We start from the raw sequence: 72089 nt of genomic DNA, 5'->3' as shown, positions 1-72089 counted from the left end.
GAATTTGTCTCGGGAAGGAAACAAGGTTTTGTAGTGGACAGCTGAAGTATTCAATGTAAAGACTTCACAGGGTTGCCTGTTCAAAAGCTGGAGGGTCAGGGAGAGGGAAGAGAGATAAAGAGGGAAGCCTGAGCAAAGAGTTTGAATGAAACGTGATGGTGAGTGCTCTTCACCTGGTGTTGCATAAGTCGGGGAGAGGAGCAAAGAGGAAAGCTTTGCATGGGGGAAACTTAATGGTTGTTTTGTTGCTGGTGGTTGGGTTTTTTTCCCACTTTGGTCTTTCTAAGAGCAATAACTACATTGAATTTGTATTGCAATAGCAATCAGGGTCCAGGGCCGTGAGTATGCTGGTTGCTCTAAAAACACACAGTAGCAGTCGTTGCCATCATCTCATTTAAGACAAGACGTAACAAGTGGGTGTAAAAGCCATCAGAAACAGGGGAGAAGGTGGTGCAATTTCATAGGCTATGCATGTACATAAATTGAGCGCTTGTGAGTCATTTAATTTTTCAAGACATTATAATAGATGTGTCGCAGTCTCTACTGGCCATCCACCTATCTGCTCTCAGTTGGCAACTTCACTATTGATATCTGGGCATCATTTTAAGTGAGCACTTAAGGTTGAGTATCAAGGGAAGGTATTTATAGTTTCAGCAGAGTGGGTTGATAGCTATTCCAGCCCCAGATGGGAATTGGGTTACGTGACAGATCAGGCTGCCTTCCAATTTTATCCAATACTAGCGATAAGGGGAGGGGGGAGGGAGGACAGCTGCAACCGTATAGTCCTTCTAGGGTTAAAGATCCTAATGCTTTAAAGAGAATGTCTAAAAGAAAATTTCTTTCTGAAATAATTTATGGAAATGCCGTGCTCCCTTTGAAGGTTCCATGTCACTGCATGGCACTACGCAATGTTCTCTTTCTTCACCTGTCAGGCAAGGACCACCTCGAAGAGTCTCACTGCTGATTACTAGTTAATTGTCATTAATAAGTGACAACTGACATTATGGGGGCTTAATGCAGAGAGAACAGAAAAGAGCCACAGATATTCTAATGAGCTGACTCCTACGTGCCCTCTATTGTTGTCGAAAATGAGGAGCTGTCGTCATTGTTCAGGAGATGGGCTTCAATTGCTCTGGAAAAATATTCTCTTTTAATTTCTTTATGCATAGATAATTCCTGGTGCACTCTCTCTCCCTCTCTCCGTCTGTCTCTCTTGCTCTTTCTTTCTCTCATACACACACACAGAGACACACACACCTTTCCATGAACACAGTGAACACTTCCACTGATGATATACAATATGTATTAAGACACAGTAAAGCTTTTTAAGTACTTTGATTTAGATACGCACACGTGCAAGCATATGCGTATGCACACCCCCCCCAACTATCTACACAAAAATGCAAATCACCAAGATGTTTACTTTATTTTAAGACTCGGGAAAGGAGTAGGCATGGACAACTTCACTAAGAAAAGGAACCAAAAGGGGATGCTCAAGACTATATGAGCTGATGTATGAATTTAGGACTGAGGAAGTCCTGTTCTGTGCCTAGTGCGAGGAATTTTGAAATGATGGCAATGAGTGCACACAGATTTCAGATACAGGTACCTAAAATTAGGTCCTTCGTCTTAATTTAAATAGTAGCTTAATGACTTGATGATTTTCAAAACTGTCAAACAGGCAGGAGCTCCCTGGGAGGCGGTGGTGGCTGCGGGTGCTCAACGCTGCCTGCTGAAAGTCAAATCCATTCTTTGCACACTCTTGGAAAATCTCAGCCAGCAGAGGGCCAGGAATCTGGGGGAGGTGGTTTAATTAGGCATCGAGCTCCTGGTTGCATTTCCTGAGAACTGTAGAAAACTAGGACTTCTGCTTACACCAGACGAGTATGATCAATCCAGGATAAACTGAATTCTGTGCAATGCCAGATGAAATGTATACATACATATAAAAGAGACTCTCTTCCTTTGCAGATTGGGGATAAGCCGGGTTGCTGACGGTGATGCTGACAACCACCACCGAGAACTTCTCCAAAAGTCAGGAAATCACCCGTGATTCTTGAGGTAAAAATTTAGATGAAACAAACTGAAGCCAGAGGTGGTGTTATGATGATGCCAGCTTCTCCTACCAATTTTGAAGCAACACAATCACCTGTATCAAGTCACTAAGTACAGCCGGTACTTGAGGTCTAAATTGTAGAAGAGGAATTTTCTATTTTTAGTAATAAATATCCAAGAGTTTCCATTCTGCAACAATAAATTGCATGTGTGTACTGCTCTCTAACATTTAAGGCTGAGCAGGTTTGCCTGAGAAGCGGTTTATCCAGTGTCTTTTGACTATCTGCACAAAGGGGAGAGCCCATCATTTTAAGGGGAATTTCATTTCCATTGCATAGCTCAAGTTTATAACTCAAAACTCACAGGAAAAAAAATGAAAATGAGATGCCTCTCTTATATTGTGCTCGGAGCGAAGACATTCATTAGCATTCTCTGTCTTAACTGCCTGCCAAGGCCCAAACAAAAGATACAGTCTGGAACAATGGCCTGAAATGAGGAACACAACCGAAGCAGCCATGCAGGAAGCCTGCCATTTCCCATGGTTCGAGGACCTGGAGCCAATCTATAGTGCTCTGAGCACATGTGTGGAAGTGGAAAACACCTCAAATGACAGTAGGTCATCTTTTTTTTCATGCCGGGCTTCTCACTGAACTCAACGGATACCATGTCTTACAATGCCATAGTGCAACTTGATGGGTCCTAATTCCCAGCTCTGTATGTGACTTTGAATATGACCTCTCTGTGGCTGAAGCTACCCGTCTTTTAAAGAGATGAGATAATGCCTGTATGGCAGAGAAGACACATGCTGTAATCTGTGGTGAAAGAGTTTGTAATACTGCGTAGAAAGCATTTCTTGACATTGCCAGTGTCTTTTCAGTTACTGCACTGTCTTTAAAATTTCCTTTTGAAGAAGGCAGTTGAAAAGATCACAGTCCAAGCCATTTCAGTTCCTGAGGCAAGAGGTCAGCTTGATGCTCTTTGTGGTGCTCCTCTACCTTCTTACCCTCTGGGTTAGGAAGCTCCCCACTGCCCACCACTAAGCTCAGTCTAGGGTCACAGCTGCCAGGGCAGTTTCATATCCAAATCTATCACAACAGTTGTTACTGTCCTCATAATTCTTCCCTTCTTGCTTCCTTTCTAGCTGCAGCTAAACAGTTTTGGCAGCTCCTGGAACTTCTCTGCCCCCTGGACCCCAGCAAATCTGATGCTAGATACCGGTGATGTCAGCTGAAGTTAGTGTGTTGAGTGGAGCGGGTAAAAGTTGGGGTCCCAGGTAGACTGGGTGTTTATTGCTTTTAATACCATTGATCTTATTAATGCTGGTGGAATGTAGTAAAAATTGCTAAGAGTAGTTCCTGAGTGGAGTTGTTCCCTTCTTTATTGAGAGTCCAGTGGAGTAAAATTGAACAATTGTTCTTCTGCCCTATGTACTTCTTCCCTCTCAAATGAGAGTCGTTAACCTTATTTTCATTGCCTATGTGTACTAGAGATTGTCACTCAAGACCTCTTACACATTTTAGCAAACAATTTCAAATGACTGGGACTCTGACTGTGGTATTCTTCTTTAAATAATTTACAATCATTAAAATGACATCAGACTATCTCCAGTTCTGGCATTCTTTCCAGTCGCTGTCTCTCAGATGTCTACGTGGGATGAAGGTAAAGCTGGGTCTGTAATGATGGATGTCCCTTGCAGAAAGTGGTTTAGAATAACCCAGGACACACAACAAAGCCAGAACTGGAGATAGTCTTATCTCACTTTTAGAGCTGTAAATTATTTAAGGGAGCGCTCCAGCTCCAGGAAACTGAGGTTACAGCAAATATTAAGCTTCCTGTATGGCTATTTTTCTTGTGTCAGGTGGTGTGGCAGAGTTTATTCATAGACATTCAGGGGCTGTGGAAATAATCAGCAAATGAGGAAAATATTTCATTTTCTTTTGCTATTTCTCATGTCAGATTTCTAGAGAACTAAGGCTTGAGGTTTAGGGCCCTTTGCATTGAATTCAGATCCATAAAAATCCTCTCGATGGCTAGAAAATATTGCGCCAAACTAATAGATGCATTGTCAATAGAGATTATTACAACTTCACAAAATGCTCCAAGTAACAACATATCATTTATCTATTCAAATGCAAGATGCTCCAATACAGTGACTGTTAATAAATAACTAACTCAAGAAACAAAGCGATGAAGTTGCAACGCATGAAGTGCTCAGTGATGGCTTGTGCAGTCTATCTTGCTTCAGTTGGCATCGAAAGCTTAAACATGCTCCCTTCTTTCCTCACACTCTTTGCTTGGTACGTAAAATATACATGAAAACAAGCTGGGATAACAAATACCTACATGCACTGCTGATACTTAAGAGGAAATTTCTGAATTATCTTGGAGGGGGCTGCTTCAAGTGATAGCAGCAGGGGAGGGGGTGCCTCCTGTGTGCCCCCCATGGCCAGCATCAGGGGAGAAGGGGCCCCTCCACAGGACAGGGCAGGGCAGCAGCTCCTGTAGCCCCTGAAGTCCGTACCTCACCGCTGCCTATCCTGGCAGCTCTACAGAGTAAGCTAGAGCTAGTCTTTCCCTCTCCTCCTTCCTCGAGGCAGCGGTGAAGCCTCCAAAGACACGTGCAACCGGTCAGCGAGGAATGGGCACCTGCCGTCTCTCATGGGGGGATGCCTGCCAGATCCTTCCGTCACCGCAGAGCACGTGGACATCCCCCATCCGTGAGGGAAGCGCGAAATCCTGCCTCCTTTACTAACCGACGCAGGGACAAGGGGGAAGAAGAAGAAAGAAGGAGATTTGATTGTTCATATCAAAGCGTTAATTTCTTGAATTTGGAGGTGGAAAAAGTGTGGCTTTTGTTCCGGTAAGAACTCTTGCCTTTGGTTTCTTTTTAACATTATGCTGACGGTAAGTAGGTAAAAATCATACTCATTTGTGAAAAAGCATTTTTTATGTACTGTATATAACAATATCAGGAGATGGGGGTAGAATTTCAAAGTGGTACTTTTCTTTGGTTCCTTCCCTTTCAATAGCTGTTGTTTTGATTACTCTGTGCCTTAGGCTATCATTAGAATCTTTTTGTGTGTGGAAGTATTAAGTCCATAAATATGAAAATAAGCCTGTAATTGACCCATGGACTGAATTTATTTCCATTAGATTCTTCTGCTAGTATAAAAAGCACAAACTGGAAGAGTGATATTTATGTGCGTGTGAAGCTCCCCAGCTCTGATGGTATATCATATATTTGATAACAAGGTTATGCTCTTAAAGGGACTACTCAGCAAGACAGGGTGGGGAAAACAGGTGTCTTATTTTAGTTCTGAAAGCAAAACTGGGTACAGCCATAAAATACACGCACAGCACATACCATCATTTTGATTAATCGGACTGCTAGAGAACAGCTTATAATGAAAGCTGATCAGCATGTCCCAATCAGTCTCATTGGGTTCCTCTGCAAACACCTGGAGAAAGGCAGCCAGCGGAGGGTACTTTGGAGGCAAGAGGAGCCGAGTGATCTACCACTGAAAACACCAGGGTTGCCACACCTGCTTGTGTGCTTTAATGGAGCTTTATGGTACGCGAGGAGGTTTCTCAGTTAAATGGGACATAAAGCTCAGCTGCTTTCTGGGGAGGCTGTGTGCTGTTGCCGTGCCCTATGCATCATGCGTAATATTCCAGTTGTTGCCTCTGTTTGTGGCCACAGCTGTAGTTCTGCTGAGCTGCTACATAAAGTTTTCCAGGGTTGCTGTTGGTTTTTTTTCCTTCTGGATTTTTCCACCTTCCCGCTGTGTGAAGGGACCATATGGCACAGCTATTACATCAGGACCTGCAGGCAATTCCCACTCAGGCAGTACACCGGAGCAGGGCTGCACATCGAAGAAGAAAATGAAGGGAGGGAGGAAGGGGAGAAGGTGGGCGAGATTACTTCCAAGAACAAAATCTCAGAATATTCAGGGCTTGTGTCGTGAGACAGGCAACTCTCCCCCACCCCCATGAGCCCCATTATCGTCCTCCGCAGCCTGCTATCTCTGCGTGGTACAAGATGGTGGTATGGTCGCCTAGCCCTCTGTTCCTCACCAAGGTCAGGAGGACCGCAGCTTGCAGGGTCCTCAGTGCCATGGCCTTGCTCAGGGAATGGCTCTGGGCAGCCTCCTCTGGCTGTAATTTGGAAGGTGTATGGCATGGCATGGCATGGAAGGTATATATATATGTTCCCAGATAATTTCCACCCACCCCACCCCAGTCTTTTCTTTTTTTTCCTCATGTGCTGGGGACTGACCATTAATATAGGTCAAAGGGTATCATACGATTAAACAACTTATAATTGAGACACTGAGGTTTTTGTTTGACAAATCTAAATTTGTATCAAGGGGGTTAAAAGTGAAGAGGTCTTTCAACAGCCTTCTCATTTGTTTCTCCTAGTAGCTGTAGCGACCATTATTAACACTGCTTTGAATTAATGGCCAATTGTCCTATCATAGTTCAAGAAATATGATGGGCTGTGAAACCAATCCCAAACAAGATTCTGAGTACCTAACACATCTAATTAAAAAGAAAGAAATTAAATGGTGGCAAATAAGATTGGTATCTGATCTCTAGCCAGTGCTGCAAAGAACAGAGAGGAGGCTTGGTTGTGAAGCTCTTCCTCCATCATGCAGGAGGTCTCTGTGGTACAGGTTACAAGGATGACCCTACAAAATTTATCTGGAACATCAGTTACCTCCGTGGCCATGCGTTTCCCTCTATGTGAGACCTTCTTGCTGTTATGTGGGATCTCATTAGTTCATAAAGAGGAAAGCCTGTGTATGAGGTGGTCTCATCTGCACGTAGTAAGTTATGCTTTCTCTCCATGGATGTGGTCCATTCACAAATGAAGTCCAACCAGTCCTGAGAGGGAGGAGCACCTTCTGCATTGCTGATTTTTTTCACTTCTTGGCAGATAACTAAAACCAAGATTATATCATTGGCTAGATGTTGCCAACATCTCTTTTTTGAAATGCTATGTGGTATTGTGACCAAGTTTAAAGAAATCACTGCCTCACCCTATAGACCTCAGAAACCAAAGCAGAACACATGACTTCATGGTTGAAAACACATTAACCATCAGGCTGGCACAACTGGGCTTCAACTGCACCCGTCAGCAACCCAAGCACTGGAGCTCTCTCAACCACGCTTCAGGTCAGGGTGTGATAGAAAGACGGGCTCTTGTTGCCTGGGTGGGTGCGCTTGCGGCCATAGAGGGCAGCTACACATCCAGCCTTATAAGCAAGCATGGGGATGTAGTAGTGTGGATGGTGTGTGACCAGCTACCACAAAGCTCTTGTGTATGTTCAAGCTGTCAGAGCAAAGTAGCTTACCAGTGCATGGAGACTTCTGGTGGTGTTGACACTCACGATTTCATTCCAAATTTTGCAATATCTGGCATTGTTATCCAGGTCCTAATGCCTGTAGCCAGGTGACTAGGGGAGAAACATAAGTAAGTGAAGTTTCTAGCCCACAGACTTGCTGATAAAAGTTTTAGGATGTCACCCTAAATCTTAATTAAAGAAAATCAGTCCTCTTTTGCAAAGTCTCATAGTTATTGGCAAGTTTTTGTTGGTTACCTATTTTCAAACTATCATTTCAACTCATACCCCCTCCTGTGCTGGTCTTAGTTCGTCATGCTGAAGTCATGACTGGATGGTTATTTGGATGCAGTGCAGCCAAGAAATTGCTAGAGAAATACCGCAGGGGTAAGAGCTGGAAACAGGCACCAAGAAAAAAAATCTGTTACCAGCAAAATCAGTGGAGGCAAGACGCTCCTGGTGTCGGTTACACCTGAGGGGAAAGAGGGGCACAAAGACATGCTACACGCATTGGAAGGTCTCCAGCACTTAAACCACAGTGGAGATGGTGGCACGTTTCAGGGCAGGGAGAGAGAGGGAGGCATGGGAAGGCTCACCTGCAGTCAGCAACGGGGAAAGGGCGAGAGCATCACGGATGTTGTGCTTTCCGTCCTGCAGTCCTTACTGGGGGGGAAGGGACATGTCCTCCCAAGGGCTGTGTCAGCGGCACGATGGGAGGAGAAGACGCAAGGCAAAGGTTTTCTGGGCCACTCTCCGTTGCTCCTCTGGGACTGCTGACGGAGAAGAAGAGCGGGAGCAGGAGTGGTCTGTAGAGAGTTAGCTTTCTACAGCAAGGGGCACATTTTTAGCACTGAGTGGAAGAAGTAGCCACACAACTCCCGTTAACAATAACGCGATTGCGTGTGTGAGTTCCTATTCACTGTACTGAAAATTTACCCCTAAGGGTCCACATAAATTTGAGCTCTTGACCGTGTGAAATGTTCTTTTATGGGCAATAAGGACACCGAGAGGCAGCTACATGTTTTCCTAAGCTCTGGCCACATACCAGTATTTGTCTGCATAATTCTTCAATTTTTCTTCCCAGATTCTTCATACAATGCACACATTGCTTATAGAGCGCAGGCAAAAAATGGTTTTAACAACGGTATACTTTGTTATTAAATTAGGCCTTGGAACTATAATTCCCCATCTCTGTATTTTGATGAGAAACCCTCTACAATGTTATCAAACTAATATATTGTAGCAAATTCTATATCTGCTGCCTGTGCCACGTATAATATGAACTGTATGAGAAAGAGCTAACTTCCTAGAGAAATTTTTTTTCTCTCTCTCTATTTCTCACTAAGAAACAAACAGCTTACTGGCAGGTTGAGTATTCATGCTGCTGAATCTTACCTTTTATTTGATTATGTAAATGGAGAGGGACTGTACTCTGGTACATCTTGGAAAAATTTAATTTCTAGTTTACTCGTAAAACTCTCCCCTCCCCCCCCCCCCCCGCCCAAAGATTAGCAATTGCCAATAATGCTGGGTATTCTCGCTCCCTCTCTTTCTCTCCCACTTTCTTTCTTACCTTTTCTCCCCCCCCCCCCCCCCGCTTTTTTTCCTTGCAGTGTTATCAGACTGTCTTTCAAATAACTAGAGCAAAGAGTTTTGCAAGGGAGGCGTATATCCTCTGAGCAGACACGTTCAGCATTTTGAACTCTACAATCGTAAACAATGGACATGCGTATATTTTAAAAAGAAACTTGGAGTAATTTATCTTAATTTAAAACTGACTATTCCTGCTCAGGCTTTTTCTTTTTTTCTCTTGGAATACTACACATATAAATCCTCAGACAATCTCCTGGTAATTCATATTAATACACTTGGGGAAATGGTTTGGATTCAAAACAAATGTTCTCGCAAATGTAGTTATCTCATCCTCCTCATTTTCTAGATCCCCAAATCCAGCTGGTTTAACTGTTTAACACCGGGAAGCAGTAACAGATTTTCCTTGCAATGCTCAGGAGCAGCTGTCTGGACCCAGAGGGGAGACTCGTCTTCCTGCGTGCACCTGAACTCCACCAAAGGGACCCGCAGAGGTACCTGCGGGCACCGGCGCTCCCCGAGAGGCAGGCACACGGGGGGAGCAGGAGTGGCAGGAGTTACAGCAGGGAGTCACAGGACTACTGGGGTTTGCTCATCTTGTGGGGGGGTTATCCGCTTCTCTGCCCTCAGGCTGGTGTCTAGTAGTAGCAGAAGATTTAGGTAGCGAGCAGTTTGGAAGCCTAAACCTACGCTATATCTAGACCTACTTGCTAGAAGAGCAACTCTCATTTTGCTTGACTAACACCTCTCTTGTTTTCTAGGTGGCTTTTCTTGCTGTTTGTCTTCACTCAGGAAGAAAATCATGCAGAACGGGTTTCTTCTTGTTAAGCCAACTCGTGGTGTGGCAGACAAGCCTGATCACACGCCTGCGAACACCGACCGGGATAGCTGTTTTGTCCTGGAACTGGAAGGGAGTTTGCTTTTATTTCTTTTGCTTTTCCCCTGCACCGTCCTGGAAATAATAAACCAAGAAATCTCATGTTCTGAAACAGCACAATAATGAGGTGTGTGGACAGTCTCGTTCTGTATAAAACCTTTTACTTGAAAATTAAACTTTAATTGAAAAATAGGTTTCTGAAGAAATCCCCAGCCAGCATCTGCCCAATTACAGCAACGTAACAGTTGCAGTGGAAAGCTGTTAATGTTAGCTGCAGTCCATATGATATGTGGAATATACTTCAGATTTAACATCAGCATTCAAGGCCATGACTATGTTTTGATGCTCCAAGCAGGAGATTTTATGCATTTAACATCAATTTTATGCATTATAGATCTTGCTGTACCTGGGCGCGGAAGTAACCATATGACTCTGTGTTACTCATTCTGAATTAACTGTGAACAAAATGTTTGCATCAACTATTCATACAGTGGCTGCTTTTGCTGTGTGTCTCTAGGTGGCAACTAAGCAACTCGGTGTCTTATTTGATTGGCTTTTAGGCAGAAGGCTTTACAGGTAGTATAAGCCACGAAAGGAAAGCGCTTGTTTTGGTAGCCGCATTGACAAAACCCTACATTACTGCTCACATCAGTATGGTGTAGGCAGTTTCATTTGTGATCTCTTGTTTGTCTCTTGAGCGAAATGAAGCTAACATGCTGAGAGCTGTCTTCGGCTAGTCACACTTTGGCATGTATGTGTGGGTTGTTTTTGTGGTCATAAAATTTTGAGTGGTGTAGAGCAGCGAGTGTGTTAGAATGATACCTGATAACAATGCTGCATCTTTACGATGTGTCAGGCTCTGTCTGATAAATTCTCTTGCTTTCCTTTCTCTTCCTCAGGATGCTTTAACTTCCAGAGGAAACACTGATTTTTACTGTAGAGGTGGGGGTGCAACTACGCAGCCTATGCCAGGAGCAATGTTGTACCCCGAATTAAAGCAATCCATAAGGTAAGCAGGGGTTGTAGCAACATGGGAGCTTCCCAAAATAACCGTAGGCACCTTTTTTCCATTTTGCTATTTCCAGGCCAGCTGGGACTTTTTACAAAAAAATTTGAAAACAATTTAATCGTCAGTACCTGGATGTGCACAGCACTTCCCATCCCCACCCCCCTGAAATTTCATAAGAGATTTTAACATGCGTATTTAGAAAGCTCCATCACAACAGCTCCAAAGTGGCTGTTACAATATTGATGTTGTTTTATACAGTCAGTTGTAAGTTATAGTCAAAACGAAAGGTTTAGGGCAAGATATAAAAACAGGATGTGACTGACTGAGTGATTTAGAAGGAAGAAGGGAGGAACTCCTAGGAAATGGCACAACACTGCTCTAGGAGCAAAAGGAGGCAAAGACTGAGACCGAAGGTGAAGTCTAGAGCAGCAGAAAAATGAGTGGGTAGGAAAGTAGGAGCATTTTTGATCAGAAGCATTGTGAAAACACTGTCCATAGTCAGTTTGGCGCTACAAAGACTGTTTTTCAAAGCTGCCCATTCTGTGAAGAAAACCAGTTGCCACAGTGCGCAGGCTACCTGCTAGACGGATGAGTGGAAAATAGCTCAATGATGGCGATGCAGGATCACAGAAAAAACCTTTACTTTCCGCCATGGGTAAAAGGACCGTATTTGGGTGCAATCATAGGTTAGGGAATGAGTAAATTGGGCTATCCCTCAGCTCTGCTGTTTCTTTCAGTGAAACTCAGCAGTTTCTCATTCTTCCCTACGCACAAAAAGCAAAAGCCCCACTTCCTCCCGCACCGGCTGAACCTTTTCAGATTTAATGGGTGCCCTAACCTTCTGCTGCAGGCTGCAGCAGGTCTGCTTGCGGTGGTCACGGCTTTCTTTGGGCTTTCTTTACATGAAAGAAAAACAGTGCCTGAACGTCTTCAGCAAGGTGAGTCTCATGGACAAAGAGCCCACATGGGCATCACCTTAGACACAATCCTCCTACCCCCTTTTGTGTGTGCTTGGAGATATTTTGGAGTAACGTGTTCCTTCTGCTGATTCATTCTTCTAGGAGATAAGCAGGAATGCTTCTTTCAGAGAGAAGTGACACAGAAAACTGTTTTGTTTTCTTTTCCAAAGTACTTGTAAAAGGGTACTTTCCTAATGTCAAGGTGGACGCTTTCAGAGCTGTGGGATTTTAGATGTACAACAGCAGAACAAGTCTTTTTTATTGGTAGGGTGGTCATGGTGGTTCAGGAAGCGCAAAGGCAGTTGCTTCTGCACCACATCCGAGGTGCTCTCGGCTCCTCAGAAGTGGAGCTGCGTGTATCTGGAGTTTTCCAGCCATCCCCACGCACACTCAGCCGCTGCTGACTCATCTCTCGTCTCCTTCTCCCTCCATATTCCTGCCAAGCAGAAATGTCTTGTGGTTGTCTCATCCACAGATCAGTCCGTGGTGTAGGTTTCCAGCACAAAGCGATCTGTGACAGGCTGTATGGTGTGATCACCGCAGGCAGGCTGACTTCACATTAAATGTAATTCTTTCCATAATTCTTGTTGCTTATTAACACGTTGGAGGCCTGATCCTGATTCCTTTGAAGGCGATGACAAAGCTCTCGCCGAACGTAGCAGGAGGTGAAGGGTGGCCTTTGCTGCTTGACAAAAACAAAACGTTATGGTGCCAGAGTTCCTCGACAAGCGTAAATCCAGCAGTCCTTAAACCGCGTCTTTTTCTTCCCCTACTTTTTTTTTTTTTTTTAAAGCTACACCTCCCCATGACCGTGTAATTTTATAAAAACCGTAGAGCTGTAACCCCGACCCTATTCCTGGCCGTGCCAGCGGCCATCTCCAGGCGGGCCGTGTGAGGTGCCGGCGATTTGGAGCTGTGGGCACTCGGGCGGCCTGGGGAGGCCTGCTCGGCGTCTCCTTCTGCCCATGGCGGGCAGAGGCGGCGTGCTGCCCCGGCTGCAGCCTCCAGTCCAGCCGGGGTGCCATCGGCCTTTCCCCCTCCCGCTTTGCCTCAAGCTTCAAGCTCTCCTGGGCCGGAGGTTTGCAAGCCTGGCCCGAGGCCCCGTCAAGCGCCCGGGGTTGGGCAGGTGATGCCTCCTTGGGAAATGGCCGCGTGGGGAGGCTGGTGGTGGCAGAGAACCGTGTCTCCCCCCATCTCTGGTGCCACTGCGAGAGAGCTGCACCTCTGCCCTCGTGCCTCGGCAGCCTCTTCGTCCCTCAGCACCCCCGGCCCTCCCTTGCACCCCTGGGGTTTGCTTTCCCAGCAGCCTGCCCGCCTGGTTTTTGCAATCGCCTCGTGCGAGCAGAAATGGGAACGTCGTCTGAGCGAGCCTGCAGCCTCGGAAGCTGTGTGCTTGCTTCGCTTGGGTTTCAGCGTGCTGCCACCTCACCTATTGAGCTAAATTTCCCATTACAACTTGAATTTAAATATTCTAATAAATTTGTTTTAGAAACTCTTACAGCTCCCTTGTGCCATTTGCAGGGAAACACTCTCTGGGTTTTTTTCTGGGAGATGGAGATTTCTTTGTGCTTGGGGTGACTGATTGAATTTTACCTGCGCTAAATTATATTTGCACATTCTAGTAATTGCAAAGGGCCACACAGAGAAACAAAGCATTGACTGCCGTTGTACTGGGATTTCCCAGATGTATAATTTCAAATTGATATGAAAAAAACCCTTGCAATGCATTAATAATAGCAGAAAATGTAACTCAGTTGGCCAAGGGTGAACAGAGGCTTTTTTTTTTCTGAGCTGCAAAACAAGCTGTAGACCTCAGGTGACTAGCATTTATTGTTAGAATGGGTTTTCTATCGCGTACCTTCTGAAACACAAAATAAAGATTTATACTGACCAACTTTGCTGTATATAACAGATCTGGATCATACCTGGGAAGCGGTGTGGGTTTTTTTGAAGTGAAAGCAGAAGGTTTTTGTCTAATTCAAAGGCACTTTTCGGTTATTCAGTCTTCTGGCAGGTCACCTGTCCTTTTTCTGCTGCACAATATTATCTTATGGTTGGAAATATTATGACATTGAAAAAGAAATCTTTGGCAAACAGCGCATACTTTTCAAGTAAAGTCAGAGTACACCAAGAATGAGAGGGAATGATGCTCAGTAAAGATGCCAGTGGTGTACCTACATGTTTATTAATGAAGCACAAAGATTAGCTTTTAAAAGGTGTAGGCCTGTAGTGTTGGATGACTGGTTTTCCCACTCTCCACAAAATCAGAGACAAAAAGACCTGATATATGTTTAATAATAATAATAATAATAATAATAATAATACTTCTAACACATGTTATAATAAAGTGCTTATGCATATAGCTCTGCCTGGCTTCCTGATTGACTTCAAGGTGGTTTCTCACGGGCCCCAAGCGTACATTATGTTGAGCATAAATACTTCACTGAAACGATGCCGGAGGAAGAAGGTACCGGCTCGGAGCGAGAGGGACACAGAAACTATTAGCACGTCGGTCAGAACAGGAACCTCAATATCCTGCCAAGCTGTGGTGGTAATTTCTAAAGGAAGAGAGGGTACTCACAAACCTGAATTTTAGCCTTGGGATATCGCTACTTTGCGGGGGTCTGACTCGAACCCCGGTGTGGCTGATCTCTCTCCTCCTTGGAGCAGACCGCGAGCAGCGGCTTAAGATCTCCTTTACAAGCATCCTCGCTGCATATCGCCAGCCTGCATCCCATAGCTGCATTGCTCCCCTTCGTTTGCAAAGCAAACACTGCAGCCTGGAAGTTTTGCAGGGCCCTGTCTGAAAGGCCCTCTCGAAGGGTGGGAGAAGCACCCTCTACTTGCGGGTGCTACCTCTCCTCCCTGCCGCTGATTTCCAAAGGCAGCCGCCGGTGTGCAGCAGGTCTCGGTGGCTGATTGCTGCTGCTGCTCTTACTGTGGCCAGGACAGAGCTGGATCTCTGTTTCTCAATAAGGGGAGGCAAACGCACCGTTTTCCTGTTTTGTTTTGCACAGTTGTTTTTTTTCCATCACAATACTACCAGCAGCAATAACAGACCTCTATTATCACCACTATTTTTAATGCTGTGAGCAGTTGTAACTGGAAGCCACCTCTTCTCTGTGCCTTACAAGCACTTCTTTCTTTCCACTCAAACTCTGGGAGTACACAGCTCAACTATCGCTGCCTTCATGCTCTTGCAAATTTTAATGCATTATTAATAATTTTGTAACATATTTCTTCAAGCTCTTTAGCAGAAAATGTTATTTCAGTGCTGCCTCTGATAAGAGTCTTAGTCACCGTGTGCACTATTTCCAAGCTACCACACAACCTGAGCTTTTAATTTGTTCCCCCTGTTCAAACACAGGAAGGACCTTCTGAGAATAATATTCTTCATTATCTGATTGCTTTTGTGAATCGTTTCCTGCATTTCTAGGTATGCTTATCATCATATCGTAGACAGTACAGATGGGAGACCTATTAACTAATCTAGCGCACGCTCCCCCTCTTACCCCCACAATGAGGCATCATTTAATTTGTGGAACATATTCACGTCCAGATAAATCCATATTTGTGCTTTGGAAAAAAAGAACAACAATGCTAGGAAAAAAAAAAATCCCCCCAAAGGAGATGTTTCCATAATTGCTGAAGAAAGCAATCTGTCCCTTGGCTCAGGTCACCTTTGCCTATCCATAAATGTCCTTGCAAAAGCAGGGTCCAGAAAAGCAACCGGTGGAGAGGTGCTGGATGGGGTAAGAGGGTTTCGCTCCCACCCTTGCCCTTGCTCTGGGGTGCAGGAGGAAAAAGAGACGATTAGCTGAAAAATGTTAGCAGGTAAATGGTCCTTACTGTGGGCCAGAAGCTGCCAGATGGCAGTGTAAGGAGATGGTGAGAGGGAGTCGCAAAAAGATCGGAGAAGAAAAGGTAGATTGACAATTTTTGACTGAAAACATATTTGTTGAAAAATAGTGAGCTGACAAAACTGAAATACTTCAGAATAACATTTCGACTTCTTCAGAATGTCTTGATTTTTCATAAAAAATGTGAAATAGAAAATGCCTATATAATTTTCTGCAAGTGTTAACATTTTTTCAATTGACAAATCAAATTTCTCTCTCATTTTTATAATTGGATTCTATTTTATTTCCACCAAAAATCTGAAGGGGTAAAAACAGAAAAAGTGTGTGGGAGGAAACGATGCTGGCACTTTTTTAAAAAAAAAATACATTCTTTCTGGGAAAAAGATGGGGAAAATAATTATTGCCTCATCCTCCCCCCCCAGGAAAAAAAACCCAACCAACTTTGTACCTTTGTATTTCAAAATGTTGTGTTCAGACACTGCATGCAAATGCTCAAGAAGGACTAAAATCTTTGCTTCTTTTTAATACTATGTATTCATGCTCACATTGGTATATATTATATGTAATATAATAAGTATATCTAATCCCTAATAAGCGTAATGACAAATTGCATTGCAATGGTTGTTCATACCCCATCTTCTGTTGAACAGGAAGAAAGAATTTACAGGAACAAACAGGATTTTGTCTGCCCTCCCCAGAAAGTGAGGGGAAGGCAAAAATGCCCCCGGTGCCCTGGGGCTGCCTGCGGGGTGTGTGGGGGTGCCTGTCCCTGTGAGCCCACGCTCTGGGGGTGGCCAGTCTCAGACTAGCAGAAAGGATCATTTTGCAGGGTTGGGGTGATATTTGTGCCATTCAGGCAGTTACCAGGGTGTTAGTCTGTCTGTCTGTCCGCAGTGTGCGTGAGCTGAGGCGGCATCAGGGGGCAGGCAGCGGGATGGTTTGGTCAGGATGGCAGCGCTTCTGCTGCACTGCTTGCTGTTTCTTGGTAAGGAAGCAAAAAAGGATTAAAAAATAAATAATATTGGTGATGTCCGGCCACTCAGTGTTTCATGAGAGAGCATCCCTTGTTATGCCTAATGCTGCAACATCTTCAAGTCATTACAGGGAGAAAAGACCTGTCATTTTTGAGATATATATGCATCTTTCTGGAAGTTTCAGAGTTCCTCATTTCAGACAAATGAACCATTTTCAACAACCTGGAGCATGAATCTGTGGGGTCCCTATGTGGTGGCCAGGGAGCTGATGAAAGGAAAGGGTACTGGACTATCACGCTGCTTCTCCAGCTAAGCGTTTTGTCACGTCTGGTCTGCTTCAACAGCTCAGTTTTTGCAGTCAGGAGATGAAGGGGAACTGTCAGTCTCAGATAACTGGCTTGGCTATATCCTAAGGGGTAGTGCCCATTTTATTCTGTCTTGTCCGTAGCTCAGAAGCCCACCTGCAGACCTTTGCCTGTTTCCTGCCAGCATAGCTGGGGAGGAGCAGCCCTTGTGCTATTTCCCTTGTGGATATTGCTTACTGCTCTTTAATTACCAGTTCAGGGCCCTAACGCTGTCAGCTTGCTGCGGTCAGCTTGGTCATAGATTAGCGGGGGTCAGGGTGAGCCCCATGGGGCTTGAGCATTGGCGGGGCAGTGGGGAGCGGGTGGCCCCGGCAGGAGCATCCCAGGATGGGGCAGCGGGCGGCTGCCAGCTCCGGCGGTCCGTGGCGTGGAAGGGACGCGGGGAGCAGCTCGGCAGAAAGCAGAAGGGCAGACAGAGGCAGGCGGTGCTCCCAGGGGCATGAGGAAAAGCTCCTGTTAACCACGATCTTTTTTTTTGTCCTGAAATGGCATTTGCTTGTCTCGGCCAGATGCATGTGATAGATAAAATGATATTCATAAAATGATATTCGTCTCCGGTGATGGCTTCTTGTAGGTCAGGGAAAAAAAAAGTGGTGATTGCAAGGATAAAGGGAGGACAAGGGGGAAAGAGGAGGGAAAACAGTGCCAGTGGTGAGGATTTAGCCTGCAAATCTGTGTGGCTGGCTGTGACTACTGCAGCAACAGCTACAGTGAGAATACATTGCACTTTTTTGTTGACTTTTCAGTTTTTTAATTACCGGCAAGTTGGTAATGGCATGCAGAATCAGATCCTGCTTCCTTTCACACTCCAGACACTCATGTCTTGACCACAGGGCCATAAAATTATCAAAGGGAAATATTATTGGCTGTAACCACCTCGGTAATATTTTTACAACTCCTGATTGACCACAAATCTATATTTAATAAGAAAAACAAAGCAAACACACACCCCATTCACTTCAGCTGGTGCTGTACATTTAACTGGGGAAACACATTCATTCTATAGGGAGGCAGGAATTGCAGACCATGCCTAGGAAAATATGCTTATTATATCCATGACTGGAAAAAAATTATAAATTTTCCTTTTTAGGTATTTTCATAAGTTGTCCCAGGCTTTATCAGCTCAGCTGGCCTCCTGCTAAATTATTGCAAATATTGTACTCTACATATTCATTGTAGTGGCATGTTAGAGAAAGACTTTTATGTTTTGAGTACATTACACAACATAATTCAGAAATTAAGTCTTTACTGGTTAAAAAAAAAAAATCACCCCTTCAGGGATTTGGATTCCTGAGGAAACATAACACAGCCTGAAACGGTCTTGTCTTCTCCACTCGGGTTTTGAGGCAGGGACGTCCTTCTCTTCACGCTTCTAGAGAGCTGTTATGGAACTCCGAGATAGCTTTGAGCTTTGAGGAAAACACTTGCAACCACTGGGAAGATACTCCGAGGCAGAGCAGAGGCTTACGGTTTCTGTCAGGACCTCCAAAAGAAAATATATTCCCTGCAGAGTTAGCCTGGGCCTGGACACTGAACTGCACTTGATTCACATTCAGGCTGCTGCAGGCACTTGGGTTTAGCAAGGGCATAGCCTGATGCTCTCAAGGTGACGAGAACAGGAGTGTGCCTGCGTGTATTTTACTGTGTGCTGTGGGAGCACCTGCCTGACCTCTCTGGGTCTGGGTGCAGGAAAGCTCCCCACTGCCAGCTCGCCCACCCGGTACCATACCCTGCCATGCGTGCTCCTTGCTCCTGCCCACCCAAGGCATGGGTCTGGCATGGGGCAAACTCCTGTCACTGCTGGCTGAGTGTACAGAGGTGGTGTCAGAGGGGGAAGGCATTTCCACCGTGGCTTGTGATCGCAGGAGGTGGATGCAGCTTGCTACAGTGAGGAGGTATGCGCTGGAGAGTTGCATGGAAAGAGCTAGCCCTGGCCACAGCTACGGCTGTGCACCCCAGCGGGTTTCCTGGCTGTGGACTGGTGTTTCTGAAGCAGGACTAATGACACAAAGTGGGGTGGAGCTACGTGGACTGGAGATGACTCTGGACATGGCATGAGAGTGGACACCATGGAGAACCTGTGGCAACTGCCTATGTCAACCCAGAAAGACAAGGGAGGCTGTGCCAGCCCAGGGCTAAGTTAATACAGGTCACATCGATGGCTAGGAAATTTGATGTTGACAAGTTAACAGATAGTGCATTGCAATTATTTCTGTTGCCAATACACCTGAAACTATAGTGGGTTTAGAGGCCATGCGTCGCGGCTGGCAGGAGGTGGCAATTGGCTCCTGCGAGGCCAGAATTTGCTTCTGATCAGGCAAGCATACGTGTTCACTGAAAAGGATGCCGCTCCATCACAGCATGGTGCTTGGTCAGCCAGAGAGGCAGGTTTCTGGTTAGCAGTGTGGGAAACACTGTCACAGACAGGTGGGTGTCTCCAAGGGCAGGCAAGAGCCTTATTCCTTACTTCCCATGTGTTCATTAGCAGCCTGCCTCCTCCGGCTGGCTTTCAGGAATCCAAACCACCTTCTAGCACGCTAGCTCCTAAAGCCCTAACCTACTATTAGCTACCCACAGCTGATATAACGACACAAGGAATGTTGCAGGATAGAAGAAGCCAGCAGTAGATGCAAGCTGTAAATCTGCTTAGATGGCAGGCAGGGCATTCATATCACTCTGGCACACCACGTCTTGCACAGAGGAGCACATTTTCTCTGGGAATGGGTTCAAGGTACTGCCAGTATCCACTTTTGTAACGCGAGCTCTCTCCTGTCGCTACTGATCCGTGTCCAGGCAAGTGGTGGTGATAAGGACGCCTGGTACATTCGCATCTTTGCAGGCCCAGAGCTCACGAGTTGCCTGATAGCTCGCCTTCCCACAGTGGCTGGAGGAGGCATCGGCAACGCGAGCGTGACTGTACACATTATGGCGCTGGAACCAGTAAAGTAGCTGATACTGGGATTTGTCATACTCTGGCCATCTCGAACGCTTGCCTTCGCTGCTGCTGGCCCTGCATCCCCTGCTGCCATTCTCCTTACGGGCACTCGGTCCGCTTGGTTTCCATTTGCCTGCTTCTGGCACTGCCTCCCCACGTCCTGTACCTCCTTTTCCTTCCAGTAAATGATCTGCTGGTCTGATGGGTCCTTCTCAAAGCAGGTCACTTCCATGTCTTGTGGGATGCTATTTCTGCCACAGCTCATGCAAGGGTATTTCTCAGCCTATCTTAGTCAGAAGACTCAGCTAAAGGAGTGGAAAATCATATTGCTATTTCCTGCCTGCATGCAGGAAAAATGAAGTCTCTCCCATTTTTCTTTCTGTAGCACAGCAAAGCCAAAAGTTGCTACTTTTATCTAAAACTATGCACATAACTGACTTTTGAGTTGGCTGGCTGCATTGAAATATTGGAGGGAAACAGTCTTTCTGCTTGATCTGAAGCAACTCTTTTTTTTTTGGTTTCCTAGGCAAATGGGAAAAAAATCTGAAAACTTTAATTTGAGGCCAAGTAAAACATTTCATTTGACTTAAAATAAACATTTTCTTCACTATAAAATGAGAAATTCCAGTGTTTTCTTTTTGTGAAAGAAACCAAAATTTTTCTTTTTTGGATGGAGCCAAAATTTTTCAGTGAAAAAAACTCCATGATTAACTTTATCTATGGGATATGCTTCCATCCTTACCCTCTACTTTGTGCAGGGATTTGGGGTCTTTGGCTTGAGAGAAGCTCGGTGAGGACTCTGACAGGAGGGATGTACCTACCTCTTGAAGCAGGAAACAAACAGGAGAAATCCACATCAACCTCTCCCACCCCATGAATATCTTGTTACGTGCCTTTTCACAATTTAACTCTGTGAATAAAATCACCTTGAAAAGTGTAAGGGGAGTGTATGACAGAAACAAAATTAAAGGCACATGTTTACGAACAGCTCCCCATCCTTCCTCAATTTAAGTGCTGAAAATATTTTTGTCTTCTGTTTCATGACTCGGACGGTGTTAAAAACACCGAAGCACTTTTATTCACACATCATCAGCTTGTAGGAAAAAAATAAAAAATAACAGTCCCAGCAGCTTTGATACCATATATGTGACAAATACTGTGATGCAATTAAAAAAGTACTGTAAAGTATGGCCTGCTGGACCTTACAATTAACCACTAAGTCATGCCCAGCACTTCCTATTGCTGGAAATCAGAATATCTGAGGAACTGAGGCCTCTGAGTGTCCTTTGAAGAGCAAGCGTTGGGCTTCTGATGATAATTTCACTCTGCCCTGCATTTAAGATCATCTGCACTCAGTTCCTGTTAAAAAAATATTTTCATGTTTGTCTTTTCGGAAAGGCCAAGGGAGCTCAACTGCTGCAACTTTTCCTAAGGTATGTTACTGTGATATACTGTGCCATAAATTTTAAATGCATATGTGTAGATATATTTGAATGTAAAGGTCTCTTACATGGTGAAAGCCACAGATGTTCTTATAAATATAGTTAAGTCTGGTTTTCCGCTGTAATCTTGTTTCTCTACTTTAGCTGGATGTGTAGCCCTCCAAGAGATTTGTCTTGGCCCAGCTTCCCGGGGACCAAACCGCACGGTGGGCCAAGGACGCGTCCATGCACGTGGACCCGGGCTGCGGTGCCCCCGTGCACTGCTGCCTTCGACACCGCCTGCGCTGCGTCTCTGCCGAGATCAATAAAATGGAAATGTCATCTCTTCATCACCGCGAAGGGGAGGTTGGTATGAAGTTTCAGCAGTCGATGTTCGCAGCGACAGAAACTGATACACGTTCCTTGTGTTATTTCGAGGCTCGAAGCTGTTTGCAGCTGTGTCTTTATCAGAAATTCTTGCCTCTCCGCCTCTGTCAAAGGCTTTTAAATTACTTTATATTTGTAGCTTTTGAGCAGCTGGATCTCTCTGCTCATATCCTTTAATTTGTTGAAATGCAGCAACAGCACTGTGGCCAAGGTAGCATGCTTGAAAACATCTCCAATCAGTCCTAGGGTGGGCTGAGTGTATGATGAAGTAGCTCATAAATATAGGCCCAGATTATTGTTTTACTTATAAAGTTGTAGCCTACCCTGACCAGTTCTGAAAGTAAGATGGGACTAAGCATTGGCTGAGCAGAAAGCGTGGTACAGGGCAGCTGCATCATCTCTCCCTAAATCTTAGTCCTACCGTCCAGCCCCCTTCCTCTCTGCACAAGCTCCCACATGTCTACTTGAAAAGCATTGGTCACCCAGTCTGGGGACAGCAGTAGCACCAGGACCCTCAGATAACCGGTTCCTCAGCTGTAACTGCGAGCAGCTACGAGGGGGAGAGTCTTTGTCAGTAGCTTGTGCACAAACCACCAGCTGAAACGTATTCACACAAAGCGTTTGTCAAACAAGTCGGAATAACAAATGCATATGTAAAAAAAGCAAAGAATTCATTAACAGAAAAGAAGGCTAAATTAGTTGAATAAATAATTCACCACAAATTTCTCAGCTCTGTTTCGTACCAAACATTTACGTTAACCTTCTAATTCTTCAACTTGCTGAAGGTCTGGGAGGATTAAAGCCAATTGAAATCTGTGGCTATTAAGGGAAGTAATAGTCCAAACCCTGTCTCTATGGGAAGACTCACAACTAAGTCTTATATAATTGTGGGTTTTCACCATTCATACCCCAATTCAGGAAACCACTTCAGCACATGCTTAAGTGAAGAGCACATTTATCTATTTTTTTTCTCTTCTGGTGGCTCTGTGAAGAGTTGTAGCTGTTGCTTAGGCAGATATTCTTAAGAAGGGACTGAACTTGTGTTTCAGGATAACTGGAAATGTCACAAAATTTTGGGAGAGTTTTTCAAATGACAAAAACCTCACAAATTGAGGGCACAGTATCACTTTACCAGACTCTTAAGTAACAAAATATTAAAGTCTCTGGTGCTTGGGGACACCATGCACAGCCTGCAGCCTCCTTAAAAGTTCCCTTGCAAAGAGGTTTGTTTAGCTGATGGCTGTGTGAAAACCACAGGTTAACAAAACGTTTCTGTGCCTGTGCTGCCCAGTGGAGCTCCTCAGCAAATGCGCAAATGTTAGCAAATCTGCCTCGGTTCTCATGCCCTGTGCCTTTTTCCTCTTCATAGGCCTCCGTGTTTCACTAAGACTAGTGCATTGGCTAAGCAATGGTATTTCTAATCATTCGGGTCAATACTGCTGTATTGCCATTGCAACATTGATTAAACAGTTAAAATCCAGCATTACGAAACCGATGAGAATACAGTGCTTTGAAGTTACAGCTCACTACTGCTTCCAGTCACTTCCACAGAAAGCACTAAAAAGTACAATCAATGAATTAGGATTTCATCAGCAAGATTTAACCTCAGTCATCGTCTGTAGCAGCGCTGAGGTTTTAAAGACCACGTTGTGACCCCTCATTACGGCTTGGATACAGAGGCCTTGGCTGAAACAGCGGTCTCTGGTCAGGGATTTGTTTATCATCAGAGATGACTTTGGTTTTGCCATTACTGAATTCCCAGTGTGTATGTATCTTCTCTTTGTCTCTGCCATTCAGAACAGTCTCCATTTCTTGTTAATTTATAAACAGTGCAATGAAATCAAATGAGACTCCCGTAGGGCTTTCTTTTTATTGTAAACATGGTAATGCTCAGTGAAAACACTGAGGTATTTCAGCTACTAAACCCAGCAGGAAGAATAATAGTTTTGGGGAGGTGGTAGCAAGTCAAATATCGCATTTGTTTAAAGTAGCATCTAAAATACTTAGTTATTTCGTAAGCATCTGACACATTGTTTTTCCCCCCATGGAGGATTTTCTGGCCATATCAAGACGGAAATCTCAGGTAAGCCTCTCTGTACACAATATAGACTAAATGTATGTGTTCCCCATTTTGGGGGAAAAAAACCGCACCCAAACAGATAGTAGTTGAGACCTTGTTTCGCCTTTTGGACATGTGAAAGATTATGCTAAGTGTCTCTTTCAGGTTCTTCAAATAAAACAATGGGATAAAAATGTGCTTAAACATCCTGCAAAGTTCTGCTCTGTCCCATCATCAGATGGACCACCAAATTCACTTTTTTAAAAAATAAAAAGAAAGCTTTTTTAAGTATCTTCTCCTGGTTGAACTGAGTGACTGCTTCTTGCTTAAAAAAGGCTAAAAAATAAGAATTAATTACACTGAATACATAAATTCCGATAGAAATCTTTTCTGTTTCTGGACATGGGACATTGCTCTTTATTTTATTTTTATGATGTTGCAGAACTACTGAGGTTATAACATACATTAAAAGTAGGCGCCAAGCTTTCTTAAATTAAAGGGTTGGCTATGCCCATGCCTCGCCTGTGATGAGCCAGTATCAATCGCTGTGTGTACCCAGCGCCTGTACACCTGAGAGGTTACAGTGGATGTCTCTCTCCTCACTCCATGAAGCAGAAGCACATTTTTTTGTAAAGTAGAGCAATGTGGCAGCAACACAATTGTTCTGCTGGGTGAATCCTTACACAAAGTGAGATGGAGAGAACTGATAGACTATATTTAAAGTCTATAAAAAGTTAACGGCCTCTTCTCAATAATTATGTATCTATAAAAAAATAAAGATGATACGGGGCCAAAACTTAATGGCATTTATGTTAATGTGATACTGAACACTCACAGGCTGTAGATATCTGGAAAAGTGGGTCACATATAGCTTAGAAGCTTTGTGTTGTATATTCTGTTCAGCATGTGTCTGTTCAAATAAGTTTTTTGTGTGTAAAGTGAGCAAGTCACCTCTAGTATCGCACTGCTTCTGTGCATGCTGTCTGTGATTCTGTGAAATCAAGGGACTGAAAACCTCCCATTTGTTGCTGGCTGGTACCCATTTTTTTAATATTCAAGTGAGGGCAAATCTCCTGCTTCCATGTCCTTGTATTTGCCTTTGTTCACATAAAGTTCCATTGCCTACCCAGGATGGGAACAAATGAAAGTGAGGACTTAATTCCAGCTGATACCAGTTCACCGTGGCTTTATACTGGTTTCACAGCAGGCTGGTTTCACTGGGATGCCCTGCCTTGCCATTGCTGTGAGTGAGAACCTCCATGTCTGTGTGATTAAAGGAGCCCCAAAAGTAATCTCTGCAGAGATTAGAGTGAAGGAGCATTGTGGGATGACGGGAAAATATGAAGACCTTTGGGAATCCAGAGAAATACGTTCCCTTCTATTTTTTTAACAGGAAACTCTGGTCCTCCTTTCCTTGTTGCTTTTATGAAAAATTCAAAGTTATATCAGGCATTAAAATGACAAATTGGCTGATTTTGTCTGTTGTTATAAATATGGAGCACTATTTGCTTGTCAGGCAGCTTCATAATTAGCAGCGGTCTATGTGGTATCAAGGCAAGAGATCATCAGATCAAGTTTCATGTTTATCCCACAGCCAGCATCTTCCCTATTGCTAATGAAAGTGTCTCCCAGGGACCGGCATATCTGAGCCTGGCAGCTATGTAACATCACTCTTTGAGCTTCACTTCCATCCCAACCCTCATTCTCATTTGGTTTTTGATCACATCCTGTATTTATAAATGTATGCTGTTATCAAATATGTTTTCAATAGTGCTTTTTAAGGCAAAACGAAACAATATGTTTTCTAGTAATTTTTGTTGCAGGTAAGCATAAGTGTGTGTACGTGGGGTGTGTGTTTATACTATCCTGGAGCATGGTCAGCTTTGTTATTTTTTATGGGTAGGGCATGTATTCACGAAGGCATAAAAGGCCATCGGGTTCCTAGTAGTTCACAGTTTGCTCCCTGCTTCTTCCCAAAGATGAAAGATTTTAGTTGGGGAAACTGAAATGTCTCTGAAAAGTCATGATTTAATGAGGAAAAGAATTGCAAATAATGCAAAGATGGAAATGAGAATCCTTAAGAGATTCCATGCTTTCATTTGCTAAAATACTCCCTGTAGAAAATCTCCTCATCTTACCTTTTCCCAGTCCAGCCTTCATTCTGTTGTTCTGACTATTTCTGTATAACGCAAAGAAGCTGAAGTTCTGGTATAAGCAATAAGATCACAGGACTTTTGATACTGAGTATTGGATCAGTTGTCATGTCATGACATACATATTCATAACCTAGCTGGCCTTGTAGTGGATTTATGCATAAGGGACTGATAAGAAAAAAATTGATTTATGATGATCTCAAAAACATGGTCTCCCAAGATGTATTCTGCAGCTTTGAGACCTACAGTTTAGGCTCTATTAATTTTACAGTGCTGTCTGGAATTATCCATCTGTTTAAAGGTTAACTGTCTTTACACTTTTGAAATGGGTAGTTCTGTTTTGGTTCTTGCTTTGTTCATGCCACTGATTTATAAATTATTAAATCTATCACCGCACAAAAAGACTGAAATTGGTTGCCAGATTACAACATCTACTTATTTAAAACTTTCTTTAGCAACTTTTTGATATTATCTTAAATACTCCCTGTTAAGTGCTGGGAGGAGGGGAAATGTTGAACCCAATGGCATGTGTTGTACAATTCAATGAACTTTCTGCAAGAAAACACCATTATTATTACACAAATGTCACCATGTGCCCAGAGGAGCACATGAGACGAAGCCTTCAACACAGCACTGTACCAGCCAAACACTAGCATTTGGTCGCACAGTGAGAGAGCTGGTGGGGTCTCCTGATTGAGAAAGAGCTACAGACAAGACCCATAGAGCTTCATCTTTTATTTTTTTGACTAAAGCAGTCAAGCTATAATGTTTTTTTCCTTTTAGTAGTGTTGCTTGAGTGGGTAGGGCCATGGCCCTGCTTTGCCCCTTTCCTGTCAGGGCAACTGAGTTGGTTGTGCTTGTTTGGAAACTCATAGTTGGAAGGGAACTGGAAAGAAGTGGGGATGGAGCTGTGATGCGCATGGGGTGGCTCTGAGTCCACGTGCCTCCCAGCAGGCACCCACCATCCCTTGCTTGAGAGTCCGACTGTTGTCTGGAGTGAAGAGCAGTGTGGAAAATGACTTGGAGGTCCATGGTTCTACTCACACAGCAATAGGCTTGTTGGCTTTATGGTGCTTGTTGACAATAATTAATCTATAGGTGATAAACACAAAGTTCTTCATCATCTCTTCCACAGAGCACCCTTCTGCCAGTGCTCTTCAGCAGCTGGGCAGTTGTTTTCACTTTTAGCATGTGATCATTTGAAAAGCCAATTTAAGTGCATACAGCTAGCAGGGAAGAGTGTCTGAATTTCCACAGAATTTTCCTTTGTGTTGCACTCACATGTGTGGGTTTCCGTACTGCAGCTTCTTGTTGTCAATGCTATCTGAGCTTGTTGATCCATTGCAATAGGTACCTATTACAGTCTTGGTAACTGTTGGGCAGTGACAGTTTTATTGAAGTTATAGTGTCTTGTCTTGTGTCTGTGTATGTTGGTTTGTCCAAAATCTTGCAGATAAATTAGAAATTTTTCTACAGAGCTAAGCTTTAAAAAAATCCCAATATTAATTTTCAAAGTTGATTTTGGACTCTTAATTAACTTTGGCTGCAGTGTACAAGCTTCAGCAGAAACTTTCTTTCTCACAGCGCAGGAGACCTATCCTTACATTCCCTGCTGCTTTTGGACAGATACTAACCCAGGAGAGCCATTTTGCTTGTCTTTCTTGCTGGATCAGCAAAAGCAGAAATATTGCCTGTGCAGTATCTCTTGTATATAGAATGAGTAGCTCAGCTCTAGCATAGTTCTGTGAGAAGACTATTTCACAGAAAGAATGTTCCTTGCAGTGTTATTCCATTCCACAGCTTGGGAAACTCTGCATGAACATTCATCATCTGATGATAGCCAGCCATGGGTGAAGAAGTTTGTTACATAGACTGATAAATGTTGAGCTACTACTGTTTCCAGAAAGTCATATTCAGAGGTTCATACACTTACTATTCGGATACTTGGCATTTGCATGTGTAAAACTGGAGAAATTCCCAAGAGCATACTGAATAAATACCTTATGATCTGGTCCATTAACTTCACTGGAGAGGTCAGCTCTAGAACTATTAGAAAATAGCATTTTGTCCATATGTAATCTGTTTTTCTTTCATTTAAAACTGAAAATGGACAGGCTTTTTCCAAAGATGTTCAATTGTTAAACTAAATGATTTTAGTTTGTGTTGGAAATTGAAGTTCTCAGGTTTGAAGTTCTTGCATTTACAATGTAAAGTTGAAAATTTCTACATAAAAAGACACTTTATGTGAAATAAATTATTTAAATGAACTCCTAATTTTCCAGTGAAAGCCCAATTATGTTGGAAAATTTTTAACCATTTTCTCAAGAGTAGAATCCTCAAGAGAAATGAAATATAGCTGGTATATTCTCACAGAATCATAAAACCCCTCCAAAGATAGAGGACGCCTCAAGAGTTCATCTAATTTACTTCTCATAGCATGCAATGCTACAGACAGAAAAAAAGATAATGATTTAAATGATCGTAATGAAGAGTTTGAATTATTATTATCAATGTATTTTAAACAAGGGCTGATTTCCAAACCGCTGGCAAATAATTGTTTCAGTGTAACTTCTAATGTATGACTTTTACCTGAACCAGCCGTGTGATTTATTTTGAATTGATATTTCTTTTATGTAGTGCTCAGAGAGTCCAGCTAGGAACAGGGTCCTGTTGTGCCAAAGGATGCATGGATACAGAATTTAGCAAGAAGCCCCATGCTGAAGGGCATGTCATCTGAAGAAACCCATCTCAAAAGTCTTCCTTGAGATCATATTTCTTCCTAGAAGATTTCCAATTCACTCTTACGTATGTTTTTGGCAGTAAATAACATGTTCTTTTTGAAAGGGGGCAACATTTGTAATTTCAGTTTTACCAAAGATTGCACAATATGGGTTGGGCTTGCCAATGGATAACATCCATAAATGTAAAATGTCAGTCTACAAATTACCAATCCCTCCCTGAAGTGCTATGGTCTGTGAGCAGGCAGGGTTTTGCTTTTTAAGCAAGAGGCGAGTAAGCGAGACGCTTTTGTAGGAGATAATTATGAAAAACAAACCTCATGGCTGTGCAGGAGCTGTTGTGATAAATACAGGTAAAAATTGTGAGTCTGAAAATAAAAATGCATTTATTCAACAGCTTTCTGTGGCCACGATGTAATTGAAAAGGATGCTGAGATCTCATTACTGCTGAAAAGGTCTCCTCACTATGCGGAAATGTGGACATAAAGCAATAGGGGAGAGCTGAACATTAAAAACATTGACCTGCTTCCTTTGGCTCTTGATTAGTCTGGGGATGAGGAAGATCTGCACACCCATCTGGCAATCTCTTGTAAATATTGACTTCTAGGGAGCAATGCCATCCCGCCAGCTCACAGCGGTGCCTTCCTTTGTTACTGCCAGATTGTGGCATTTCAGATAATGGCTGCCCTGCACACGCAAAGTTTCATCATTCCTTTAAAGAGCTCCAGATACTTTAGGCACAGCTCATTTGCCTAAACCAAGGTATCTGCAGCCAACTGAGACACCTTCGGCATCCCGCCAGTCCCTCAGCTGCCGGGTCTGGTATTGTCTGGGTCTCCCATAGGTCCCTTGTCATATCTCCCGGTTACCATGCGGATGCTTAGGGCATTTCTAACTGCAGGAGCCACTTATGTCTGGGCATCTAAAAGGTGCCCTTTGTGTCCTGTGTCTGAGAGCACAGCTGCCATGCAATGGTAGAGCCACAGGCAGTCAGCAACCAGCCTGACTTTGGCACGTGAGCACCCCAAGAAACTTAGAAGCATCGCGGTTAAGCTTGTTGCAGTATCGTCTTGGTGGAAGTACCCAAAAAAACTAAAGGAATTCAGGGCAAATGATGATGGACTCCATGCCACTGGTAAATACTTGGGGCTTTCCTTTAATGATGTTGGAAGCTACAGTGTTCTGCAGAACAAGATTTGTTCCTTCAGAAATGAACCTGTCCTTAACTAGTCCCACTGAAAGAGCAGAAATCTGATAACAGAAGCTAAAGGAAAATAAACCATCAGCTTCCCCAGCAGGGAAAGCAGCGCTGTGAGAACAGCTGGAAGATTGCAGGAGACAGGGAGGAAGAGATGGGTGCACGTACAGCGAAGTGCAAGGCCTTGCCTGCCATTCCCGTGGTCCTTGCAAAGGTCTATCGAGCTCTCAGACCAGTCCCCTACTGTGAAAAGTGCAGAGTTAAAGCACGTGGCCCCAAGTGCACCTTTTGAAGTTTGCAAGCGAGGTGGAAATTAGAAAACAATAACCACTGTCAGACCAGACCAGCTGCTTATGGGGGGGGGGGGGGGGGGCGGTGCAGAGAGAGAGGGACACTTTTGGCTCTAATGCCAAGAAACACACCAAAGCTATTTCTCCTGCGTCCGGGCTCCAGAAAGTGCTTATGAAGGAGCAAGGAGGACAGGCTGCGCTTGCGGTGTGGTTCTCACAGGACTGCTGTTGAACTGCCCCTGAGGATGGATGGCTGGAAAAGAAATCGCGACTGAGCACATGGCAATAGCCTTGAAATTGTTCCTTATGACTTGTATCCTTTCCTGCTTTCAGATAATGCCTGTAAAACATGGCACGCTAATAACAATTTCATTTGTCTGCGAAGTACTTGGAATTACGGCCGCGAGCGTCAGCAAACAGTGCCGGTGCCCGTGAGCCATATCCCCTCTGCCTCAGCTGCCTGGCTTAAGCTTTACTTACTATTACTTCATTTGCCTGCCTGCGGAGGGACCTGGGGAGTGGCAAGTCACCTAAAAGTGCTCGCTGCTGTCCCAAATTCGGACGCGCGGCAGCTGTGATGGCCCCAGTTATCCGGCACCACTAGGCAGCCTGAGCATGGCCCCCAGCACTTGGGACACAAACCAGCCTGCTGCTTCTGCTACCTCTGCTCTTGAGGTGCTTGCGCAGCATTTTGAGTCCAGGTACGCGTAGGCAGCACTTTGATATTAGTCGGGAATAAACAGGCACAGGCTCGACTGAAGCCTTATTCTATCACTCTTTCGGTTACTTTATACAAATCTCTTAATAGCTGATGTGATAAGGCTGATGGTGAAAATAAGTTTGACTTTGGGAAAAAAGGCATTAGGAGGAAATGGAGAAAACATAGAATTTTACCACTGAAGCAGCCGGCAGCTGACTTGTTATGCTACCATTTGCTAACGATAGCGCCAGGGATAGTGACCCGCCTGAGAATATTTTTCCAATCCTTCCACCTTTCGCCTGCTCCTGCTCCCTCTCTCTGTTCAAAAAGATGTTTTCTTGCTGGATGCTAGTGCAAAACCTCTCTAGCAATCCTCAGAACTTGCTGGGCATGTTTTTTGTTAAGTGCCAGGTGGTGAAATAAAAAAAGACAAGCGCACAGAGACTTTTTGTTACTGTGATTAATTTTCATGTTCTTACAACTCCTGATCCTGGCTGCATCCCGATGTGGAAGATTCAGCATTTAAATAGCGTTCACAGGTTACTATTGATCAGGGGGGTTGGGGGGAAGTGCATTTATTCCTCCTGGATTACTCCTTCTCCTGCTTTGTAATTATTTGTTTCCACTTGTAGTGGATTTTGTTATTTAGTGTTTAAAACTAGTTTAATTAATCTCTTCTGTTGTTGTTGTTTTGAAAATGTGACAGACACTCATGAGATAGATAATGGATTGATAAAGAACACTTGAGGGGACCCTGGAGTGCTCATCATTTGCTAGGTAGGGTATGTTAAACATAATACTGGTAAGATCAAGCCCTCCAGGACAAAAAATGAAAGAGGCATTTAATTGGAACACTTAGCAATCACAAAACCAAGACAGAGGTTAAATTGTTTTGAGCAAGAGAAATTAATACATTAAAGGTTACATTTCCAACTGTGAGGCTGCAGAGCCAGGCTCTTATGCAGTGTCAGAATTACATAAGGCAGAAGAAATGGCTCTGAAATGATTGTGGAATCATTAACAAAAGCCAAGGCAGAGTAAGACATTTCCCAGCAGGAGGGTGTGAAGAAGAATAAAGACATGGAGAGAGCTCATTAAGAATGAATTGCAGACCATAAACATTTGAAACCACTAAGTGTGGAGTTCTATCTGTTATCTAATGACTCAGAAATTATAAAACTAGCAATGACTTTCAGAAAAGGAGTTGACTTTGCAGGAGGTTGTTTGCCATTATGAAAAAAAGGTAATTTTTTTTTCTAGTTGGGGGAAAAAAATAAAAATCCTTCATCTTTGTAAATCAGCACAATTTAAGCAACTTCAGCTATACCCCAGAGAGATTTCCTTCTGTATAATTACACATTGTCTCAGATTTAGTAACAAGGATGTTGAAATGGAGGAACTGCATAGAGGATGAAGGAAGAGACAAGAGGTTCATTTCTTACCGTCTGACTGCAAATGATTAACCTCTTCATCTTTGAAAAGATCTAGCAAGTGCTGAGATCTCCCTAATTAGTGGGAATTTCATTTTCTTCATTTTGATTAAGGTCTAGACCAGTCTTTGCCTGATAAACAAATGATAGTCAAAGAAACAAGGGTGAATTAAATGCACTGACCAAACTCTGTTTGGTTTATTTGGTGCAGCCTCAGCAGATCTACACAGAGCCCAGAAGAAGGCAGATTTATCTGGCACAAGAAGATTATTTTTCAGGAAAGATACGTATGACACAACCATTGCACGAAGCTACCAGGGCATTCGTCCAGTCTCCCCAGACGGTGCAGTGTTTTCCTATGTATTGAATTTATACTGCAGAGTTTTCCAAACTAAGCATCCTATGGGATGAGTTGAGGGAGGAATAGGACGAGGGGCAAACAAGCAGGTTTAAAGAGTGCCATGAAAGAAATCCCCAGGGGTAAAAGTAGTCAGAGGTTTGGGGAGCAGAACTGTAGCGAAAATGGCCATTACAGATTGCTAACAGGTTACAGAAAAGTTACAGAAGCAGATCAGTGTGGTCCACCCTAAATTAATTTGGTTTTCAATTTTTCTGCTGATATGAAAATCTTTCATCATGCAATAAATTTTCCTGAGTTAAACAAAACATTTCATTATCATTATCTTCAGCTTTAATCATTCTCTGTTTAAGATTTGGTCCACTCTGAAATAAAAGGTACCTTCAAGGGAAGCTTGTCATTCCTTAGCTGTTAAGATTCAAAACCATCAAAGTAAAATTTTAACAAATGACTCTTTTTAAAAAAAAAAAGAAAAATTGGTGAGGAGCACACAATCATCCACACATTCATCAGAAATTCATGAGTGTTGTGGTTTACCTAAATTTGCATTTTGAGGCAAATAAAACCAGCAACCCAAAGTGCCATCCCGCTCTGGTGTGAAAATGGAGGACCACAGGCTCTAGGAGGAGGCAGGTGGGGAAGATGGGGCGGCTGTAGAAAGGTCAACAGCAGAATTAGCTTCCGTACTGTAGGCACAAAAATTTCTCATTTGTGGTGGATGCAGAGATAGCTAAATGCATGCAAGGTCCATTTAATGGATCCGGTTTATAAAATTGGCTGCTACTTTCTGACCAGCATTTATTTTGATGGTTGAATGACTTACGGTTCCAATTAAAAGCAGCTAGATGTCTAACTCGGGGACTATGGCTATAGAAAATAGCTCGCCTATGCACGGTTTTCATTTGTGCTTGTATTTAAAAAGTACATATGTCTGAACCGGAGTAGGAGCTACGAGTAATTCAGGTGAGCCGAATTTACCCGCTTAGCGGTTGGGCAAGCTGGGCTTTGCTCCCTCCTCCGAGAAGGGAGCTGACCCACCGCTGCCTGCACCCGCACCTGCGAATGGGCTGGAAGCTGGAGGTGACATTGAGGCGTCAATCACAGCCCTCCTGCGTATCGGCCAGAACGGGAAATGCCCTGTCTGCAGCAAGGACCTGGCACGGGGATTTTGCTGCCGGAGAGAGCGCTCCCCGTGCCATCCCGAAGCCACTCACGTGGTGAAATGTCAGTAAACATTTTTCTGCTCCTAATACTTTGCTCCCCTTGGCAAGTACATCTACCTGTGTCATTAGAGAGACAGCCCCTCTTGCAATGACAGGGGGGGAAAAATAGAAGGCAGGGAGGAATTATATTAGTTTGAAATAGAGGTAAATGTTGTGGGATAAATTTGGTCCCTTCTGAAAGGAGCACGCTCCTGTTGTTTCCAGGAGACGTGGCAAATTAAAATCAACGGTCCTGGAAATGACTGGGACATACTAGGGGAAGGTGTGCGAGTAAAATGGCAACAAAAGCATGCGTCCTTTCTGGCATTGTCCGTCAGCATGAACTAATCCTGTGGAAATATTCAAAAAGCTGTGTGTTGTAAGGATCTATGTTAAGATCACGAAGTTCGGCTTGTCATTCAGACTTCAGAGGGGAGCTCGTTTGTGAACAGAGGAGGAGAAGGTCTGGAATTCATAAGAACAGTAGGGAGAAAAAAAAAAAAAGGACCCTGAAATTTCTTTAATAACCAGGATTGAACAGCTCCAGCAGGCAGACCAGAAGTGACAGTGAAATGTAACGTATCACTCAGGACACCATCAGGCATTTCCCTCCTGCTGCTGTTTGAGGATCTCTAGATGCTGCAGGAAGAGGTTTATTGTGGTGCAGATTTGCTGCAGAGTGTGCAGAGTACTGCAATAACAGAGATATTTCCAACGGTCTTCGCTGCAATACCATGTACTGTATGTACTTAGCTGAAATCAATGGGACATGTAAATGAGAATAGGCAGAATCCCTTCTACGGCGAGGAACAAAGCATCTGTGCTATCCTAAGCAAATAAAAGGATCAGCTCATGCAGGATACACAAAGAGCTGTGACCGCACTGTACCGTGAGGGGTCTGTTGTGAAGTTGAATATGTGTAATTTCCTAGTGCTTTGGGCCGGGCAAGGGTAACTTAATACAAAGCAAGCGAGATCTTTGCACGCTTCTAGCAGTGAATATTAGGGAAAAGGCATAAAACAGAGGTTTGATGGAAACCTCTGTGATAGGAAAGCAAAATATTTAATGGGAGGGGAGAAAAGAAAGGTTGCATATATATAACTACTGAATAAACAAATTATATGTCGAGTCTAAATGATTAATTGCCCTGAAGAAATATATGGAACAGGCCAAACTGGAGAGAAAAGAAAAAGCATATTTCAAGGACAAGACAAAACCAGACCCTAAAAGAACCACGGTTTTCAGAAATTCCCCCCTTGAAATAAATGTCCTTCTAAACACCCATATGCCCCTGACTAAACAAAATTCGAATAATAGAATAAAGCAAAAACCAGTGACTTAAGGGGGAGAGGAGGGTACGGAAGAGGGAAGGAGGGAAGAAATACACCAGATAAAGAGAAAATATACAGTGTAATATTTCATCTGCTGATATACCACAGTGAAACATAAACTAATCCTCATTCATATGGGAATATTCACTCAGAATTTACTTGTGGCTTTGCTACTTTTTCTTGACTGGTTAGATTCCAGGTCTTCTGGAAGACCTGGAAAATTTGAAAACACAAATGTAGATAAGAATTAAGTGTATCAATTCACTGCTGAGTTGCCAGTTCCTCCCTCTCCCATAAAAAAAATCCCACACCTTGCACACTGCATACCTTTGTGCATGTATATAATAAAATAAATATGTTTAATGTAGTCTTACAGCTAGGGGTCATATGGATATACTTATATACATTCACACACAATACCCGTCGCTCAGTTAAGTACAAGGGAAAAAAAAAAAAAAGATTTTCTTTGAAGACCAAAAGTCAGACCCAAGGTAACAAAAGTAAAGCGTAATTTACCCTGTAGTTAAAAACCAAAGGAGTCTTTTTACTAGGGGGCTGCTGGTTCTATTCATGCCATTCCAGAAGAATATAAAAGAGACGCTTTGGGATTTTGAAGTAAAAATTCACAACAGTATGTCTTTACTTTTTTTTCCCCTTCAACCAAGACATCTTTTGCTGGAGTCCTTTATCTAGAGCTTTGTATACATATTTTTAATCCTATACAAAAATGATAGGATGTCAAGAAGGATCTATAATAACACCATTTTTTTTATTTCACTTCAAAGACTTGGCAATTTCTGATCCATGTGACATTCACACTCCTTCAGGGTCAAACAACATCTTGCAGCCTTCATAAAATGATTAAATATTTTAAACAGCTCCTGCTTATACCTCCATCGCCCCTCGAGACTGATACTGTTATCGTTTTTGTCAAAGCCAGTTTCCATCCGCATTTGTCATTCCTGCTTGCATTTATGAGTTATCAATCGCCACGTCAAAATGCAAAATAACTGATGTTCTCTGGGCAGGATTGGATGGTCTATCTGGGGCTTTTAATCAATGCTGATTTTTATTTTCCATACCCATACATAAATCTTTACCATTCTGGGCCACATATAATGCGTTTGTACAAAACGCAGTGACAGAAGCAGTAGTTATATTATCAAACATTATACCTCGGGGCTAACTGAGTATCAAGGGCTTTCAAAAGGGAACATTGGGAATTACTGTGCAGGAGAGATGACTGCAGGAGAGAATATAAGGGATTGGTTGTTGCCATTTATAAATCAACATCATGCAAGCTAATCCTTCTCACTTAAATGCAGCCCAAATACTTTTCCTGATACTCTGAAACTCAGCCCTATCTATTTTTTTTAAAGCTTGCATAATGCACACGAACAATGGTTATATGCATTTTCTTATTTCTTGAACTTTTCCCTAGGGATGTATATAGAAACTGTGCTGCCGTGTTGGTTTTTTTCTCCCCAAGGCCTACAAGCCAGTAAATATCCTCTTTTTAATCATACCTGAATTATTAGAACTCTTTCCGCCCCCGTTTTTTTGCCTGAGCCACTATAATAAAAGAGAATGTGTTTCATTCATTAAAAAGGGTATCATCTGCCTCGTTTGTTCAATGAAGACTGCAGCCAGCTATAGAAATAGCTCATAGCCCATGCCAAGCAGGCTCCAAGGGCCAGGTCAGGGATAGTTTGGAGTCAGGATTGCAGAGGAGCTGAGTGCTGGGCTCCCTGGGAAAACCGGGCACCATTGCAAGAAAGCAAAGGTGAGGGGAAATCTCCCGCCTCCTTTGTAGGGACCTCTGCATGTGCTGCGTGATGCAGGTCCGGTTATCACACTCCTTGCCAACTGGAACTCTCTACTAGCTGGAAAAATGTCCGAATTACTAAGAATGGCAATAATTATTTTTACCAGTGTTGAACGAAACTGCTTAGGACTCCCCCAAGCCAGACACGCTTTCAGGCTCAAGGAAAGTTGCAAGGTGTAATTGTGCCTGTGAAGTTCTTCCTTCCTGCTTTCAGTGCTGGGAGGGCTGAACTGAAGTCTTGATAAGATCTGCAAGATAAGGGGCTGTAAGTGGTGAGCAGCCTCTTTTCCTTTTCTTTTGTAACTAAGCTTTCTGCCACAGGACCAAAACCTTTTTATCAAGTTTTCAGCAAAACATTTTTCTGAATAATCCACTTCTATTAAGTGATTTCCCCTATTGTGTATACAGGCTTAGAAAAAAACTGTTTATAAGCCTTTTTTACTGAACTGCTAAAGGACATTCACTCTAGGTATCTCCTGAAGGAAGGTTACCAAAATTCTCTCCATTACAGGCTAATATGTTTTATTCCTCATTAACTAGGACAAACAGGAGAGTCTTTGAATTGCAGCCCTACTATCTCAGAGGTCACCTTATTTTATGTTTGTGACAAACTACAGTGTTTGCACTACGGTGAAGTAACCTTGATCATCCATTCCTGCTCTGTGTCAGGGTCAAAGTGGCAAGTGTAATGCAAAAATTAGGTTAAGGTGACTAGAAGAGAGGTCTCTGACAACCCTGTGGGAGCCCAGTGTTACCAGCCACCCTTTTCCAACATCTGTGAAACTTTTCCAGGAAAAAAAAAGACACTACTGTAGTATATTGAAGCATAAGAAGCACCAAAGTAAGAACATGGTTCAAAGTTTATTCTGTTAATCTTTCTGAATATCTATGCCAAACCCAAGAAGTACCCAGCTGCAAAGTGTTCCAATTGCTCTGATTCTGCTCTTCATGTATGGGTGAAATATTATTGACCTTACCCCGCCGCTGCCTTCAGTGCGGATGCACACCTGCTTGGCCACCTCCGGAGGCTGTAGTTGAAGACCCCCAGTTGGATTGGGAGAGCACTCCCGTCATCCCTTGGGAGTCACGCTGGAAATGCTAAACCGGAAAGGCAGCAGCAACCGAAACTCTCGTATTTGCAAAGTGGTCTGTAGTCACAAACATCTCTCCAAGTGTTTGGAGAGAAGAAAGCTTAAATGAAGACTAAAACGTGGTTTGAGGACTAATAGTTTATATAGCAATGTGTTGAACAAAAATGAATTACACATGGGTATTTTAATTAAGAGAGGAGAGGTTATCTTTTCTGTAAGCTTCAAGAGGAATCTTTACTGGTACCATCCTTCAGCCTTAATGAATCAAACTCCCTCTGATAATGCTACAATAGCATTCACTGCCTCAGTCAAGTTTTAGACCCCTATACAGCAAAGTATTAGAATGTTGGCTTGCCTGCCTTTGAGGATGAACAAATAGCCATCCCACAGCACCAATGAATTTTACACCTCACACCAGTCAGTTTGAAGCTGACTTCAGACATGGGAGTGCTCTTATTGGCTTAACTGAGGTGAGTTTGGTAAATATATGCTCAACCGCTTTTCCAAGGCAGGACCCACAGAGCTGCACACTTGCTAACAGTGTGGCAAGGCTAGTGTAAAACTGAGTGGGGTTCAGAGTGGAGGAAACAGCCTTGCTGATCCGGTGGTGTGCATAGGACAAGAGTTATGACAGCCTCTTGTCTTTATATCTGCTCTATACCTTAGTGTGCAGGTATGTCCTGGTTTCAGCTGGGATAGAGTTAACTGTCTTCCTAGTAGCTGGTACAGCGCTATGTTTTGAGTTCAGTATGCGAAGAATGTTGATAACACTGATGTCTTCAGTTGTTGCTCAGTAGCGTTTAGTCTAAAGTCAAGGATTTTTCAGCTTCTCATGCCCAGCCAGCGAGAAAGCTGGAGGGGCACAAGAAGTTGGCACAGGACACAGCCAGGTCACGTGACCCAAACTGGCCAACGGGGTATTCCATACCATGTGACGTCCCATCCAGTATAGGAACGGGGAAGTGGGGGCGGGGAATCGCCACTCGGGGACTGGCTGGGTGTCGGTCGGCGGGTGGTGAGCAATTGCACTGCGCATCATTTGTACATTCCAATCCTTTCATTATTACTGTTGTCATTTTATTAGTGTTATCATTATCATTATTAGTTTCTTCGTTTCTGTTCTATTAAACCGTTCTTATCTCATCCCACGGGTTTTGCTTCTTTTCCCAATTTTCTCCCCCATCCCACTGGGTGGGGGGAGAGTGAGTGAGCGGCTGCATAGTGTTTAGTTGCTGGCTGGGGTTAAACCATGACAAGGTAGTTCTCAGTGTGAGGCCTAGGAGACCTGGAGCCCCAGCAGGCTTTCTGATGATGGCTGTTCTTGGGAAACCCTCTGGCTGGTGGGGCTGCAGCCCTTACAGTGTCTCCTGCAGCTGTGCTGGGTCGGGGTGCCCGTCCAAGGCTGTTTGCCAGACAAGAGCTAGGAGACCCTCTATTCCAGGTCTGGGCTTTTCCCTCCATCCTTCCTATTTATGACTTTGCACAGCAGCAACTCAGCTCTGCTAGATCACCATGAGTGTCACGTTAGCAGAAATCTCTCTTTTTGCAGGTGGTAAGAGAGGAGGCATCATGCCCAGTGTGTGTCCGGTGGTGCATCTGGAACTACTCTACAGGTGAGGGCGAACCCAGGAGATTCTTCTTGCCCCAAGAAGGGGTGGGGAGGGCTTTGTTTTGGGCTGGTCTTGATGTCTCGACTCAATGTCCACCCGTACCCATTATATGGCTCTCTTTGTGTCATCCATCCTGTGGTGGGTTGACTCTGGCTGAACACCAGGTGCCCACTAAAGCTGTTCCCCTATCCTCTCTTCAACTGGACAGGGGAGAGAAAAAATGTAATAAACGGCTCATGGGACGAGATAAGGACAGGGAGAGATCACTCACCAATTACCATCACAAGCAAAACAGACTCAACTTGGGGAAATTAGTTTAATTTATTACCAATCAAATCAGAGTAGGATAATGAGAAATAAAACCAAATCTCAAAACACTTTCCTCCCACCCCTCCCTCCTTCCTGGCTCAACTCTACTCCCAATTTTCTCTATCTCCTCCCTGCCAGCAGCATAGGAGGACAGGGAGTGGGGGTTGGGGTCAGTTCATCACACATTGTCTCTGCCGCTCCTTCCTCTTCAGTGGGAGGACTCCTCACCCATCCCCTGCTCCACCGTGTGGTCCCTCCCATGGGAGACAGTCCTCCACCAACTTCTCCAAGGTGAGTCCTTCCAACGGGCTGCCATCCTTCAGGCATGCACTACTCCAGTGTGGGTCCCTTCCACGGGCTGCAGTCCTGCAGGCACAGACTGCTCCAGTGTGGGTCCCCCGTGGGGTCACAAGTCCTGCCAGCAAACCTGCTCCAGCACGGGCTCCTCTCTCCACGGGGCCACAGGTCCTGCCAGGAGCCCTCTCCAGCATGGGCTTCCCACAGGGTCACAGCCTCCTTCAGGCATCCCCCTGCTCTGACGTGGGGTCCTCCCCGGGCTGCAGGTGGATACCTGCTCCACCGTGGACCTCCCTGGGCTGCAGGGGGACAGCCTGCCTCACCACGGTCTTCCCCACGGGCTGCAGGGGAATCTCTGCTCCAGTGCCTGGAGCACCTCCTCCCCTCCTTCTTCACTGACCTGGGGGTCTGCAGGGTTGTTTCTCTTGGATATTCTCACTCCTCTCTCCGGCTGCAGTTTCTGTGCTGCTGCAACATTTTTCCCTTCTTAAATACGTTATCCCAGAGGTGCTACCACCATTGCTGACTTGGCCAGCGGCGGGTCCCTCTTGGAGCTGGCTGGCATTGGCTCTGTCGGACATGGGGGAAGATTCTAGCAGCTTCTCACAGAAGCCACTCCTGTAGCCCCCCCTGCTACCAAAACCTTGCCGCGCAAACCCAATACGCATCCTCTCTCCAGTTCTCTGTTCAGACAAAGAGCTTGAAAGGAAATTACCACACTCAGGACCCAAATCTAGTGCCTCAGTTTATTCGGAATAGGACTTTGTGACTCATGTAGCCTTGCTGAAGTCAATGGGATAATTCGTATAATACGAACTACTTGGTGTGAGTAAGAATATTGGAATTCAGCCTCTACTATTTTGCTTGGATTCCTGGTGATGATCTTGTATGCTTGTTTGACCTGAGTAGTCAGCCCTCATTTTAAATTCATGTTTGGACTCTCTGCAGATGTAGTTAAATTCTCTTGGTTCTCCCGTTTCTGCTGATGGTTGGGATCATCAATGTTTTGGATCTCGTTCGGTTTGTAATGTATTTTATCTGGCAGCTGTATCTCCTGCACTCTTCTCTGGCTTGCCTAGATGAGTGGGTGGTTCTCTGACTCCTGGCATGCAGAATGATTTTTTTTTTTAACTTCTCCTTTTGGCTTCCCATCCTCTACAGCGGAAGTCACATTAAATTCGCTTTAAATAGCTTCTCTCAGTTTTGGCCTTCAAAAAAGATGGATTGTTTTGAATAGTTTTAGTAATAAAGTGCATGTTCTTCCCCCTAGGATTCTGAGTAGCAAATTTCCATCTGTGTCGGAGACCAGTGATGCTGCTAGGCTTCTGGGACCCTTTGGAAAATACAGGCAAAGATCTCACTAATCACCTTTATATCTGTCTGTGGGACTTGCTTTTCAGTCACTAATCAGCAGATGTTACCTAATGCTTAGATTTTGCTGTTTTAATAGTTAAAATTAGTGTCCAATGAAAAAATAATATGGTGCTTCTCCACTATCTCTCCTTCTGCCAGATTCATCTACAAGAAAATTAGTGGGAGCTATACCTCAGAGTTTTGCCTGTGGAGTCAACTTTATTCTTGCATGTGCATGGTTCGTGGGTGCTGAAGACATGAATGGTTAAACTAAAACCATTGTGTTTCGTTGTCACTGCTCAAATTAATTATGAACCTAAAAATTCCAGGATTTGTCAGTGCAACCATCTCCAGGAAAATATCCCAGCACTGAATTTGCATACAGGCTTCTACCAGGACAAAAATAAATTGACCTTCAGACATGTTCTGAGCTATGTCAAGTCAGACTTTTTTTCCCCACCTTGGCCACTCCTAAAAGGACGAGGGTTGAAACTTCCAGGAAATCTTTTCAGAAGGAACTGAGATTTCAGAAAAATATGCTTTGCTCATGCTTCTGACTTAAATAGTAATAAAGATGCTCTATCTTAGGTCTTCGAGGCAGAGGAAATTTGTAAGCAGAATGAGAGAGAGGTTTACTAGTTTAAACTGAAGTAAGAAATCTCATTGCTAGATTACCAGCAATTTGCAATTTTGCTAAAATGTGTAAAATGACAAGGTTTCTCTTTATCAAAGAAAATGATCCATCTTGGGTCATTTAGCAGTAGCTATAAATATAGGCATGCTATCAATATCTAATCTGAATCGCTGTTCTTGTCAGAGGACACAGTACTTAAAGTGCTTAGTTTTCAGATCCCACTCCCTCCTTCAGTTTAACACCTGCAGTGTGCAAACTTCACTGATTTTAGGGTCCACGGTTTCAAGGCAAGCCCTCTCCCTCTACCCTGCACCCGCCATCCTGCCCTTCCAGTAATACATGCTTGTAGATTAGCGCGAGGGACCTTGATTGTGTTTCACCGTCACTTCTCTGGGAAAGAAATGAGACTTGGACCAGGGTCTCATTGCTCCAGATGTACCTTGCCCAAACTGTGCCATGTCCCCACTGCTTTTGCACAGGCAGGGCTTTGCTGGTTGCAGGGTGTTTGACATTGTCAGGATCCTGAAGAAAATTAGTAAACCTCACATATCCTACCCATCTGAGAAGAAATAACAGGGTCTCCAGAGATTACCCTGTGGCCAGAATTATGATTCTGTATTCAGCCTTTTGGGGCTTTTCAGCTCCATAATGAGACAGAGGACAGTTAAAGAGCCTCAGCAGTCCAAGGAAGGGTCTCTTGATTCCCTCTGCTACGCAATTGAAAGAAGTGGTATGAATAAGCCACTGACTCTAGACTACATGAGGCTTAGTGGGATAGGGAAAGAGAAGACTGGTATTAACTTGGTTTTCTGAAGAGGTCTTGGCTCAGTTGCTTTATTCATTTGCATTTAAAATATCATATACTTGCAAAGCCAGCCTAGTAACACAACCAGAAATATCTGCTGTACACCAGAATATGAAGGATATTTTCTGGATTGAGGGATGCAACTCTGAATTGAGGGGTAGATTTACTCTTGTCTCTCCTTTTAATTATTATGTAGTTTTCCCCTACAAATCACTCTTTTAACCTAAAAATAGCTTTATTTGCTATTAAAATAACAGACTTGTAAGTAGAAGGATTCAAATAAATTAAAAAACTATCATTTCACTGAGTTTAATCTGTATATGTAAGAATAGAGTTAAAGTGAAATTCAGGTCTGTGGCAAAATTCCTCTTCATTTCAGTGGGGTCAGGACTGCACATTTAGATTCATATCCTCCGATGAGATGAAATGTCATAGCACCATTAATTTTTGTTGATCTAAAAAAACCATCATCATCTGATGTTCTGATCCTAAGCGTCTGAAGGCAAACTCGCATAAGGCTGGTCTGAGTGCAGAAGAATCATAACATGGGTGATCATTTTGAACACTCCTCTTTTGCAGGAGAAAGGGTTGCCAACATCACGTTCCTGGGCAGAATTTACTGCGGAAATATTGGCTACATGTAATATGTGACAATTACAGTTAATTTTACTTGAAAGTGTCAGAATCGGCACGTAGAAAGGCAGAAGGACCTTACCAAGATATACCAATGTTTAAGTGAAGAAATACGTTACTGTTAAAACCAAGGTCCAAACATCTTAAAACTTTAAATATGAAAAATGGAGAGTATAAAAAAGTAATATGGGAGAACTGCAGAGAGGAGGAAGGGACTGTGGAAGACAGAAGGTCTAAGGTAAGGTGAAGTAAGTCTGATAAATGTGGAAGTGTCAATAGCAAATAAACAGAAGATAGCCTTGTATGTCTATATATATGTATGTGTTGGGGGATATTAAAAAATCCAAATGCATACAGAAGCATGGTAAATCCAATAACTTTTGGTCATATACTTTAAAACTCTGAATCCAAACTACATGCAGATACTGCTATAGACAGCTGAGAGTCTGACTACCAGGAAATACTGATGGCTCTGTCTCATGGTCCTAAGGGCATCTCTTAACAGCATGTGGTCAACAAGAGAAAACCAGCAGTATCTGAACAATTTGTGCTCCTAGAGCTTTCTTACCAAACACATACCTTTTTCTTCACCTGTGGAAAGGACATGACCAAGTCCAATCCAAGGTTTCTCCTCAACACAGCCGATAGAAATCTTTTTTCTTCTGAAATGAAGGAAGAGGTAGTTATGACTTTTAACACTATTGTAATTAGAGGAGTTTGGTGTCTCCATGAAGTAACATCACCTTCCACCTTTAGGTGTGTGTGCGGAAAACAGCCAACTGCACTTGGGCACCAGAGTGATAGGAAAAATGAGGCATTTTAAATAAAATAAACCCCCCTTGTTATGACAAGCGACTAAAACCCACAAATGAATGCAGAAGTCTGCTATTTAATGTAGTGTATGCTGATATTTAAGCAGGTCTATATCTGTCAAACAAGCCTCTTTTCTAAGACTGGCACAGACTGTTCTGCGTTTGGTTTCCAGAATCAGCAAATTACATTGGCAGAACAAAGCTGTCATATTTGGTGGTATTTTGTTACATCCATTATCTCATTTAAGTTTAGACACCTCTTAGCAAAATCAGATCCCACTTAAAGACTGCCTTATTTTGCAACATTAAACAAAATGACAGGCTGCTTAAAAAAAAAAAAAAGTTCATTAGCAAGCAATGAGTTGGTGGAAAAACTGCACGGCTGCTTCAAATATGAAGAATGAAAGCATGAAATGCTGTAACCTTTCCACAGCAGGCCAAGAGCATACATCAGGACTGCATTTGACTAAACAAGGGTATTAAATGGCTTCAATAAACAGAATTAAATAGAATGAAAAAAATCAAGGTTACTTTGGATTTGATTAAGGAGGTGTTACCTCAAGACCTGCTTGGAAGGGATGGTACCATGCACCACTTATCTCTCAATAGTGACATATATGGGGCAGTCATAAACAGTGATATTGGAAAGTCTTAGCCAGATGGAAGACAGTAGGTATACAGCAAGACTGTATGCAGGGCAACCTGCCTTTGAAAAGGAAGGTTATGGCATGGTGTCTAGGTGTTTCTTTTTGGTTTTGTTTTTCTGAGGCCTACTGAGGGTTAGTTTCTCTTGAAAAGTGAAATTTAGTTTTAACTGACTCTTCAGAAGAATAAAAAGACAGCTGCTATCCTGAGGTTAGAGGTTAGGGTAATGGTTGGTGGTAAGTTGCCACACTCTGGTTTATGTACGGATCAGAGTGATAGAGACGTTTCGTTTTCAAACAACTTCCCATTTTCTTGTCACCTTCTTGCTTTTTTCCTTGGAAGGATGGACATGTCCTGGTCTGGTGATGAGGGATAATGCACCCATCACAGAGGTGAAGTGATATCACAGGCCGCACAGTCATGACCCAAGAATAGCTTTTGAGCTGGAGGCAGAGCATCACTGATACCTTTCTTCTCAGTTGCACTGCAAACATCCAAGCTGTGATAAGCCAGTAGTCTGTAAAGCATGGCCGCATACAGGTATACTACAGAGCAGTTGAGGAAACGTGGGATTTATCATGGGGGTAAAAGCCACGCTGTGCACCGAGGGGAATGTACTACCAAATTAAGGTGGCCCTGCAAGACAAACAGTATCCCAAGCACCACCAAGGGTCTTTGCCAGGGCATATCTACATGCAGATACAGGCTTCCACAGTCACCTGACACCTACAGAAGCAGGGGTCTGAGCATAGATAGATTTTTTTGGTCACTTATTCAGCAGTTTTTAACCTCTCAAGGGGAGAAGCATTCTTTGAAAAATTACTGGATGCTCAAAAAAGGTTAATTTCAATGTTCTTTTATTCTCTGCACCTTAAATAGTACAAAGAGTTGCAGTGATATTATGGACCCGTAATTACAGGGCTCGGGGGACAACCTGTCTTTTCTGGTGTTTTGAATTCACTTCTGCTGCAACAACACAGACGAGAAAAGAACTTGCTGGCCAGCCCTATCATTTTAACGAAATTCACACTTCAGGGTGCGCTCTGAAGAAGTAAGACTCACAATTGTTTATGAGCATCATATGGCCCCCACTCTTGCCACAAGCACCCGTGCATGCACACGCAGCTGCACACACCCTTTAAAGGTTACTGAGTTTATAAGCATATAGAATCATAGAATCATAGAATCATTTTGGTTGGAAAAGACCTTCAAGATCATCAAGTCCAACCATTAACCATGCCCCCTAAACCATGCCCTGGAGTACCCTGTCCACTCGCTTTTTGAATACCTCCAGGGATGGTGACTCAACCACTTCCCTGGGCAGCCCATTCCAATGTTTGACAACCCTCTCAGTAAAAAACTTTTTCCTGATATCTAACCTAAATCTCCCTTGCCTCAACTTGAGGCCATTTCCTCTTGTCCTATCTCCAGACACCTGACAGAAGAGACCAGCACCCACCTCACTACAACCCCCTTTCAGGTAGGTGTAGAGAGCGATAAGGTCTCCCCTCAGCCTCCTCTTTTCTAGACTGAACAACCCCAGATCCCTCAGCCGCTCCTCATAAGATTTGTGCTCAAGTAACAGTACATGTCTACTGAGGTGAGCAGATGATCTAGAGCTGACTAAAATAGTTAATAAAGATCATTCAAAGTTTCGGACTGAAGGCATTTACAAATGATGGTTAAAAACTATGTTTGGGTGTGTGCATGTTTATGCACACACATGTGTATTAAGGGGGGCAGGAGAGAGAAGTTGCTTTTTTCAGAAAGTGAATAATGTCATCGTTGATTTAATTAGCAAATTCTAGATGTGCTGACAAAGGAAATTTTCTTGGGAGATGCACTGTGTTGTGTCAGTGGTCTAAATGAATAGGCTGAGCTGAGTTCCTGGTAATAACAGATGAACAACACAACTCACCAAACCTCAAACAGTGCATAAATCAATTTGCTGGGAATTAACCACTAGCTTTAAAATTAGGGGTTACTTGACAGGGTTTCAGTGATTAGGTTGTCATGGACCTGTATTTCTAGCTGGGATTTATCTTTCATTGATATAAGTACATCCCCTTACAGGCAACTGACTGAGTAGGGGTAGCAATCCAAAGCACCAGGCTAGTTAGGCAGCACAGTTTTATTCTTTGTAAGTACTAGGCGGCATTTGGAGGTGGACAAAGGAGGGCAGAACAGGGACACTTATCAAAAAGAAAATGTGCCGGCTTTGTGAACTACTAATAATGCCCAGGATATTAGTAGGAGAACTGTGAATGAGGGGAAGCATTTCAGAATCCCTGCACATCACATGGCCCTTCTGTGTAATAAGGAGCTTAACAGTTTGTTAAATGAGATGCCGAAAAATGTTCAATTATACAGAGAAATTAATGAAAAGCAGTAAGCTACTTGGAGGTCACTTCATCTTGTGAAAGTTGAACATTCATGTAGTATACACAGTCAGGGCCACCATTTTTATGATTAAACTTATATTCCCATATACTTCAAACAATGGCAGATGGTAGACAGAGCAGTGAGATTAGGTACATATGGTAAAATGGGGGCGGGGAGGGAGGTATGGGACAGACAAAGCAAAGGATCATAGGCTCTGACGGTCAAATCAGAATGTAAAAGATCAATAAAATGTTCATAGAAATTGGCCCAGGAAATACCAGGGGTCATCTGTCAGGTCTATTTATTGCAGCATTCCTGCTTTATTTTACTTAGCCAGTGGGGAATGTCCATCCCCATCACTTTCCTTTTACTGGTGATCTCTTTCACTGCTCAGGTACGCTTATTTTCAGATGGATTTTCTGATGGTTTCCCAGACAGCTTTGCAGGATGATTATCCAAGCAGTTGCAGCGGTGTATTCCAGTTAGCATGGTCTCCTTTCAGGCTGCTTCATGGCTTGAATCCTCCTTATGGCAATGGCTCCCAAGTCACCATTTCCTCTCCTTCATATCTCATCTCGGGAGGCCTTCCGAAAGAAATCATATACATACATCCTGCATTCAGTTTCTAACGGAACCAGGAGTCTAAGCTCAGGAATAAAATCTTAGTTGCTGCAAAAGAAAAGCTGGCAAGCCCAAAGGCAGTTAATGCAAGGTCTTTCAAGGCAGTAGGTCGCCACTTGCTTACCATTACCGAAGATGTGGCTGACGGACACATGCCCTCTTTGGGGCTGCCCTGTCAATCCCATCATGGAGAAAAGTCTTTCTCTTCTTTAGTTTTCTCTTTCTTCTCTTGTCCTTCCTTTCGGTTCTTTGCCTTGCACAAACCAAACCTGAGTATTTCTGAGCATTTGGCTGTGCCTTAGTGTTCTCTCCTCTCCTCTGCTGCAGCTTCTTCTCTAGTTTTGTCCGTCCCTCCTCCGCAACTACTTTCTCATTTTCCCTGTCCATAGCTTCGATCTCATTGTGATGCCTATTTCATTCCCACCCCCTCCCCACGTGCTGTACGAGTCTCCGCTTTATTTAGCATTTCCTGCTGCTTCTCTTTGATCACCTTCAAGAACGCAATAATTACTTCTAGGTTTTCTGGGCCCTGGATGTTGTACATGCCTTGATCTCTAACTTCTGCCCTTTCATTTGCAGTAACTCATTCTTAGCTGAGTTGCAGGCGCTCGTTTGCAGTCACTAGTTTACCTTCATTTGAACTCGGAGTCCCAGAGCTCCCAGATCAAGCTGGCTACACAGGCAGCTTAGGCAAACCTAAAATCAGCCAGACACTCAGAAACACATCTCTGCTGTGTATTTAACCCTCCAAAATGCATGACTGTACTCAGTGATAGCCTTCATCGTGGTGACTCCTAGCTGGGTCCTGTGAAAAGCACCTAAAGCCCCAGCTGGAGTTTGAAATGTGTGTTCCTGTGGATACCAAAGCCTATCCTGAAATTTCTCACTGATGTTCATCTGTAATTCTTCTGATAGCTTCTCTATAAATATATTTTCCTTTGCTGAGTAGGGAGAAATCTACCAGCCACGTGAATGAAGTAGTGGTTACTACAATGAAAGTGGTAAAATCTCCTGCTGGTGAAGTCAGTTGGCACAATCAGGGTCATAAAATCACAACCTTTAAAATCATCCTGAGAATGGATACATTCTGTACTGCTTTCTGTCCTCGTTATGATCTCTGTCACAAGAACAAGTTATCCCTGAATCTCAGTGTCTCAGATGCTGTCTTCTCATTTTCATCAAATAATCCCTGTTCTTGTGACAAAAGATTGTAAGTAACAGGAACAAAAATGGCCCCAAATGAAGCCATTCTCATGACAAAGACTGTAATGAGAACAGAAAATGGCACAAAATCAATTCATTCTCATGACAACCTTAAGATTGTAATGAGGACAAGAAAAACAGTCTGAAATTTATCAATTCTTGTGACAACCCTGAGACAGTAATGAAAGCAGCAAATGGTATGAAATTGGTCCACTCTCGTGATAGACACTGAAACAAAACCAGAAAATAGCAACACGTTTATCCATCCTTTTGACAACCCTGCGAGTGGAACAAGAACAGAAAAGGTTAGGAAAATTAACCCATTCCTGTCACAAACAATCTGATAAGTGTAATAACCAATTGTCCTTTCGAAATGGCATAATTCAGCCATTTGAGCACTGGCTTCATACTAAACTGGAGGAGTAATTAAGTTTCAGAATATCTTTGCATGTAGCTCACATTTGGTTTAGGTATAAAGTAGCAGGAATGCATTGTAAATGAAGAAGACATGCAAAGTGGGTCCACACCCACTGGTTGGAGAAGCTCTGCCTCTCCAGGGTGCCTATTGCCAATGCTGTTTTCACCAGCGTCATTTTATTAATTTAATTTCTTTGTGTGTATTCCTGGCATCCATAGACCTCGGTTAGTGATGAGGGCCTTTTCGAGTCCCTGCTTCTATAAGCCTGTGAAGCGATCGCCATCCATTGCCATCCCTCTGCAACCACGGATGAGCTGATGACATGCGGATGACATGCAGATGACATCACAGTTACAGACTTAATTGTATAAAAAGTAAGCAGGGGCAAGTGTGCAGGGAGCCAGCTTTCTCCTCAGTTTCTTTGAAGGCAGGCCTGGTTGCACATAAGAAAATGGAAGAGGGCGGAGGAGAATAAAGTCAGGGATGTGGGTGAAGACTTAAGGAATATGGGTATTAGTGGGTAAAAGGTGATCTGGCTGAAGTAACTGGGTATCAGAAAATTATCAGCAGTCTGAAAGAGAAGAAAGCAGCAAGGCAGAATTAACAAACAATTAAAAAGCAGAAGGGTAGGGGCAGGTGGGAATAGGCAAAAGCTAACACTGGGATGAACTCAAATATAAAAGCAGGTATGTGTGTGAAATGAAGGAGGAGAAAGCAGTGAGTAAGGAAAGAGAAGTGAGTAGCCTGTGGATTGCCAGCTTTTGCAAACAGAAGGGAAAAGGCTGAGCAGGAGACTGATGCACTCAACTGCAAATGGCCACCACAGGGAAAGAAGCGATGAGCAGCTCAGTATTTTCTGAACTGCAAGCTAAAAAGCAATTCCTCACTGAGTGCAAGAAATCGGATTTTGAGGAGGGGGGGAAGAGGGAAAAAAGACCTCTCTCTCTCTCTCCCTCTCTCTCTCTTTCCAGCCACTCCAGCTTTCTTTTCTACCTGCAGTTAACTGTGAGTGCAAATGATATCATTAAGTTATCTAGCTATCTGACTGCACCCACAAGTCAGTGCCTGGAAGGCTAAACCCTATCATTTGCACCCAGGGTTAATGCACTGGAGCGAATGGTGGGTGCTGAGTAGATTCTGGCAGAATTGGAGGCTGAGCTGAGGCCAATATAAAAATATATCCCAAGCGTTTAGCTGGCACTCTCCCGCCACTTGGATGACATCTGACCTTTGCTTCTGTGCGCGTCTGTTTTTGAGCTGCCCAAGCATAGAGGAAATCATTTTGAAGTCTCCTGCTATGAAAGTCAGTATCTCCCTGAGTGGACTGACTGTCCTCTGAAAAAGTGTAAATGCTTAACCTCAGTCAAGTAGGCTCAAAGGGCAACACACTGCATTGCTGGAGGAGGAACAGAGAGGGAGAAAGTGTCAGCACGTACATATGGGAACTATTCCCTGGCTTCCTCCTGGGCTTTTGCTACCTTTTGTATTCACTCTTCAGATTTACAGTCTATCGGCACCTGCCCAGACTACGTGAAGGGCTCCCCACAACATGCAAAGGCATGGATTTCATTATGCTTCGTTTTGAAATAAAAAACAGGTCTCCACATAAAAAGAGGTCTATCTCTTTAAAAAAAATCCTAAAAAGAAATCAGTTGTGAGAGTCACTGTTGCCCCAGTGCCAGCTTTATGCCTTCGACTAATGTGCTTCTCCAGGAACAGTCTTTAAATGAGAAGTTACGGCTGCTTTTCTGATTGAAACAAACTAGTGTTGATTGCTGATCAGCCATCTGTAAAGGAGGGCATCTCAGGAAGGATATGAGCTAATGAAAAAATGGACCTGATTTGAAAGTGTGATGTGCTTCATGCCACAGGCCAGTCTGAGTGGCATGAGATTATATCAGTGCAAGTGAGAGGTAGATTGAGAATAAGTAACTTCTGTCTTAAAGATTAAATGGCAAATTTGCTATTAAATGTGAAAGACATAAAATGGAATTAACGCTTTGAGGGTGTTAGCTGTGGTTATATACACTCTGCAAATGGCACTTCCATCCTGTCACTTGCATTGTCAAACTGCGCACTCTTCTCATTGCAGCTCAATTAATACTCATTCAGAAGTATCAATTAAAGAAATGAGAAATGAAGTGTTGACCCTTAACAGCCACCCACACATCACCCACTTCACAAGCACATTTCGTGTGGCATTACTTCTCCAAATGACCTTTGTAACTGGTAAAATAATATTGATGAAATCATTAGGTTTCTTGGTAACCAATTGATAATTTTCATCTGGGTTGCTTGGTGCTGATAACATTACCCTTGCTGTAACTAAGAGACAAACGCTGTCATGGAAGTGCATGGGGCTCGCTGGGCATTCCTGCATTTTATGCCCTGAATTTCCAAAATCTTCAGTGCACAGTAAAATTAGCAGGCTGATCAAATGAAAAAAAAAAAAGAGCATTTAAGTTGTAAAGGTAGCTGTTGCAGCGTTACTGTGTGAGGTGCGATACACTGTGCTTCGTTATGTTTTGTCTTGCTCTTACATTGCATCCAGCTGTATGCTCTTGTTTTGTGACATGATACGAAGTGACATGAGTAAAGACTGAGTTGAAATGCTGGATTTGGATCCAAATGGGATGTTTAAACTGAAGAGCCAAAGTTTGGAAAGGATTGGATTTAGATTTTTTTTTGCTTGGGACTGAGGCCAAATACAAACTTGGCTGTGATATCTCATTAAGTTTGAAGCACCCCAAAATCTAAAGATATCCAAATTCAAAGTTTTGGGGTCAAATGCACGCCTGAACGTGAGTACTGAAATACAGATGAAATAAAAAAGTTGAGCGGGGTATGTGATAGTATTTTTAAGTTCTCTTTCTACCCCTAATTTCTTTTCTTTCTTTTTGCCAATGGATTCAACCTTCTCCTGAAATTCCAGCTCATTCAAATCCCTGGGATAGCTGCGGATGGAGATTACTTTTGCTATACAACTCCCTTGCATAGCCAGATCTTTAGTCATTCGATTTTTTTTTTTAAATTTCCTTGAATGCTTTTGATTGTGTGGGTGTTGCTGTACATGCCAGTATGCTTTGTGTCAGTTCTTTTCACTGCTTTGCCATTTATGCTTCATACCAATTCCTTTCATTGTAGTGCAACATTAAATATTTTCCTGTAGATCTTAAACTCATCAAGCACATTGTTGGTTGGGGTTTTTTTGTTTTTTTGTGTTTGTTTTTTTTTTTTAAATTTAGTACACATCAAATGAAAAGACTGTAATCCTGGCTTGGTCCTACCTCAATAGTAGGAAGGTCTCCTTCTGTGACCTTTGCACTGTTGTGCTCACAGGCAATCAGTTTTGCTGGAAGATAGGCTTGCTAAGTCTCCAGCCAAGCCTAAGTTAAAAGGCCAATGCATATATGCTGCATTTTATCATTATTATGCATATCACCACCAAGGCAGACTGTCATAGTTTTCAAACAATAATGCTTGCAAGTCAAGATTGTCAAAGCTGCTTAAGGGAATCAGATACCCCATTGCCATGAAGCTAAGTGGGGCTGTTTTGAGATTGTCAGTGATAGTCTTTACCCTAGGGAGTGCATGAGAAAAACCTTATGCATGTAATACTTGCTTTCCAATGCAGATGCCTCAGTGGAGGGGCCCTGCATAGAGGCAGGCAGATGAAAATGGGGAGGCTTAAGAGTATCCTGTCAAAAGAAATGATACATGGTGATGGGCTGGATTTTCAAACTCTGCTTATTTTGGTAATGCTCTGTTTTTCAGTCTGATCCAGCTGAAATGGAGAACTATAGATTGCAATGATACCAGTGGCTGAGGTTAAGGTTGCTAAACATGGTCTATGGAAAGACTGTCTTGTCAGTTGTTTGGACCTCATCAAGCCTAAACTGATTATGTGGTGATTTCCATGCTGAGAACTGGCTTTGTTCAATCATGGGTGCAAGGGAAGGACAGAAAATTAAAAGAAACTAACAAAGGTAAACCAAAGAAGTTGGAATTGGGCAAAACATACAAATAAGCCCAAGGACAATGACACATGCGTTACACTGTGGCTAAGAACTCAAAAGAGGAATGTCACAAAATGCCAGGCACTGTGTCCCCAAACTTAGTCATCACCCTAGTTCCTAATCTGCATAGCACTGTCTCTGTGATGACGTTACTTTTCATTTTAGGACCCATGTCTGGTTCCTTGCAAAGGACATCCTGTGCTGTGGTGATCTATCTGAACAATGCGGTGACTGTAGGCGGACGTCCTCCTTGCTTTGTATTGTGGGAATAAAAAGATGTCTTGCGCCTGGGACAAGGAAAGTGGGGGAAGAAAAGGGGTGTCTTTAGAGCTCTGTCAAAGGCGGGCATCATAAAGAGTAACTGGATTCTACCCTGGCTTCATGTCCAGAGTTTTCATCTGACGACAGGCAGGTTGCCTCAGAAAAGGTCTTCCACGGGGAGCCTGATTTTCTGGGATCAGAGTTCTGGTTGTTAGAGCTGCAGACTTCCCACAGCCATGTGTGAGGTCAAGATGACCTCTGCTCTGAACGGAGAAAGTACCGTGAATGTGCAAAATACTCTAATAATCAGGCGGTAATTTTCTGAGTTGGGAAATCCCAAATTAAATTACACATTTAAGAATGCTTATATTAAGCCCTGTCTCAGTTTTTATGCATGTAAACCAGAGACAGTGATTTCACATTTCTTCCCTGTGGTATCGTGAAGGTAAATTCTTCATGGTGGCAAAAAATTCTGAACAACTGTTATGACACCCCCACAAGTAGAAGGAGAGAAGAAAACAATAATTTTGTATCCAGTGCAGAGCTGGACAGTGCATGAAACCACACACTGGATGATGAAGATAAAACATAATACTGAAAAGTAGCCCAGTTTCATGAGCCCTGTTCTCATTGATGAGGAAGATATTTGTCCTGGTTTCAGCTGGGATAGAGTTAACTGTCTTCCTAGTAGCTGGTACAGTGCTATGTTTTGAGTTCAGAGCGAAGAATGTTGATAACACTGATGTTTTCAGTTGTTGCTCAGTAGTGTTTAGACTAATGTCAAGGATTTTTCAGCTTCTCATGCCCAGCCAGTGAGAAAGCTGGAGGGGCACAAGAAGTTGGCACAGGACACAGCCAGGGCACCTGACCCAAACTGGCCAACGGTGTATTCCATACCATGTGACGTCCCATCCAGTACAGAAACGGGGAAGTGGGGGGCAGGGATTCGCCGCTCGGGGGACTGGCTGGGTGTCGGTCGGCGGGTGGTGAGCAATTGCACTGCGTATCATTTGTACATTCCAATCCTTTCATTATTGCTGTTGTCATTTTATTAGTGTTATCATTATCATTATTAGTTTCTTCTTTTCTGTTCTATTAAACCGTTCTTATCTCAACCCACGGGTTTTGCTTCTTCTCCCGATTTTCTCCCCCATCCCACTGGGTGGGGGGGAGTGAGTGAGCGGCTGCGTGGTGTTTAGTTGCTGGCTGGGGTTAAACCACGACAATATTGCAGAAAAATAAGACAGGATATGTGACTAAAGTCTGTGCCATGGCACATAGGCAGAAAGAGGCCAAATAAAGGTTTGTTACTGACCCTAATACTGATTTCTTATCTTTTGCTCATTTTCTGGTGAACCTTAGCATTTTTTGATGTGTTCTTTTAAATAAAAGTACGTGATTACAGATACTTGCCGATATACCTAGACACTCACACCTAATATATAATTAGATTTGTATTTACATATGCATGGTTTTGTAGGTGCTGAAGGGAAACTTTTCCATCTGGTGGGAAGAATGTCCTGTCGGGTTTAGCATCTTACTTACTTACGCTGTGTGTATAATGACTCAAGGGCAAAATTTAGAGGTACTGATCAGTAGAAAATGGCATCTGTAGAGGATTGAAAATGAAAAAATATTCTTTAGTCATTTAAAAAAAAATCTTTCTAGCCCACATTTTTTTGTTCCTGGAGGTACTATTGTAGGGCTCTGCATAACCACTGATATTAGCTATTACTGGGATAAAGCAGGAAAAGGTAGGCTGATAGATGGATGTAGCTGCATTACAGACATTTTCCATAGTCACCCCTCTGAGGATGAAAGCATAAAAGAATGTGAAGGTGAAACTTAAAATGTGTATGGATGTTCCTTTTATCCAGGAAAGGACAACTAACAAAGCAGTTGGAGCACAGTATTTTCTTTGCGGGCGCTCCATCAGGCTTATAATGACACATCTTGGAATAGGAGAGTCACAGTGGACTCCCTTGCTTAACTGTCATCATCACTTACCATTTGCAAAATGGAAGGCTTTCTGGTCCTGTGTCAGTGTGCGTGACTCACCATCGGTGACTCACAGAGAACAGGAGCTCTTTAAAGCAGTTTCGGCTCGTACTCGAGCCCCTGTGCACCATGTGGCGTACGAAGTCGAAATGATGCAGCAAGCTGTGTGCTCCCCTCCGCCCCATGCCTCACCCCTCGCCCTCGGTTTTATGGCCAGAGCCGCACTACGAGTGACTGTTCTGGCAGACCAGGAATTTAGGAATTATTCAATAATGTTAATTGATGGGCAGATTGCTCCAAGCCCACCTCTCTTTGGTTTTGGGTTGCTTCTAAATGTGAATCGCAAAGGGAACATTTCCAGCATAAATATTGGGTTTATTTGCCTCATGGCGGGGGATAGCACTCCTGCAAGACCTTGGAAGTTTGAGGACTGTTTGGCTGTCTGAGGAGATGCCGAAAAAATTGATTATTCAGGCTGCCCAATTTACAAATCAAACTGGTTTTTGCTGTAGCAAGGCTTATGCAGTCTGTGGAGGAGACACCTGCCTCGGATATCTTCCGTCCTTCATAAAAGTGCTAGATTATGACTATTTCCAGAACAAAGGGTCATGACTGAATGGATCAGTTTAGGGAATACACAAGTCAAATTGTCTTACTGATAGAGTATTTGAAATTTGGACTGATTGTCACAGGCGGCGTGAAAAGCAAGATCTGCAGGTAGGTGCAGGGAGAAGGCACGCAAATTTAACAAAGTGGGATTCAGCTGATCTATGCTAGGGTTGAATTCTTTAGATTTAGCATATTAAGACAGGGTTGTCCTCATGTCTTACCCACATTATATTACTAGATTTTGTGGATAATAGGGTGAATATTTTGGTGGATAATAGGATGAATATCCGAGACTCTGGGATTACTCCCTAATTGTCAACTCAAATGCTTCATGAGACATAACACTGCTAAATGCCTGAAACTACTGCACTCATAGGGGAACCTATTCCTCACCCTTTTGGAGTACCTGGCCCTGGACTGAAATATCAGTACTTTGTATGTCACTGACTGTTGAAGAAAGCTCTTCCCTTCTGTTTTATACTAATGCACAAGATGTTTACACCTAGATAAGCCCACTGGCTCTCTTCCAGTTTTAAAGGTCTGTTAGCCAAAGAAGGTGTAAGAATGGACTAAGAACTAAAAAAAAAAAGAAAAAAGAAAATCAGCAAAATAATTGCTGGGATAAAACTTTGTATTCTCTTTGCTGTGTTTGCACTCTTTTTCACTCCCCATGAATATTGTAATGAATGAATTGACTCATAAGAGTGCTTGTGGAAACAGCATTTTTAAATGGAGAATGGGTATATCTGCAGAGAGCACATATAAAACTAGTAAATGGGAGTATCCTACCCAGCAAAGACTTCTCAGCAAACCTGGAAGCAGAAATGAGGCCATGTGATTTGTTTGTTCAGACAAAACTAGCCCAGGCAGCTACAAACTGGTGGCGAAGAAGCTGCAGAACAAGAAATATTAGTATAAATTATTCATTGTGGATCATTTAGAATAATGAGCAAATCTGAGAAAATAATGACCCGTTCACACACAATCCGCATGGAGAAAAAAAGCAGCTAAAATTGATAAAATTCTTTGTTACAAATTATTTGCTCTGCACTGGGTGTTGGCATAACAGACTCTGAAGCCTGACAGTGCCGGAATAATTAAAATATTAAAATGGCTCCATTTTAATCTTTGATCACATATCTAGATCGCGTTGCGGAAATGTCATGTTTACTCATGACTCATAATGAAGAAATGTAGAAATGTCATTATTAGAAACCCTGTTTTTACTGCATCACGTATCAGAATTTGCAGGCAAACCATTACATTTCCTTTTTCATTTTGCAAGCATTTGTTTCCTGGAGAAGCCGAGGCCCACATTTTCAAAACCAGAGGACCTCCTTATACAGGAAATCTGAGCCACCAGATGGCTTTCACTTTCCTGCCACCCACCACCCAATATTTGGGATTGCTCCAAACTCGCTGCCAGATTCCTACTTCTCCCCTCTTGCTCTAGAAGCCTGGCTCCCAATTTTATTGCACCCAGAGACTATTTATGATCAGTTTTGTAGCTTATATTGAGAAAGAAATGATGAAAAACTTACCATGTCGCACTAGTCTTCTGTTGGTAAAGGGAAAAATTGCCTTCTTCAGCCCAGTTTGACTGCCTTGAGGAACGAGACCAAGTGCAGTCAGTTCAACACGAGTGGAACCGAGGACCTGTTGCAATTAACGGCAATCCCTGCACTGAGAGCGGTGGCATCACTTTCCGTTTGGAGCATATGGCTGAGATCAGCATAGTGATGAGGTCAGGATGAAGCGGGCCATGACCGTTTGCCTCAAGCCCCAAAAGAGCAGCTCCTAAGGAAGAGAAATCATCCACTCTGCTGAAAGTCCTACTAGTCCACAAGGTTTCTTTTGATACTCCACTGGTCTAGCGGGGTTGAAAGAGCAAAGGCACTGTCCAGGATCGGAAAGACGCAAATGAAACCATGATAGCAGGAACAAAGAAGAGAAAAAAATAAATAACTAAAATTAGGCAAGCTCAGGAGAAAGGAAGCAGCAGGTGTTTGCATACCAGCACATCTGTTCGGAAAATGCCCCTTTAAATCCAGATTAAATACACAATTTTGAAGCCTGAACTCTCTAAGTAATTAAAGATTTCTACTGCATGTCTTTCAGACACAAGCTAAAATAGACAAATGAAGAAAATCTTTAGTTTCAGATGAAAGGTGATGCGAAATTTTTCCTTGTGTTTTCCATTTCACAACTGGATTTTTGCACAAAGTGCCTCACAGTTTGGGACCGTTCGCAGTGACAAAGTAAAAAGCTGGAATGTGGAAGAGCAAAACCCTGCTCCTGTAAGCATATAACTGAGGGAGTCTGATGGAAATACCTGGAAGTAGAGGACTTTACCCATTGTGGAGAGAATAAGGAAGAACAAGCTCAATCACCCTGCTGACACAGAGGTTTTGGGTTTGGATTTTTTTTAATGAAGTTTCCCAAGGGGTCACCCAACAAAGAAGCACCTTGTGATGAACTGTCACATTTTTCATTACAGAACTAAAATGAAGCCATGAAACTGAGTCTTGGAAAGTTTTTAACTAGCCAGGGATACCAGTAATTGTGAGCTTTGAAAAGAAAAGAAACTGCCTAATCAGCTTGCTACTGTTAAATCCTAAATTGGCTGAATTTTGCTTTATTTTCTATCTTGGCGGGAACTAGCCCTATGTATCTACCAGCCCCAGTGTTTCCTCGGCTTCTTCTCTTTCTGACTTCCCAAAAGCAAGTAAAAGCATCCTTCTGCTCTGTAGTTATAAGCTGAAGCAATCACAACAACAACAAAACAAATAGTAATTTTCAATCTGCAACATGTTTTTCCAACAAATTTTGGCTTCCTGTGTTTGTGAGGATTTTGCGTGATAATGATTCTCAATAATGCGAAATCAGTCATTGGTATTAATGATTAATGTTCTTTAGTTACTGAGGAAGGAGAAATAATATTAACTGGAAAGTGACTGTTGAGCTTCTAGTGTTGTCATTATATTTCCAGTGGGTTCTTGAGGTAGACTTAGCTTTGTTATTATTATTATTTACAGGAACCCTGGCTAGCACGCCATATGACAGTGAAAAGTTCCCATTTCTATTATAGTTGGCAAAAGGCAGTTCTTTCTTATGATAATAATTCACATAAGTGCCCTGGCTGAAAAGTGAAATTTTTTGGCCTTTTATAAAGCTGGCAAAACATCAAGTTTTGCTACTTTTGCTTTCTGCAAGAAATTGTCCTCACAGCTCCACTCAATGATAATTTGTGGCTTCTTACCAGAAAGCTAGATCTGTGTCACTTGTACAAAGGTCAGTGAATTCCAGCTCTAAAACATCTCCAGGAATACAAGTCTGGCAGGGGAGAAGGTATTATGCCAGATCCCATTCTATTACAGTTCATTACTACAGTTTATTCAAGGACTGATGCGATGCAAACAGTAAAACTAGTTTAGCTTTTCATAGGCTCACTTTTCTTTATTGCTCTTTTTCTTGGTTTACAGCAGTTGGTGACCCATCAATTGTAGGACGTGCACAACATGCCAACTCACCTGATACTTCGTTGGTATACTTGATACAGTATATAATGCTGTGTAGAGAAAAGTTTTTTAGTAATCTTTGCCTGTTTGCTGCGTAAGAGGAAAGCTGTCCATGGGTCCACTTTCTAGAGATGCAGAAAGAGGTGGGGGAATGCTGAATATGCTTTTCAGATGAAATGCTGTAAAATGCTTTTAACAGCCCCCGATTCTGATTAAGTGACATATTTACTATTAGGCTTTCATTACTATTAGAGGAGCTTTTTGAAGTGAATGTAGCTGGTTTCATGAATACATTGATTCTCTGCCACTACTGACCCTGTCTGGTAACGCTTTAGTTTAAATGTCCATTACTATTTACATTAACTAATGGTTAATTACAATGGGATTCCTGGGGAAGTGCATAAGACAAGTCATACGAACACCAAATGAGTGCATTAATGATTAGTGTTATCACAGTGAATACCAAATGATTTCATAATGACTGGGGAGGTAATATATAATGGAAAGAATTGCTCCCTATTTGATATACTCACCACAGAACTAGGACTCATTCTTGGACATCATTCAGAAAATGCAACGTAGCCTGGAGGCCTTTCTTCCAGTCCTGCAAGAAGCTTGCACTGAAACTCAGTCCACACCCTTGCAGAGCAAGACATGTGTTGGAATTTATTTTTTATTGCTCATTGTTATGAATTGCTGCTATGGCCCAAAGCGTTATAGCTCATACTCAATGCTGTGGAGAATCTATGCTTCATAACTTCATTTGGGCCACTGTATTTGAGTCAATACTCAACCTAGAGTACAAGAGGAAATACTTTTACTGGAAGGGGCTGACAAAATGTGTTTCTGGGCCCAGGTCTTTATTAATGCTAGTTACCACAGCCTTTCTACTCTAGTCTGGGGTGGTTTCTGCAGGACATTCATCACCATAGTGTCTGAGGACCATGGTGATAAGCTCATGCGTAACATCTGTCATGTCTTTCTTCTCTTCTTCGGGGGACTTTGCCTTCGCCAACCCACCATAGAATAAGCTCCACTGCTGGGAAGCAGGGCAGATCTTCAGGGAGTTATGTACCTGTTTTAATAAGCAGTTTGGGTATATAAGGTATGTGGAGAGTTGATGCCCATGAAGAACACATCCATGCAGAACTAAAGCTGATACTTTTGTTTTAAATTATATGGAAGGTTTGTTTAGTCCTGGGAAAAAAGGAGTTTTCCATTTGACCTGATAAAAATAGAAGTTTAGAATACTTCGGTCTAACTATCCAAGTAAAACACCAGCTCCTTTTCCAGTATATTTGGAAGAATAAATAGAGCAGGTGAGAGACCCAATCCATAGCCCTCTGCAGTCGTTTAGAGTCTGTTCTTTGGATGAAGCTCTATGTGAAGGACGAAGGGCTGCACAGCATACCCAGGAATTCATTGTTTTAGGAGAAAGGCCAAGCACTAGTAGGCACTGATAAGTGAAGTGGCCTGTAGCACAGTGGTGAGTGTCCCTGGCACCGAATGTCTTGGCGGCGAAGGCTATATATTTGCCAATTTTGCATTCAAAGAGCGGATTGACAAAATAATCTGATGGGTCTCTTCCCTCTTTAATTTCTGTGATTTAAGAGGAGGAGTCTGTGTTTAGTAACCAGTGGGCTCCAGCTCCACAGGAATAAAGACATTAAATGCAATGTTTCTGATAACTACAAATTACCCCGTGACTACTGTAGCGCCTGGGACTTTCTGGCGACCCACCGCGAGAGCTAATGAAGATGCCCTTTTATAAAGCGCAGGATTCCTGGCAGTTATTTTTAATGGGTCATGCTGTGTTAGAAAATCATGCCTGCAAGATTCCCTGGAGTGGCAGTTGGGATGATATTACTTTCAATGAATCACAGCAGCCACCATAAGGGCAGGGCAGTATCTATGGCAGCAGCACTGAGCAATGGTGCAGCATCAAATGAACGGCTCAGCTGGTGACATCTGGCCCCTCTGATCATAACAAATCTGTAGTGTGCAGTACTCCAAAGAGTCTATCCTTCAAGATGATATGTTCAAATGAGGTGTCTTTTTCTGTTCGTCTTGGGTGACTATTCAGGCAGGCATGAGAGATCCTATTAAAAAAATGCGGAAGTAATGGATGAAAGTTGGGCTCCTAGGTTCAGCTCTCCCTCGTAAACAGTTACGTTGCACCTTATCATCGCTGAATTTGGATATGAAAGAAAGGCGTTACTTTTGGGAGATGCTCGGAGTAGGAAAAAAGATGCTGCTCTGGGCATGAAGGCCCTGAGAAGCGTAGGTAGACACCAAACAGGGTTTTTGGTGACTTCCAGCTTTCTCTCTCGAGGATGGGATTTTGCAAAGAAAAATAAGTTAATGTTGGGCATTGCTTTCAAAACATGAAATATCATCACCAATTTCCTGCCTCACTGGTCACTCCATTGTATCAGGGAACATGACTTTTTTTCAAGTTTTCACAGTGCCTTCCATGAGAGGGCATTTTCTTGGTGATACTTGGGCATTGCGAGGGCAAGAGATGGAACAGCCTGTGACAAATAATGAGAGTGAAATGCCAGCCTTTGAAAGGGCTTTGCTTTCCCTACACTGAGCACTTTAAAAAGCCATCTGCTTACTTGAAATGGCTGCAACACATGGTGCTCTTCCCCAACCCTGTGTGTGCTGCAAATTGTAGGTACATGGATCCAGCCAAGGACAGAGTGCCTTAACTTTGGATCTCCTTGCTGTTGTCAGTAGGAGTCTCATCCTTAAACTTAGCTCTTGTGTGTGTTAATTATTTCCTTTTCATGTCCAGCTGGCAGAGTGCTTCAGCACCTTCAGTTGCTCAATTTGATCTTTGCGCTCAGGAACAAGGTAATTAAGCAAGCTACAATTTAAGGAAATGTATTTGCCTTGACTTGTTGCAAGTCTTCAGACAGCGCTCCATCCTAAATCATTTGATAATGTAAGATGCTCTGTGCAGTTCCCCACTTGACTGAGGGTTAGTTCAACAGGTCACAGAATCAGTAATTGATTCTCAGTGTGTCTCTGTTGGTTTTATTACAATAATGAGGACCATCTTTTTTCATCTCTGCTAATACGTTACCAAAACCATCAGCTTCTCAGTTTGGTGTCAGGATGACTTTGACAGGTTGTTAGCAACTATATGATGTACAGAACATCACAGAGATGTCTCAAACTGTGTTGCTGTGTACCTTAGAGAGCCGTAGGTGGTCATGAAATAAGTGAAAGCACTTCCAAGAAAAAGTTATACCAACAATTGAAAATATTCCTACAGTTTTGATGTCCTAATGAAGAAGTTCTTTATGCCGGTTTGGATTCTTGATCACTGAAGAATGCTATGTTTCACAGGAATGGGTGACATTGCAAGGCAGGTACACTGGATTTACCACCGATTAAAAACTCCAGGAAAATGAGTTTCCTCATCTCCTAAGGTTTTATTTTTCTTTTTTTTGATAGGATGCACTTTATAGTTAAGATGTGTGCATCTTGAAAGACTTGTGAGCTTTTCAGATTGAAAACAGCAAACAAATAATGAGATGAAAGTTAGGAAGGCAGCTCTACAGGATTGCCTCTACTCCTTAACTTTACAATTTGTCTGCAACAACTTCAAATTTTGGGATTAAAAAAAGACAAAAAAAAGCCACCTGCCCATCAAGGTAAAACTACCTACAACAGTGTTCAGTCTTGGTTTATGTGACCTACAGATTTTGGCTTTAGGTTCTCAAGTTATGTTGATGCTTTTGAGATGTTTCAGGCCAAAGCTAGGATAATATGGATAACACAATGAAGAGAATTCTAAACAACAGCTGGAGTAACGTTGCTGAGAGGTCTGGTTAGCAAAAACAAGAAAAAGTAAGCCACTGTCATTTGAAAACAATGAAGCACAATACTTATGTCTTTATACACTAAAACAGTTTTTATGTACCTGCTACTAATGAAATGGATTCAACAATGTAGTACTTTTATGGTCCATTTTATGACTAGGTAATTATATATTTTAGCTAGTCCAAATTAATTGCCATTTTACTGTTCTTTGGTTTAAAGGAAAAAAGGTATTTACTAGTATGCTGAGGAAGATTCTCAACACAAATGCAAACCTTTTATCAGCAAGGGGAATGATGTGGAATAAAACTTTACTCTTCCTTCCTGCAGCAAAGTAGTTTTAGCTACTTTCTAGGGATATTTCTCTCTCAAAGCCACTCTAGGCTTTCCTGCCACACACTAACCTTTGGAAAACAAGTGGTTAGCTTGGCTGTGCTCCCCACATCCCGCTCAGAGGCAAAGAATGTTAGTGAGGCTGTTGGGGTCTCATGGAGGCAGCAGCAGACGGAGTCAGATATTAACAGACAGACAGCAAACCTCAGGTGTAGATGTGGGTCCCAAATTCAGCAACACACACATTGACTGTTGGAGTCAATGAGAATTATGTGCCGTATAATTAAGCATGTACGTATGTGTTGAACTGACAATCTGGATCAAGTCCCAAAGCCATGAAAGGTGAAAATATTTTACTGAAAAGTATTACTGAATGTTTAGCCTCTACATGAAACTCTGCCACGTGTGACCTGAGGGGAGTGAAGCACCAGTATTTTATCTATCTATCAGTGGCAGGAGCCTGACAGTTAGTCTTTTTTTCCCAGGAGGCTGGTTAGGTAAAAGCATACTCAAACAATTTTACACCCAGTCTAATATTATAACAGATAAACTGGATGAGAGAGAAATGAAAGAAGCAGCAGATTATCTCCTGTCAGTGGAGATTCAAATGGAAGGAAAGAGAGAATCACAACGGGTATTTCAGGATCACAGATACCTAAATAGGTAAAAAATTATTATGTCTTCTGGGCCATTTTCCTCCTACTGAGGGATTGTTCCCCCCAAATGACTCTTTTATATTTTTTTGCTACCTATACGTACCCTGTGGATGGCTTTTACTGCTTTTCTTGAGAGATTAAGTTGCAACATAGCTCTTTTTTTTTCAACCAAGTGTAAACATTGTTAGTTTTCTAAACATTATGGAAGTATTGAAAGCTAGTGAGAAGCTAGGAAGATTACAAAGGAGAAAGCAAGCCCACCTGTGGCGTCAGGAAGGAGCCACAGGCACTCCACACCCACGCTCTCCGGAGCAACTTGGCTGCTGGCGATGCAGCACCACATTGTCATTGCTCTTGTAACTACATCCCCGTTTCACGATGCTTTGCTCTCCACGATACTGTCTTACGTGAAAAGACTCAGTAAGAGCAACACAGCTTTCAAAATACTTCCCAATTTACTTCAAATAATTATCTTAAATCTGATACGGTTTTAAAGTTTTTCTCCTGGTCCCTTAAATCTGAAGGTAGGTTTTGGTAGGGAACTTATAATTTCCTTATCATTCTTATCCACCTCACTGTTACTTTGTTGATCACAGTAGCATTCAATTTCTATACACTTTTTCCTTACTAAAAAGAAAAAACAATGCTATGACTACCTTCAGCATTATGCATACAGGACTGGAAGTACAGTTTTTAAATGATCCATGATACTTTTGATTTGCAGCTGCATGCAGAGGGAAAGAAAAAGAGACTATTTTAAGCTACTGAAGCAGTCACTCTTGGTGTTTCAGCTCACCATTATTCTCTCTCCCTCAGCAAAGTCTAGTCAGCCACCATCCCAAGAAAGGCAGTGCCAGCTTTGGGAAGAGCTATTCTCTGTTAAGTCTTCAGATCTTAAAGGGTGGTGGAAAACTTCACATTCTCCCAGCAGGAGAGCAGGGACTCAGTGTAGGTGTAAATCTCTGGCAGCTGATTGTTGGAGCCCACAAGCTGTACCTTGTAAATAATTCACTTAGGCACAGAAAAATCTGCATATGAGGATGAAATGTCATTTATAACTCATAGAATATTGGCTTGGCTGAGAAGAAGTTTCAGCCCCTTCAACTCATTAAGTACCACTAAGGAAGAAGGAATATAGATGATGTAAAATAAACTCTGCTTATGGCTTGTAACTAACAGAGAATGGTTAACAATAACAAAGATGAAAATTAAATTCTCTGGGAGAGAAGGAAGAGGATATGGTGTTTCTCAAATCAGTCAGCTCGGTATAAATTTTACAGCTTCTTTATTATTAACTCTGTCAGAACCTCATCCTTCACATTATTAGTAGGGTTGGGCTTATAAGGAGGCATTTAGCTGGAGGTGAAGTGCTGGAAGGTGCTGGAAGCGTTTCCCTTCATGCATTTTTGTGACTTGGAGTGGTCTGCTGAAAGAAAAGATAATGTACTCAAACAGAGCACCCCTCACTGAAATTCTGTCCTATCAGAGAAGATATTTTCATAACTGATCTAATCTCTTGCCTTATTACATTATTAGCATCCTAAACCCCTGTCTGTAATATTCTGTTTTTCAGATGCTTATAATTTTGCCAGACAGATCATTTACTTGCAATGTTTCATGCAAACCCATGCTGAATGCTGTCGGAAAACTGTTCACCAAAATCCTCAGGTGAATCAGTGGGTTTGTGGAACAGAAGTAGGGAAAAGGCATGTGCTGTCTGTGTTAAAAAGTCTGGGGAAACTGAAGGGGAAGATAAATGGGTGGTTGGGAGGGACGCAGGTAAGGAAACTGAGACTGAGAATTTAAGTAGGGTGCAGACTTGGTATTACCCGTGACCTGATAATTAAATTAAGAATGCTTGTTATCGAGCGTTCATTCCAAGTGGAATAGGGCCTTCAAAATCCAGGGTATTCATCTCTCATTTGTGCACGCTACACTACCTGAGTTCTGCTTGTAAAATGAATGTGGTGGGTTTTAACCCCTGCTTTTCCACTAATTACCCTTTGTCCTCATGCCATCTTCATTGAAAATGGAGGCAAAGGTATTAATTTAGGTTTGGGCCATTTGTAGGTTATCTTTACTCTCTGCTACGTTCTCCCTCTATAGCGGCTCCATTTCTTCATTCAGTGTTCTCTTTTTATTTAGACAGCTGAGGAAATGGCTGCTATTTGTTTTAATCTCCTTTGTAAGGTTTAACTCAGCTAAATTTTCCAGAAAACTTTCCTTTTTGGGGGGGATTCTCACTTTGTCCATGTATTTCCTGCCTGAGGAAATAGCTTTCTTTACTGTTCAGACCCTTTTCTTGTTCTTTGAGTCCCGGCTTCATTCTAAATAACATAGTTTGAGGTGGTTGCTCATTCAGTTAAGTCTGGAGCCTTTCCTTGCAATCTCTCTCTTTTGCTTTGCAGTCTGTGCACTCTGCTATTCAGGTGACTTCCTTAAGTAGCTTCATTAATCTCTAAGCACTCGCATTTTCCTACTGAAGATATCTGACAGATAACTCACTTCGAGTGTCTTTCCTAATGAAAACATCCTTGATCTGACAATGCTCTTGGTGCTGAGGATAGGCAGTAGATTCTTCACTTTCCAGCCCCCAACCTACCCTACACTCCCTGGCATGCAGTTTACTCTTCCAGTTTCTAGATCACCTCTGGAGAGAGGCTTCGTGATTATTATTCGCAGTCAGACCAACCAGCTTCTTTGTGTGAACCTCAGCTCTCTCCCTTCTTCCTGAGTGCAATTCTTCTTTCTTAACTTCTCACTGTTTACTGCATGTCATTCTTGCTCCTTTTTTCTGCTCTGGTTCCTGGCTCTCTCCCCTTATTTTGCAGTATAAAATTTTCTGCTTTCTTCCTCAGTGCCTCATCTTTTTTTTTTGCCTGTTTGGAATTTGTCTTTTATGAGTTCTCTCAGGCAAAACTTCTTGCATCAATAGCTCCTTGTGGTGCACAAAGAGTCAGTGTACATGTACAACATGCTGCTTGTGCACTTGGCTGTTTTTACTCTCCCCCTGCATGGCCCAAGTCATTGTTAGAGTTGAGCTTCTCCTTTTAGAGAAGGAAGAGATTACTCAACCTGCCCCAACCACTGTCTCCCATGAAAAATCCCTTCTTTTCTGATCCCTAGTTCCCTGGCTCCCCAACTAAATGGCTGCCTCATCTAAAACCTTGTGTCTCGGGGAGCCCAGATGATTGATCGTTGCTCATACGTCATGGGGAGAGAGGTGTCTGTTAATAGGCAAAATGTTAACTCCAAAAGCTCACTCCAGTTATGAGTTGTTAGAGTAGCTGTCCATAGGCACGGAGAAGGTGAGATGTCCAGCTCTTATTGATGCTACCAGTGAAAAGGAAATGAAAATGGAAGAAGGCAGGATCAAGATCATGTCCACACTCTTTCCAAACTTTTTATGATTAAAGGGCCCAAACAGGGAGTGGACACTTACTCCACTGTACTAAAAGATTAGATAGGTTGGTACCTGAGTTAGAGGGCTGGAAATAAATATATGACAGGTGAGTAAAAAACCAAATGGGCCAAGGTGGGGAGGAAAGAATCTGGATTTTCATCAGATGGCAACCCTGCTGGCACCAGGTGTCACAGGTAGATGCTGTCTAATAGCAGAGCCAGACAGCAGCAATTTGTAGGTGTGCTAACAAATGGAGGAGTATTAAACAAAAAAAACCCCAAACCAAATCCACAGCTCTTTACTGGCAACAGAGAAAGAAGTGAGTAAGTAAGTAAGTAAGTAAGTAAATAAATAAATAAATACCACCTTTCCCCAGTCTCATGTCAAAAAACAGTACTGAGAAGAAAACCCCTCCGATTAAGGCTTATTAGGACAGCAGGAAGAGGAATGTGTCAGAAATAGCTAAAGGGGTTCAAGAGAAGAAGAAAAGCATATGAAATATACTAAGAGAACAAAAAATACGGGAGAGAAAGTAGAGTCATTAATAAATGAGGAGGAAGATTAAATCAATGACGGTTCTAAAATGGGTAAACTACTGAAATGCTTTATAAAAATCAGTTAAACAAGAGAAATAAGGGAAAGAGAAATGGATAATTAAGGAGCAATAACGACTTTGTCAAAGCTATTGATGAAAAACAGGTAAGAGAATACTTAAAACATCTGAATATATATACAGATCAGCAGGTGTGCATGCATTTCAGAGTGTTAAGGGAATTAGCTAATGAACTTACAGAAACACTGGCAATTACTTACAGAAAGTTACAGAGTGTGATAGGAAAGTACTAGAGGTCTGGGGAAAAAAGGCAAATGAAATACTGAACTTCTAAAAGGTAGAAAGTAAAAAAAATTAAAGAATAAAACAATCCAGGCACTAAGCATTCAGTGGTCCAATTTCTACCCCTGATAAAGTAATGGCATGAATATTAAGATAGAAATTGAGCCATAAGCACAATTAACAGCAGGGGTTTCTACAGAATAAATCATGACAGGCAAACCTTATGGCTTTTTCAGATCAAGTTACAAAAGTGGGCAAAGAAGTAAAGGGAAGGTAGTGCATCTGGACTCTCCTGAATAACGTAGTTTCAGGGCATCCTGAAATCTTACTTGAAGTATGAATTAGCATTGATGTGAATCTCAGCATTGTCATGTAAACCAAGAGTGAATTGAAGGACGATAAAATAAGGAAAATTATGAATTGAGATGTTGAGTTATTGGGGGCTGCCTCCAGTGGTGCTACACAGGGATGTGAGCTAGGTCTAGTTTTATTTAACGTTTTTGATAATGGTGTGGGAAATGGAGGAGGAGGACAAGGTGGAGAGTAGGAGATTGGGTTTCTACATGGTCTGCACTAAAGCAAAGTTGATAAGTGATAAGAGTAGATAATAAAGTAATGATAAGCATTGTAAATGACAGGCTGAGTGATGGTATGTAGGTAAGTGAAAATAAACCAGCAAAACTCAGTGCAACTGTTCAGATCAGGGGCTACCGCATTCCAGCCTGGATGCAGAATGTGTGTCCAAATAATATAAAGTATTATTCAAAAAAGCAAAATGGGAAGTTATTTCAAAAGCAAAACCTAAAATGCTTCACTCTGAAGATGTCAAATTATGGTGCTTTCTTACAGAAAAAAAGAGATGAAGCCAATGCCATTTGGTTTCCTCAAGAGTCCTCTGACAAGCTCCAGCAACAGTTTCCTTGCACACAGCACTGCTGAGGCTGCATCAAAAGTATTGTGTACAGTTTGGGACGTGTCAATCAGAACGCTGTCAAGAAATTGGAGAGAGTCCAGAGAAGAGTAATCCAAATGATTAAGAGTCTCAGGAGATTCATTTATAAAAAAGATTAAGTGAATTATATTTTGATTAGGAGTACACTTTAATGGTGTGTAAGTAACAGAAAGACATAAACACCAAGTAGGGAACAGGATGATTTAGGATGGCCCCAGAGGTTTTGATGGGATGAAGATCAAAAGAGAATTTAGGCAGGATATCAAGAAACATTCCTTAGTTGTGAGGGATTTTGAATGTATATTTCCCCCTTTTCAAATACAGAATGGGCTTCAGAAGAAACAGAGAACATTCTTGCTTCTGGAGTTGTCACGTAGGACAGAACAAAGGACTTCTCCAGCTGGGAGGGAAGGATCCTGCAGTGTGATCTCACGAGTCTCTGCACCTTTAATTCCTCCTAGCTCAGCACAGAGGTGGGAGGCCACCATTCCCAGCGAGCTGGCCCCATGAGGTTTCCATTCCCCAAAGCACTCATCTGGCAGTGTTACCTTAACCCTGACTAATGAGTAGATCAGCCAGTACAGGGACTCCCAGGAGTGACTGAATGGGTGAGGAGCTACATTAGCTGATCACTACTGTTGTTTGTTTCTTTATAAAAAGAAAAGGCAGTCTGCTGCTATTGTGTACATCTGCTCTCAGTGCTTGGCCATGACGGTAAAGACAAAATCAAAAGACAGCAAGGTACAAAATGACAAATGCAAGAAGCTGGAGCCATACTTAACTAAAACACTGTAATAAGCCACCTTTCTCAAACTAGTATCTGAGAAAATGCTTAATTTTTTCTTCCAAGATGCACCAGAACGTTAAACAAACTTATAAGTTCAGGACTGAAAGTATACATGGTCTGAAGAAATCTCATTTTTACAGAAAATATTCCGTTCCTATTGGGAGAAATAAGAACATTCCCATTGATTTGGGGTCAAAGCTTCAATCATTTCTGCCACCATGTGTCCTACTGTGGCTGGTTCTGGGGTGCTAAAATATTTCTGTAATATACATAATCTAACAACCCACTTAGGTTAAAAGGCCAATAGCTGTCCTGTTTGTTTAAACTGAGATTAATCTCAGAAAATTTGACTGTGAACCAAACTGTAATCTTAGAGTTCTAGTGAGAACCGTGTGCTTGGTGTTAACATTTATTTTTATCACCTATACTGGTTGCTGTGCAGCCAGATGTCCTTGTTAGAATTAAAGATACACATTACAATCAAATATGGGAATATTTCCTAGTAGAGCATGTCTCAAACATCTCCTTTGGTTTAATATTAACCTCATTCCTATGTATTTATCATTTATGTATTGAAATGCTGCCTTGATATTAGTGTGCCTTAAACGACTGCTCCATCAAGGAGGGAAGGGCTGCAGGGTGGCTCTTCCTTGGTGCATCTCCAGAAATGCACACAGCCCAGTTCAGCCCAGGTGCTCCCGACACTCTGGGTAAGCTTAGTCCTGCCACCTGCTAGGTCCTGTGTCACCGCGGGCAGCTGGACTGGGGCATCGGAGGTGTATTGCTTTGGATACATAGCAGTGATTGGCACCGCTGCTGACTGAGAGTGCAGGTGACTGCTTTCTAAATCAGGTGTTAGGAATAGTACAATAGTCTTTTTTTTGTTGCTGTCCCCTTTGTGTCTCATATTTCCTAAAAAGGTCCCCTCTGTCTTACCCTTTCTTTGCTAAAGTATGTAGACCATAGTATCACTTGGAGAGAGAATTGACATTTTACATTAAACTCTGAGGCCTGCTTTGTTA

Source organism: Harpia harpyja, chromosome 5, assembly GCF_026419915.1.
Source record: "Harpia harpyja isolate bHarHar1 chromosome 5, bHarHar1 primary haplotype, whole genome shotgun sequence".
Taxonomy (NCBI): Eukaryota; Metazoa; Chordata; class Aves; order Accipitriformes; family Accipitridae; genus Harpia; species Harpia harpyja.
This window is presented reverse-complemented; position numbering follows the sequence as displayed.